General features: G+C 39.7%; 1 protein-coding gene across 3 annotated transcripts; it reads right to left on the reverse strand.

Annotated features, from left to right (window-relative positions):
• Positions 1 to 6,056: 6,056 nt before the first annotated feature.
• Positions 6,057 to 48,122, reverse strand: LAMP2 (lysosomal associated membrane protein 2). Of its 3 annotated transcripts, none has more exons than XM_005594485.5 (9): positions 47,931 to 48,122; positions 35,636 to 35,754; positions 34,340 to 34,553; positions 28,506 to 28,664; positions 27,363 to 27,547; positions 26,135 to 26,257; positions 22,447 to 22,510; positions 21,542 to 21,706; positions 6,057 to 8,525 (listed from the first exon to the last, which is right to left on the reverse strand). In XM_005594485.5, the coding sequence occupies exons 1-9, from the start codon at positions 47,992 to 47,994 to the stop codon at positions 8,383 to 8,385; spliced, it is 1,236 nt and encodes a 411-aa protein (XP_005594542.1). In that variant the 5' UTR covers positions 47,995 to 48,122; the 3' UTR covers positions 6,057 to 8,382. The 3 variants fall into 3 exon arrangements, with proteins under 3 accessions (XP_005594542.1, XP_005594543.3, XP_005594544.1); XM_005594486.5 differs by having other exon boundaries at positions 6,057 to 11,251; XM_005594487.5 differs by lacking the exon at positions 6,057 to 8,525 and adding an exon at positions 16,280 to 19,054.
• Positions 48,123 to 72,089: the final 23,967 nt, after the last annotated feature.

A 72,089-nucleotide genomic window follows, 5' to 3' on the forward strand; every position in this document is an offset into this window, starting at 1 on the left:
GTGTTGATTCCCTTCCCCTACCCTCGCGGTTCTGCTTTGTGATGCTGGGGTAATGAGTATAAGGGATGCCTCTTGATTGCCTACTCATACCATTGAGTGCCTTCTATGTGAGACTTTATGGCCATTATCCTATTAGTAACCATCACATCTCTGTAAAGTTATAGGTATAATAGCTACCCCCCCCCTTTAACTGTTCTTCAAGGAGGATATTCTACCCTATTTTACAGATGGAGCAACTCAATCACCTACCCAAAGTCATTCAGCTGGGAGTTGGTAAAGCCTGGGTTCAAACTCCAATTTGCCTGGCACCAAACTCCATGCTTTTTCTACTATAACACAGTGCCTTAACTTTTTACCCTTACCAATTAATAGCAGTTAATAGGGTATGCCAATACATTGACCCATAGAATTGATGATAATGAAGGAAATTTGAGTCATAGAGACAGTATGGTAGAAAGGGAAGTGGGTTGACGTGCCAAAAGAGTCAGGCTTCGTTGCTATGGATAGTATTGGTGCTAGGAAAGGAAATGGCAGGAGAGGGTTGGGGACATGGCTCCTAGGAGTGTTGGCCTGGCAAAACCTGCAGAGACAGAGATGCAGGAGACGGACAGCATGTGATGTTTGGCATGTCCCCCATCCCCACTCCCACCAAGGCTCTTGCCATCAAAACTTCCACTCTCATTCAGCTGCAAGTAGTGGCTCCAACTCAGACCCTTACTATGGAAACCTCTGCAGATAACATGCAGGGCTAGAGGGAAGCACCTGTCAGGCGTCACAGGAGAGAACAATAGACTGATGGATAAGTGTGCTTCTGTATTCCTGTGGGGGCAGGAAAGCGGCGCGTGATCAAGGCTAAGTGACTGGACTGATGAACAATGTAAAATAAAGGAATTTTTCTTGATAAAAACATGTTTCAAATGAGGAGAGTGCCCTGATATCTGGTAGAAGTGGAGGCTTTGTCCTCTCATGGGACCAGCTCTCACTTACATGCAGAACGCAAGAAAGAACCAGGCCAACACCCCTAGGAGCCATGTCCCCAATCCTCTCCTTCCGCTAACTTCTTTTCGAGCACCAACACTAGAAACCAAGACACACAGGAAAGAATCAAGGAGATTTAAATCCACTCTCTTGGGAAGTCATTTTCCCGAGACCCTTCTGATTATCAAAATAGACTGCATTTATCAAAAAAGAACTATGAAAAACAATTCACACCACCCATAATCCCAAAACCTGAAGGTGACTGCTGTTTATACTTTGATGTATTTACTTTATATACACACACATATTTACAGATATACGTACATATATACCAAGACAGGACACAGTACACATTCTGTTGTGGCCTCAACTGTAGAAGTAATGGCTCCAATCTGGAGCCTCCTGTAGTGGACTCTGTACCAATCACGTGGTAAGGTATAAGGACAGGCAGAAACACTTTTTGGGTAGTAGACCAGTAGTTAGATGTAGATATGTAGAGAGAAAGAGAGATAGAGCTAGAGAGATTTATTTACCAAAACAGAATGGTACATATTTCTTTCTGATGTTCATTTCTCACTTAACAGTAAGACACAAGCACAGTCTCATATTCTTAACTTTTGATATTGTGATATTAAATGGCTTTGTAACATTTTGCCATGTCAACATTTCACAATATGCTTACTTAGTTCTATCTTACTGGGTACTTAGATTGTTTCCAAATTTTTATTTTCACTCCCAACATTGTTAGTGTGCAGTCTTCTGTATCATGGCCAAGAGTGAATATTATCACTAAAAATATCTTAGCCAGTTTGAAAGATACATTGTTTTAATTTATACAGGCTGAACATCTGTAATCCAAAAATCCAGAACCTGAAATGCTCCAAAACCCAAAACTTTTCGAGTACCACCATGACGCTCAAAGGAAATGCTCATCGGAGCAGTTCAGATTTTCAGATTAGGGATGTTCAACTGGCAAACATAAGGTAAATATTCCAAAATCTAAAAAAAAAAAATCTAAAATCCAAAACACTTCTGGTCCCAAGCATTTCAGATATGGGATACTCGACCTGTATTTCTTTGTTTACTAGGGAGATGGAACATTTTTTTCAAGTTGCTTATCCATCAGCAATTCTAGCATGACTTTGCTATTCATGTCCTTATTCCAGCTTATTCAGGGAATATTCATCTTATCTTGTTTGTATTTATTTGATTGTAAAAATATCACCTTAACTCTTTGTTATACTTAAGATTGCAAATACTTTCCTTTGTAGTTTACCTGTAAATTTGTGTCTGGTAGCATTTTAGTGGTCAGATATATTAAATGTTTTTATACGGAAATCTTTTTTTCCACTGCCATTTCTTCTTTTTCTTCTATTCTTAGGAAAGTCTTTATTTTGAGATAAAATAAACAGCCATTATATTTGATTCTATACCTTTCATAGTTTTTTTTTTTTTTTTTTAAAAACTTAACTCTATCCTTGAATTTTTTTGGTATTGTGAGTAGGTGACTAAGTGTATTTTCCCCCAAATAGCTAACCTAGTATCTTAGTATCTCAGCATCATATTTCTTTTAATTTATTTTTTTGAGACAGGGTCTCCCTCTGTTGCCCAGGCTAGAGTGCGGTGGTATAATCATGGCTCACTGCAACCTCAAACTCCTGGACTCAAACAATCCTGCCACCTCAGCCTCCTGGGTATCTGGGAATATAGGCATGTGCCACCACATCCATCTAATTTTTATTTTTTGTGGAGACAGGGTCTTGCTATTTTGCCCAGGGTGGTCTCAAACTCCTGGCCTCAAGTGATCCACCTGCGTTGGCCTCCCAAAGTGCTGGGATTACAGGCATGAGCCACCATGCCTGGCCCTCAGCATCATTTGTAAACGTTCCATTCTTTCCCCACTCATCTGAAAACAATATCCTTATCAAATACCAAATATATATATATATATACACACACACACACACACATACACACGCATACTGTATATACATACATAATGTATATACACATACACATAAATACATACTGCTGTATATATTTGTGTGTATACTGTGTCTTGTCCTTTGAACTGTTGGTCTATTCTTATACCCACCTAACATCTGATTCTAGCTTTCTAATACATTTTAACAAATGCAGTGAAAGTTATTACTCATTCATTTTGTCCTAACCTTTCTTGGTAGTCATCACCCCTGTATTCTCTCAGTTGAAGCTTTAAAATCTAATTCTGTATTCCTTTGAGTCCAAGATGTACTTCTTTCAATTGGATTCTGTGAGACTTACCCCATAGCTTCACAATTCGATCTTTTCTTTTTTTCTCTTTTTTTTTTCTTTTTTTTTTTTGAGGCGGATCTCGCTCTGTCGCCCTGACTGGAGTGCAGTGGCGCTAGCTCACTGTAAGCTCCGCCTCCCGGGTTCACGCCATTCTCCTGCCTCAGCCTCCCGAGTAGCTGGGACTACAGGCGCCCGCCACCACGCCCGGCTAATTTTTTGTATTTTTAATAGAGACAGGGTTTCACTGTGTTAGCCAGGATGGTCTCGCTCTCCTGACCTCATGATCCGCCCGCCTCGGCCTCCCAAAGTGCTGGGATTACAGGAGTGAGCCACTGCGCCCGGCCTCTTTTTTTCTTTTTAACCCAGTCTAAGTAGATTTCTGTTCCTTAAGGTTTTACCTCAGCCTTATTTTCTCTCTCCACTTCCTCTTTCTATGATCTCATCTAAACAGCTGACATCTGTCATCTTTAGGAAGAAGTCCAGATTGATATAAATAAAAAGCTAACATTGGCCAGGTATGGTGGCTCACGCCTATAATCCCAGCACTTTGGGAGGCTGAGGCGGGCAGATCACTTGAGGTCAGGAGTTCAAGAGCAGCCTGGCCAACATGGTGAAATCTTGTCTCTACTAAAGATACAAAAATAAACAAAAATTAGCCAGGTGTAGCAAGGGGGTCAATATGGCTGACCTGAATACAGGAAAGTAGTAGATGAGGAGGGAGGGGCATGGGGCTGCCCCAGATTATGGCTGGAAACTGCAGGTAAAGGTTTCTTGAAATCAGCTGTGCAAATAGTGGCTCACGCCTGTAATCCCAGCACTTTGGGAGGCCAAGGCAGGTGGATCACCTGAGGTCGGGAGTTCGAGGCCAGCCTGGCCAACACGGTGAAACCGTCTCTACTAAAAATACAAAAATTAGCTGGGCGTGGTGGCTATCCCAGCTACTTGGGAGCTACTCGGGGGGCTGAGGTATGACAGTCGCTTGAACCCAGGAGGCAGAGGTTGCAGTGAGCCGAGATCGTGCCCCTGCACTCCAGCCTGTTCAACAGAGTGAGACTGTCTCAAAAAAAAAATAATAAAATAAAATAAAAATTGTTGAAACCCTTCCCAAAAGGCCTTAGATTTGGGAATAGGAACTGTGTATTAATAGGGTTCAGAACCACCTGGCAAAGACAGTTGAGTGTCATGGCTACACTGCACTTAAAGCTGAGGGACGAGGGGAAGGGGTATGAATGCTATTAAGGAAAGTGAGAAGAGAGAGACAGTTCCATTTAGTTTCTTAAAGACACTAACGCACAGTCAAAATGATTCATGATGCACAAGAGTTTGAGGGCAGAATGACAATGATATGTGATCAGAATAACTAGATGAGGCTACCCTGAAAAAAAGTGACATTCAGGGCTTAATATTACTGATGAGGTACAGTGCAAACTGGGCTTGGTTTTGATCTTCCAAAAGGCATGCTGCCACAACATCCATCTGCCCCACAAGTGGGCTGGATAAAATTCAAGTTATTTTAAGAATATTGAAGAATATTTATAAGGCAACTACATACAAGATAGAAGAGTACAGAAGTCAGATTTCTGTAATCATTTAATGTAAGGCATGTGCTTTAAAAAATCTATTGTTTCTGCAAAAGGCAGGATGTATAGTGGTTAACTGCATGTTCTTTGGGGGGCAAACAGAACTGGGCTCAAATATCCATTTTGCCACTTAATCCTGTGTGACTTTGGTTAAGCAACCAACTCGAGCCTCAGTTATCTCATCTGTAAACTGGAAATGATACCCCCAACCTCAGACAGTTGGTATATTAAATGAAACAACGTGTTTAAAGTGCACAGCACTGTAACTGCTCAATAAAATTATGGCTTTTTCCTACTAAAGATGCATTGTATGTCAAGATTTCTCACATTCATTATGCATACCTCTTGAAATTAAAGGGACCCAAACTTACACTGCTATCAGAATACATGCAGACAGCAAAAACAAAGGAAACACATTTCATCAGAATTCTAAAGGCAGTTCTGGCATTCAAAAAGTAAACGCATTGAACCTAAAAAGATGACCCTCCAAACTGACTTTCTAGATACATTGTAACCCTCACAGCAACATATATGGAACCACTCTTCCTGATGATCAGTCAACTTAAAGTGCTTCTTTCAGAGGCCTCGTGAGGTGGCAGTTATGAAAGCCATTTCTTTGACTTAATTACAAGCTATTAAACGTCTTTCAGAAAATGAAACCCTATTATTCTGGAACTATGGAGGGAGCCAATGTCTAATTCCTTCTCCCACCAAAAATACCTCTTATGTAAAAATGAGTATGTTTATGTATGTGTTGTCGTTTTATCCAATTATATAAAAATTGAGCATTAGATTGGATTGTAAGGAATTTAAAGGAAATTCAGAAAATGGATAGCTCCTCCCCTTGCCCCGCCACATCCCTGAGGTATATCTCACTCAGAATGAAATGAACTTCAACAATGAGTACAGTTCATCAATGCAGACAGACATATGCTGAAAGTACATTTGTTAAGATGTTCTTACATTTGTTAGATTTCCGTATTTTGTTTTTGATGTTTTCTTGCAATTTCCATGACTATGTAGGTCCCCCTATTTGAGGTGTCTGTACTAAAGGTTCTGTACTAGTGCCTTCCTAATGACAGGACTTGGTTAAGTTGCAGATCCATGAGATCCTATGATTCCTGTTGACAATCCAAGAGACTAGAATTTAAGGAACTTAGGTTATACAATTAACTCTAAGCTCTTAAGGCTGAGCATATAGAATAAAAATGAGGTTATCCATAGTGGCATGAAATGCATGATCTTTATTAATTTTTAATCCATCAATCTAAAATCACACATACTAGATCAAACAGAAGTACCACAGTATGCTTTATTTTGCAGGTAGTAATTGGTTCTCTAAATTGATACATCCAAAACTTTAGTTAGCAGCAAGCATCAGTTCTTCCAAAGCAGCTTAGGTGAAAAACAATTCTTTACATTCACCAGTTCAAAGTCGTACTGTCTGATCCACTGTTGTATTGACATAAAAATGAACCCAGTAGGCAAAGCTAATTAAACACTCAGCTCATAGATTTTCAGCTTCCTTTATCTTATTGGAGTTGAAGCAGTTTTTAACCCTCTGTTCATATTCTGTATTTTAATTCTCAAAGAATTAAACACACATATTTTCTAATTAATTAAGATAGAGCCACGATAACTATTGAGGAATTAGTGATATTAGTCTCATACCCAAAAGGTAGAACACTTTTAAATGAACCCATAAGTTTGAATGTATCTGAATTTCCAATTTATATGCTTAGCAAGGTCACAAGCTGGATTTAATTAATCTGGCTTCTAGACAATCATCTCAAAAATATGTATTGAAATGAAGTCACTGTTTTTTATGATGCCATCAATTTAACCAAATGCTTTTACAACAAATGAGCAGTTGTTCTCAAAAGAGAACACTTTAAAAGAAAACATTCTTTACATACTTAGCAAATACAGGAGAGTGTGATCAGAGCTATAGAGTTCTAGAGGAGTTGCAATTGAGCAATCTAACTTTCTACTCCAGTTTTTGAGATGTACATGTTTTTGAGATGTACATATAGAGAAGGCAGTAAAGAAAGATCTTGATAAATTTTCTTTAACAAAATTTTGTAATTCCAGTTATTGGCAAAGGGTTCTGGCATGAGTTAATGGCAGCAATACAGTGGTGAGCTTCTGCATTGTGCTGAGAGGTAGATTGGGACTTAATCCTTGGATTGAATAACCAACTCACTTTATTTAAGGTTTAGGCTTAATTTTTTTAATCCAAAAAATATTTTCTGAAGTGAAGGCAGATCTTTGGGAACTTTTGTTTTTAGTTAAATATAGAGATAAAATAGCTTGATAAAATAAACGTCTGCCTTACACTAATGACAGGTGTACAAAGCAGCCATTTGAACCCCAGACAACTTCAACACTGTGCTTCCAAAAAAAAGGGCAATTGAACAGCTGAACCAATCAAGCAGACACGGGGATGAGTGGTCTCTAGTACCTTACTCCAGAAGCCAGAGCCATTAGCGGTCCCTACAGGGATATAAGTCTACATCAAGATCAACAAATGTACAGAATAATCTTGGTCCAGCTTTGGCTAGGCAGGCATCTGACTGATGACATATCAGGGCCCACTAACCTCTAGAGTAAGCACTTGTTGCTGTGAGAAAAAAGAAATCAATATATTAAAAATATCAACTAGAGCATATTCATGTAGGGAATGGGAGAGTGCAGGAGGCACACAAACAAAGTATATAGAGTTTTTGTTTTCAGTGCAGGATAAATGAACCTTCTTAACAAGTTAAGGCTCTGAGGGAAAAAACTTTCTAAACCACAACCTTAATAAACCATAACCCATACAGGTGTTCCAAATCAACACCTTTTAAAAAAAGCTGAAGGTCTTACTTCATCCTTCAGTATAAATGTCAAGTCTGAGATAATCAGTATATTCCAAACTCCAGAAAAAAAAAAGAAATTTCCTTGTTAAAATATAGTAGCTATTAACAATGATGAAGAAAACAGCCAAACTTTTGCTATTAAATACGATATCATGAAGCCATTTCTTTCTTAACCAAAAAAATACAGATTTAAATAATGCTGATCAGGAGGTGGGGAAAGGAAGTCTTATCATGAACCAAATTTCGTTTCTGCCACTAATGAAAATGAATCCATTATGTTCTTGAATTTATTTCCTGAAGCAAGTTAAATTCTTTAACACCTTTGATTTTGCAAATAACACCAAAGTAGTAAAATATAAGTAACTGTAACATATAAAATTACACATCAGTAAAAATGCTTTCATAATTGGATCCAGGGGCTTAAAATCATTACTTACTTAAAAAATTCTAAGCCACAATTTTTCTTTTAATTATACTTTAACAAAGGAAGAAAAAAACCAAAAAAATTGGTCCTAATATATTTTGTCTTAAATAAGTGTACTCATGCCCAAGTTAGCTAGCAACTCACTTAAGTTTGTCTGCATATCTTAAACAATCTATTGCACAGCATGTCCTGGCTTTTAGCCAATGGAAACGTAACTTCTAACTGAAAACAAAACAAAACAAAACAAAACCCCACTAGATTTAATTGATCACACAGACTGATAACCAGTACGACTTTTCCTTCTTCCAATCATATAAGAGATAAAGACAACAATTATAAGGAAGCCCAAGGCCACACCCACTGCAACAGGAATAAGAAAGTTGAGGTCAGAGTCAGCAGAACATTCTTCAGCTGTTAGAAAAGAACAGACAGCAAGGAAATTAGTAAAGAATGCAATTAAGCAGTAAAAAGCATGCGAGAAACAAGCATTTTTAAAGTGTACATAGCTTAGTCTTTTATAGCATTACCTCTATTTTATTTGCTCAATATCTCATTATCGCTTTATTTAAAAGCACACGAAATTCCTCAGTACAAAAAGCAGAAGGTAAGGGAAGAATAGGAAGGGCCCAAAATAGAGAATTGTGCTTGCCTAATATGGGAAGACTTTAGGTTTGATTATCTAATGACACTGGGTTAAGGAGCCATCATCTTCACTTAAAACCACTGCCTGTGTATTTCCCTACTCTCTTTCTCCTTTGTTATACCTATAACTAAAGTATAAATAAGAATTCTGTATAAGTAATAAAATATAAGTTAAAAAAGACTTAGGATCAAGAATGCAGTATATACTTTTTTTTTGCATAGGCATTAGGTAGCTATTAGGTTATACACAATTACTTTTAGCTGAGCAGTGGCCTGGAAGAATAACAGCAGTATTTAATTCATTGCAGTCCACTCCACCGAACCACCAGGAAAGCCACATGTGCAATGTAGATTTTGAGTTCTGGATTCAGACAGAACTGAGTTTAAATCTTGACTCCTTCCAGTACTAGCCAAAGGACCTTGGGCAAGTTATTCAAACTGGGCCTCACTTTCCTCATCTGTAAGAGGGGGATAATACCCATAAGGAAATTGAGGATTAAATACAATTTTATTTCTAAAGCACCTGATACACATCAGGAGGTCAACAAGTGTTCCTTCTCGTCTCTTTTCCTCTTATGCTCATGGTCCCATCTGAGAAGGATTAGGTTTTGAAGTAGCAAACAGAGATTAAAATAGGAGTGTTTTGGTATATTACTATTGAAAAAGTCCATATTAGTATTAAAAAAAATAGTATGGAAGCCCAAAGTGCCCAATTCTGATCTCATAATTTCAAGTGTAAACCAGCTGTTGTTTTACTGTTGAGTGACTAGATTTCATTAGGGTCAATTTTTATCAAAATGCTAACAATAGTTTTGTTGCCCACTTGATATGGAACCTCAATGAATTTCACTCCCCTTTCTGTAAATAATCGTTAAGGTCATTTCCAGTAATAGCTAATGAAATTAACAAAATGTGTTATCTGATGTGATTTATGATTAAGCAATGACTTGTACTTTTCTTCTAATTTTAACTTTTCCTCCTCTTGTACTTTTGCCATTCATAAAAATGTTGCTACGGTTCTGAGTACATAACACTCATTTCAGTAACCACACATTAGCCTATGTTGAAAGAACTTACTATATTTTACTGAAAGCTCTCAAAGACTGAGAGCTGGGTAACAAGATACACTGTATAGAAGTTATAGAAACTCTGATCATGCCCATATATACATACAATGGGTTAATAATACTTCAACGGGAAAGTCTTCTAGTCTATTAATCTTCCTTCTTTATCTATGTTTCATATCTGTGCTACTCTTATACCACGGAATATGCTTCAACAAGGGCTGATTATCTAGTTCATTTTAATGCCAACAGCTTCTCTTTACAACCCTATCTATGCACTGTCCCACAGGGGCCATCTTGAAGAAACAAGAGCCTAGTTGCTATTGCTTCACTGCCTCCCTTCTGAGATTGCTGTTAGCTTACATTTCATAAGTACCACTCTGATGACAACACTAAATAGATTTTAATGCTCCAGAGATCAACAAGATGAGGTAGAGAAACACAACACAATCTGTCCTAATTAGTTCATAGAATATTTCTATCTTTCAATACGAATCAGGCATCCAAAGAAGAACAAAACAAGAAACAAAAAAGCAAGTGGTTAAATATGCTTGAATCTTTTCTGAAGATTCTGAAAAACAAACAATTCTCTTAAAAACTCTAATTATGAAGCCAGTTTAAGTTCTGTTGTAGCCTCTTGGGTCTGTATCACCCCTAGGGAAAAAATCACAAGCCTGAGGTACTAACTTCATGCTTAACTTAAACTCAGAGAAATCAGCAGAAGTCACATAACCTTTAAAATGCTGATGGTCCTGAGGACATTCTCTACTTTATTCAACTGAAAACCAAGTTTAAGCACATCTGATGGGCATTTATACCACATCAACATTTATTTAATGAACTTTACACAAAGGCACATTGATGAGTTTAAATCACTATAGTCCTTATACACTGAAACAGAATACCAGTCGTGAAATGATATTTATTAATTCCATTAAGACACAACTATATATTTTATTCTTATAATGGCCATGTTAATAAGTTCAATGCATACTTCAAAGTTAGGATCAAAATTTGGCCAAGACTTCTTAAGATAGACTTTAAAACATTGCACATCGATGTTCCTTTGAACAAGTTTGTCTCCAGGACCAGTAAATATGACACTTTGGATTGTAAGCTGATTAAAGAGAACAGGTTTTATTAATAAAGACTAATATCAAAATGCTGGGATTGATAAAATAATTAAAGTTTCAACATATCAATTTTAAGAAGTAAAGTGTTTCAACAACTGAGAGGTAAGAAAACCTTGTTATTTGCATGTATTTTTATATAATCAATCAGGTTGCAGATTCTAAAATTGCTCATATCCAGCATGATGGCGCTTGAGACCAATAAAATAAGCCAGCAACACTAGAATAAGTACTCCTGCCAAGGCTGCTCCCACTGCTATGGGCACAAGGAAGTTGTCGTCATCTGCACTGCAGTCTTGAGCTAGATGTGGAGAAAGGACAATTGAGAACAGAAACAGTGACAAACTTTCAAATCTGTGTATTTTGGGTAAAATGACAGTACTTCCTAACACACATATTTTGTTTTTTTTTATACCAAGGTAACAAGTCATTGGCATTCATTATCAGCAAATGAGATGTTCCACAAAACTGATTTCCCAAATAACCAAATAATACACTTTTAAGTACCAAGTAAAAATGCACTCATTTTGGATGAAAAATGTACAACATGGTCACATACTTCCCAGATTTCTTAAACAGAACATAATGAACAAATATAATTAGCCTTGCCTTGATGATCAGGCCGTGAGCTTTCAGAGGCAAACTGTTATGATGTCGAAGAAGCACAGTGCTTCAAATATTGCAGATTGTTAAATATTAACTCACTGAATGAACAACTATACAAAGCAGACATAAGAACTCAATACATTACAATCTGGGGTCATTTACTAATGGGAAAAGAGATATAAGCGGGCCCTGATGACATAACTGTTTGCCTCAAGATGCTCAGTCCTAGTGTGAGAATCAGACAAGAAAAATCAGTGGTTGTAATTTCAAAATGTGTTGTGGTAAGAGCAGGCAACACAAAGTGCCATGGAAAAATTTCAGAGGCACACTCAAGCTCAGCCTTATTACATAAGACACTTTGAAAAGGTGACACTTCAGCTGAGATTTTAAGGATGAATAGGAATTAACGATGCAAGTAATGGGGGAAGGGCATTCCAGGTATAAGAAATAGCACAGACAAAAATATGGAGAGTAAAAAGACACAGCACTTCAAGGGAAACGCAAGCCAGGTTGGCATAGCTAGAACAATGGATCAAAGGTATTTTGGCTGGACAGAAGGCAGAAAAAGTGTACAGGGACCCAGGTCACAAAGGTCCTATATGCTCTTAGGTAGTTTGGCCTTATCCTGATGAAAAAAAAAAATTTCAGCAGCAGGATATTAAGCAGGATTTCATTTCAGAAGTTATGGCAGATGGAGGTAGTAAGGTAGGGGGCATGTCTATCACTAGAGTCCAGGTAACCAATAATATTGTCCTGAGCTGGATTAATGAAGTGCAGAAGAAAAGCAGAAGGTACAGACCGGAGATCAAATTAGAAGGCAAAATTGGCCAAATGGATGTAGGGGATGTAGGAGGAGGAGATAATAGAATGGTTTCCAATTCCACACTTGACTGATTATGTAGATGCTGGTGCTAGTCTATAAAAGAGGAAGAATATATGCATTTCAGTTTTTTGTAGTTATATGGAACAGGGGGCGAAAAGGATACGTGGAAGAGAGAGATGCTCAGTTTTGGATATGTGAGTTTAAGATACCCGTGTCCTTAGCTGAGCACGGTGGCTTACACCTACAGTCCTAGCTACTTGGGAAGCTGAGATGGGAGAATTGTTTGAGCCCAGGAGTTTAAGACCAGCCTGGGCAACATATCGAGAACCCATCTCAAAAAAAAAAAAAAAAAAAAAAGACTATGTCGTAACCAAGTGGCTATATGAACCTAAGTGGTAGTTAAAACACGGGGCAAGAACATTTCTCAGTAAGGGGAAGTAGAATAAAAAGAGGACCAGAGACAAAAACCCTTGGGAACACCAATACCTGTGGAATAGACAATGGGGTAGGAAAAAGATGTAAAAGGGCAGGTAGAAAATGGCACCAGAGAAGCCAAGGATGGAAAGTTTCAATTAGGGTGGAAAGACAGCAAATAATATTAGAGAGCTTTGAAACATGTCCATTGCCTCTAGCAATATGAAGGGTGGGAGATATGAGTAGAATTGCTGCAGGTTTAAGAGGGAATGGGAAGGGATTGGTTAGGACATCAAGAACTTGGGCAGGGTAACGAATACAATACTCATTTTGAGAAGTTTAGAATGATTAAGACAGGACAAAAGGGAGGTAATTAGAAGGGGGACATAGGGATAAGAAAGGATAGCTTCAGGTTAGAAGAACTTAAATAGGATGAGGGAAAGAGCCACTAGCAATCGACAGAAGATGCTTTGGTACAAGTTCTCCTACAAGGCAAGAGAAATGAGATTCTAAAAGCATAAGACATAAGAACTCAATACATAACAATCTGGGGTCACTCAGTAATGGGAAAAGAGATATAAATGGGCCTTGATGACATAACTGTTTGCCTCAGTTTAACCAGGAAAAGAAAACCTACTCTGAGACTGGAGAGGAGGAAGGAATGATACAGATGGATACACTTGCAGGAAGGATGTTAACTGCTACTTCTATTTCCCATTTCCTGTGTCTTGTTGCCCTAGTTCTCTGCCTAGCTTGTAGTCTATTAGGGACTGATAAATCAGATAACTAAGCTTATTAGAATTGTATAAAAGATAGGACAAATAGGCTGCATGGCAATTCTGATTGTGCTTGCATTCAAGAAATGTGCCAAGCTTTCCATCCACCCCCTACTAGCCTCTGGGGCAATAACTAGGAACAAAATGCAACCCTGGAGTTTATGAACTTTTCTGACATTGACTTTGGCTGCCAGTTCAATTATTTTTTTTACTTGCTTCTTGGTTCTGTTAAGAATCCAGATAGCTGAGGTTGCTAGATGTGACCTGTGAATAGATGGTGTTAAGAGTCCCCAGTTAGCACCTCCCCTACAATTTCCCAAATTACCACCCAGCCCATAAACTATTAGGTGACATGTACCATAAAGTATTATGCCGTGGGTTTAATATAACTTGGTTTTTAAAAGATTCATTAGTAGATTAATTTCTTATTCTGGCAACAGACTCATAGTTCTCTCTTTCCCAAATTGGGTATTTGACCTAGTACTGAAACGACTTTCATAAATACTGCCAATAAGGCTTTCATGTAAGACAAATATTCCCAGAGTAGCTCAAAAAGGCAATTCCGCTAATACAAAGATCTTTCTAGATACTGTCACTTACTTAAAATGCTCTCAATTAGTATGTGAAATATTAATTTGTAATAACTATTGATTGTATGAATTCAACCTTTAAAAATTCTTTAGTTAATGGAAAAAATTTTGGTAAAACAGTAACTTTAATGGGATCACATTCTGAAGAAAAGAAAATCTCATCCTATAAGTCATTTTGACCTGATCTACTTGCCTAATGTATACTTAACACTATATTGAAAATGCTTCTGGGGAAAAGAAAAGTGTATTTGCAGAAGAATTTAATAGCCACAGAAGCAATAAAGATTTTTAAAGTTTAAAAAGTTCCATGGCCACTAAAATTTCAATAAGAAGTTTCATGTAGATTAAAAATGCTGTTAATCTTCAATTTTCTACCAGTTCAGACATTTTTCAAATACAATTTTCAACACAAGAACTGGAAAGCTGAGGTATACAACAAAAACTAATACAATTTCTCTTAAAAACCAATTGAGGCCAGGCACAGTGGCTCACGCCTATAATCCCAGCACTTCAGGAGGCCGAGGCAGGCGGATCACTTGAGGTCAGGAATTCGAGACCAGCCTAGCCAACATGGCAAAACCCCATCTCTACTAAAAAAATACAAAAGGTAGCCAGGTATGGTGGCACTTGTCTGTAATCCCAGCTATTTGGGAGGCTGAGGCACAAGAATTGCTTGAACCTGGGAGGCGGAGGTTGCAGTGAGCTAAGATCGCACCACTACACACACTCCAGCCAGGGCAATAGAGCGAGACTCCATCTCAAACAAAACAAAACAAACAAAAAAACAATTGAATCAAAACTTCTTTTTGGAAGAATCAACATTAAGAAGCACATTCTTAGGTGACATCTTATTTGTTATGTACATTTTATATCTATAATCAAACTGTGTTAAGTAAATCACATGCATCTGAAAAGATTCGTGAAGCTACTCAGTATCATTCATGAAAATGTATACCAGTTTCAAGGACAAGAAATGGTAATTATTAACGCAGAAAGTTAGCTACCAGGGTAAAAGAAAAGGAGATGGGTGGAAGATGAGCCCAAGACAAGTTAACATTATCTATCTAAATAAACAGATGAAATACTATAATCTTAAAAATGTCCGAGTCTTATAAGAATTCCTACTGAAAGACTGCAGGAAACTTAAGCGGTACATTTTACACGGAACTTATAGTATGTTCTTGATACGTAACAAGTAGCTTCCTATCAGATTCCTTCTAAAATACTAAGATTTATGAAATACTAAGATGCATTCCTCTGAAATTCAAATTATCATTCAAAGAAATGAGTAGCAGGATTTTAAAGTCCCCACCCACTGGATGAAGAAATTGAGACACTAGAAGTTAAACAACTTGGCCAAAGACAATGGTAGTTAACTGCAGAGTTTGCAGCCGTGATGACTAACTGGCGTCCACATGGCTTAACTGGGTAATTCAGAGAAAAGTTACCACCTATATTGCTAAGTTTTCTTATGTGATATAGTAAGGTGACTAGGAAACTATTCGTATATGGAAACTGGAAGGCTCAAGTATTTTAGGGTGATCTAAGTAAGAGAGAGACTGGACACAATCCTACGTTGGTTCAGATCAATAGCTCAATATGTATGGCTGCAATGTAAAGCTACTATGTAGAGATATTAAATATCAACCTCAACTTAGGAATTGAGAAAAATGTACAGAGAGATACTCTGAAGCTTTTATGATGAAATAACTATTCTAGATCACTGGTTCCCTAACTGACTATGCATCAGGTTCAGCAGGGGAGCTTACACACACACACGCACACGCACGCACACACACACACACTCTCTCTCTCTCTCTCTCTCTCTCCTCATTAGACCTACTACGTTAAATCCTCTAGGGATGGAGCCTGGAATCTATTTTTATATTTTATAAAACGCTTCCCAAGTGAATTTTATTCTGTAGCCTGCCTACCATCAGTCGAGGCTTATGTATGGGACCATTCATCCAGATAGTAATATACAGACAGAACATCAGAACATTTTGCAAATAATTTAGTTCTACTTCTAAACATTTCCAAAGTTTTTCCATTTGAAAGAAATTGCCATTATGTAGCATACAAAATCTTGACTTTAACCAACGGGAAAAAATGTGAGCAAATTGCCTTAAGAAATAAAAGAATCTTTATTGTTTTAGAAGCAACTTTGAGTAAACAGACAGGCAAATATCTAAAGATACCATACATCAACTAGTGGTTTAAACATTTGAGGAAGAAAACATGGAAAGTATTTACATGGACCAGTTTCTTTACACAAATGCTAAAACATGAAAAACACCCAAAACCAAATAGAGGGTTACCATCAAGGTATGAATCCAGTAATACAAATAAAACTACAAAAGGTACAAAGAACACGTAGCTATAGGAAATAATAGTGTAAATAGCAGTGTATAAACTGGCCCGTGTAAAATACAAAAATATTCACTGAAGTCAGGTTTTCTATAAAACAGTGTTTATTAGAGGTATTTTACTATGAATCAGGCATATAATCTGAATGTAGAAACTTTTAGAAATATTAACAGCATTCAGTCAGTGCCACACACTTGTGCTTCCAACTATTTTTTTAAAGCTGCTTTGTTTTGACTCATGTGAAATAGTTAAGGCCTACATTCTTATACGCATTATCCATCTTATGAGGTTAACAATTTTACACTAAAACGCAGTTTAAATAAAATATGATTTTGAAAAATCACATCTATATTTAATCTTTAAGAAGTGTTTTAAGCTGGTAATGCAGCTCGCTGTAGCTCTAAGACAGGGGTTAGTCAGGAATCTGATCTTGAGCCACAAAGGTTTTCAGGCTAAATAAAGGGCAAATTTAAGTGACAGAAAATATTTGTAATTCCAATATAACTCAGTTATATTGTTATAAAAATACACATGCTAGCATGCAACTGCCTATATATGTGTGCGCATATATATATATATATATATATGTCTGTGTGTATTGATCCATTCAATATCAATACTTTGGAACCCAAACATTTTCTCATTTTCTAGTGAATGGGAGGCACATAATTTCCCCACCAAAAAACCACAAAAAAACAAAAAACCAAAAGAACCTTCCATATATGGCTGCATATTAACAATTTTAATATTTGCTCTGCCATTCCAACACACACCAAAGAAGTTCTCCCAGAAGCAGCAAGAAATATTTGATGTGTTAATTATCAAGCTGATGTATTTTGCTTTCTCCTATAAACATTAGGTGGTGCATGGTAATTTGACAATTGGTGCATCTCTCAGAGCACAAAACTGAACACAAAGCACATGAATTAATAATGATTCTACCATAACGAATAATAACAATGAAAGTTTTGATTAGCACAGAACCATTTAAATGTGAAAGCCAAATTAGTACTGTTGTAGCAATCAATGCAAGCTGGAAACAAAGAACAACTTTTTAATGGATTAAGAGAAGACCAAGACTTTTGGGTTAGATGCAAGTTTTTTTTTGTTTGTTTGTTTTTGTTTTTTCGCCTTTTTTTTTGAGACGGAGTTTTGCTTTTGTTGCCCAGGCTGAAGCGCAATGGTGCGATCTCAGCTCACCGCAACCTCTGCCTCCCGAGTTCAAGCAATTCTCCTGCCTCAGCCTTCCGAGTAGCTGGGATTACAGGCACCTGCCACAACGCCCAGCTAATTTTTTGTATTTTTAACAGAGACGAGGTTTCACCATGTTGGCCAGGCTGGTCTCAAACTCCTAGCCTCAAGTGATCCACCCGCCTCGGCCTCCCAAAGTGCTGGGATTACAGGCATGAGCTGCCACGCCCAGCCTAGATGCAAGTTATTTTATAAGTGTAAGTGCACTTCGTTATCTAGGTTCTAGGACACACTGGCATTTCTTAAGAAAAAGAAAATAATAAAATACATCACTACCAACAAGAAATATTGGAAGGCTAAAGAGAAATCTGCATTAATTTTAGTACTGCATACAGAGGCCAATTTATGAGCACAAAGTACTAATGCCCTCAATTGGCACTGGCAAGCAATTATCTCTAAAGCACCTAAAAAATGGATTGAAATGCCCTGTTGGAATAGTCTTGTATCTTGCAATTTAAAAGATTGAAATATCCAGTTTTTTTAAAAAAGGATTAAACAATAAGATTAATACCTACTCTAAATTTTAAAAAGCTTTTGTATCTTTTGTCATTGCAGCCACATAAATACAAATATATTCAAAAAGCATTAGAAAAGCATTTATTGCTAAGAACATCATAATACCAGCCCCTGTTCAAATCTACCAGTATATCTCTCATAGGTCAAATATGCAGCAATGCCAAAGTAGCTAAGTTAACCTGCAAACAAAAATCACAAAAAAAAGAGCAAAAGGAGCAAGTACAAATCCACTGTAGAACATGTTGTTCCAACTCAACTACATGCAGGGAAAAAAAAAATCTCTTTTTCAAAAATTGTTTTTTCTAAACTGTGTATTTTTAGTCTAAATGTCTAAAATGAAAACACTGAAATACTAATTCAAGACAGTAAAACAGAACCTATAATTCAGTGATTTTGCACATCTTTTGCTGTAAAAATAAGTTTTAAATTGCTTGGTTGGAGAAACCAAAGTCAGGCAACTAATTTGTAGTTGATAGTTTTTTGTTTAAGTTTGAAATCCCCCACACCACCCATTCTAAAGAGCCGGACTGCAACTAAATATACCTTAAATTGACCAGTATTGCATGTTGGAACTTGTACTTGCTTTTTTCTTTTGTAACAGAGATCACGTATTGATTAGTGTTACAGAGTCTGATATCCAGCATAACTTTTTCTTCTGCCAATTACGTAAGCAATCACTATAACGATAATCAAGCCTGAAAGACCAGCACCAACTATAATTGGGATTAGAATGGTGTCATCATCCAGCGAACACTCTTGGGCTGTAGGTGAGAAAAAGTGTGTAACAAATAATGAGTATAATCACAAAAGAATGTCCTAAAGTAAAAGATGTTGATTTAAAAGTCAGAAATGTTCTTACAAGATCAACTTCAAGTAACTAAGACAGGTATATTTTTATGATAAAGCTATAGAAAATGGAGAACTGTTCTAGAATTAAAATTCTAAGACTTTGTTCTTTCATTTGTTTACGTGTATATATGTAGATATTCATATATATGAATACATGCATATTCATTTACATCTATAAACACAGCTCATATCATAATATATATATCATGATATATATAATACACACATTACACATGATATATAATGAACACATTATATACATGATATATATAATGCACACATTATATACATGATATATAATGCAATTATATACATGATATATAATGCACACATTATATATATGATATATATGTTTGCATATACATATATACACACACGTATATGTTTGTTTATATTCCAAGTCCTTTCCAAAATAGGAGTATTACTTTATCACAAATTAAGGGAGCTAATCTAGCCCACTTTTACATAGCCAGATTAGCCGCTCAGTGGTAGCATGAATGTCTTTTGGGAAAGTAGAAACAGGATCAGGAAGGTATCATGTGATGAGAATAGCCAGGCTGGCTCTGGAGTCCCTTTAGAGTCAGGGGTCAGCAAGCTGTAGCCCATGGGCCAAATCTGGTCCAAGAGCTAAAAAGGGCTTTTACATTTTTAAACGGTTGAAAAAAATATTTTGTGACTCATGAGAGCATATAAAATTCAAATTCCAGTGTCCATAAATAAGGTTTTATTGGAACCCAGCCCATCATCTGTTTATGTGTTGCTGTTTTCGTACTACAATAGCAGAGTTGAATAGTTGTGACAGAGACCATATGGCCCCAAAGCCTAAAACACTTACTGTTCGGAACTTTAAAGTTTGCAGATCATGACTTAGAACATACAATTTTAGTGGCTGCAAAGTCAAGAAACTGGGACCTCTTACTAATTTGAGTGTGCTTACTGCATTTCTTATCTGGTCAGGGTTGGCAGCCTAAAGGGGCTATTTTTTTCTATTTCTAGAAAGTGGTCTGATCCAGTAAAATCCAATCAACACTCTTCTGCCTTATTGCAATTCTATTTCTTTCCCTTACAGTCAAATATTACCTATGTGTTGTATTTATAGGTACCCACAGCCAAGAACCTAGTTCCACGAATAGATTATACATTCAATATCAGTATTAAATGTTGTATATCTCTTTGGGTGATATTTTTAATTCTACGTACATAAAAACCAAAGTTTCAAAGTGAGAGAAAGAGCATAGCTCATCTCTATTACAGTTGACTAGATAAACCGTCTTGAAGTGATGATACTAATACTGCAAATGATTTTAAACTGTAAACACAAATCTGATCTTAAAATTAGGGGAGTAATGAAGGGGAGCCAAATAAAAAGTCCAAAAATAAAGCTAGTAAAGGATCAAAATAATTGAAGTGCATAAGCAAAACAGGCAAAAGGGAAAATGAATACTTGAAAATATTTTTAAAGTGTAACTAACGTCTTTAACCACAAGAATGGTAGGGTGGAGAGCCCAATTTATTGTGGCCTAACCAAGTCAGACTAGGTATTCAACACCACTGCAAAAGCAGTCGACTGGCTCACAGTATATTCGCTTCTAAACACAGCTTCCACATTTCCTTCCAAACCATAGAATTAATGGTTGAAAAGTATGTGGATGACTGGAATAGCTCTGCTCAACAGAGTTGTGATCCACAAACCCCCAATTTTAGGTAATGGGCTTAAAAGGACAAGTCAATTAAGGAATTTTACGTGCTTTTTTTCTTCATGCAAATTTTAATCTTATAATGCCAAATATGTCTTTCATATTCGTATGAACACATTATAATGAACCCATCAAACAAGGGTTTCATTAAAAATCTAATAAATACTACCATTAGCCCTGAGTGATCTTCAAAAAGCCTCATTCACACTGGCACATGCTTTGAAAACTCTCCAGATCGTTTTGGCTTGTAAAAACATAGTTCATGATATTTGAGGTTTTGCTACCACTCTTTTATCTTTTGTCTTAACAAAATCAGACCAAACTGCTTTCATTCAGGTATGAAAATGTTTCCAGTGAGAAGACGGCCTCAGGAAGCAGATGCAACATGCTCAAAGCTGCCGCTCCCAAGTGCCATCTTCTCTACAAACTAAAACCCATACCTCAAATAAAGCTCACTTAAAGCTTCTATCAGTTTTTAGCTTTAAGAACTTTTTTGCCAATGATTTTAAGTTCACAAAAACATCTCGGTTGAGCAAAATGATGAGCCAAATATAGAGGTGTACAATTTGCTCAAGGCTATGAGACCTCTGATGAATTCATATTCCTCTATTTCAACGTTTAAATGTCTGTGATTCAAAGGAAAAGCCACCTATCAGTCAACATAAGAACATAAATTATTAATGAAGTTTGCTTGATTCTTACCTGTAGAATACTTTCCTTGTGTCACATTGAAAGGCTGAACCCTTAGATCAAAGGTATTTATCTGAAATGCTCCAGACACTGAAACAGTCTGCTCTTTGTTGCACATATAAGAACTTCCCAGGGGGGCATCCCAGTAGCTGAGATTGTTATTTGCAATGCTGAAAACTTCAAAGAAAAGAAACAGGTTAGTAACTTCTTATCCTATCAACATCAAAAATGGGAAAGTTGGCCAGGCACAGTGGCTCACGCCTGTAATTCCAGCACTTTGGGAAGCCAAGGTGGCAGATCACGTGAGTCCAGGAGATCAAGACCAGCCTGGGAAACATGGCGAAACCCTGTCTCTACAAAAAATACAAAAAACCAAAAAAAAAAAAAGAAAAAAAATTAACTGGGCATGATGGTGCACAGCTGTAGTCCCAGCTACTTGGGAGGCTAAGGTGGGTGGTTGGCTTGAACCTGGGATTGAGCTGTGGTCACGCCCCTGCAGTCTAGCCTGGGCACAGAGTGAGACCCTGTCTCAAAAAAAAAGAAAAAAAAAAAAAAAAAAAAAAGGAACAGTCCTCAGGGTTTTTCAGTGAAGCATGGGAGCCTGGGGGACAAGATCAACCCACAAAAAGCAATTCTTACAATCACTAGGTTCCCTTACCTTTCTATAGATGTTTCTATAGTCTAAAAATCAGTTACATCCTTAATTATTATCTACCATACTTTGAAAAGATGGGATACAGAAAAAGACAGAACATCATAGTTCTAAGTTACTGATTTTAAGGTATGATCAAGGCACACTTTTTACATAGCATCTTCTGTTTCATTAAATAAGGCGCAATTTGGTAATAAGACCACTGTAATTTCTAATCCTTCAGGGTAACCCACAGTCTTTTTCCCCAGGCCAATGCTTCGCTTACCGGAGCCATTAACCAAATACATGCTGACGTTCACTTCCTTCAGATAAAATCGGTTTTCATTTTTCTGTTTGAAAAAGAGCTTCCAGTTAATCAACATATCACAGCTGTCTACAGATAACAGATACAGCTAATATCCACAGAAGAAAAGCAATCTAACACTATTACACAGAAGAAGAAACCATGCTGTAGAACAAACTGTAAGTAAGTAAAAGAGAACTCATAATCTGACAGAAACCCCTTTCCTCTGTATATTCTTTCCAACTTTTGGAGCACAGGTGTAGTCATGTGACACTTGTAGTCTTCAGACACTTGAAGATTTATGGCCTCAATTTTATTCCTCCCGTCACTTGCTGAGACCTCACCACCTCCAGCCTGGATCATAGCAGCCTCTTAAGTGGGCTCCCTGCCTTTCAGCCCCTCCAGCCCTAATCTTTCCTTTTTACTGTTATTATCTTTCTGAAGTACTCATCTGATCAGCCAGTCATTCTAATAATTTCAGAGTGCGAGTACGGCAGGAGCTACCAAAATGAACCACACTTCGATCCCGTCTTCACCCTGTTAGCAATATGCCAGGGAAGGCAAGGTAAACACATAAATAACCATATTACAAAAAAGAAAGTAAGAAGTCATGAAAATAGGAGAGAAATCACTTCCAACTAAGGGAGGAGAAAAAGTAATGCCAGCTTAGTGATGGGGCATTTTGAACCGGGCAGGATTCTCTTAGGAAACAAGCAGGAAAAGGGGTATTCGAGAGAGCAACAGCATAAATAACAGTAGTTAGAAAATAAGCATAATCTCAAATTTTTATGCTAGCATTTGAGCACTTACTAAGTGCCCAGCACTGTTCTTAAAACTTTACATATGATGCTTCCCTGAGTAATTACAACACTCCTATGCAATAAGTGCTGTTATCATCCCCATTTTGGGAATAATCGAAGCACAGACATGTTAGGTAACTTCCGCCAAACCTACATGGTTAGTAGTCAGTGAGTTGGGATTTAAATTCAAAAAGTATGGCTGCAGAGTCTATGTAATTATTATTACTATGTTCTCTTACCTCACAAGAAGTGCATAGAGGACAGGGTGAGGGAAGCACCCTGAAGGAACTGAAGGAAACATAAGGTTCATAAAGAGGGAGTGAAGGCTGAAAATGCAGGCTGCATTGCATGGGAGAAAAGAGGGCTTGAACTACCCAGCCATGGACTTTAGATGTTACTTTGTTGGCAAAAGAGAAACACTGTGAGGTGGGCAGATCACAAGGTCAGGAGATCGAGACCATCCTGGCTAACATGGTGAAACCCCATCTCTATTAAAAATACAAAAAAATCAGCCAGGCGTGGTGGCAGGTGCCTGTAGTCCCAGCTATTCGGGAAGCTGAGGCAGGACAATCACTTGAATCCAGGAGGCGGAGGTTGCAGTGAGCCAAGATCTTGCCACTGCATTCCAGCCTGGGCAACAGAGCGAGAGTCCGGGGAGGGGAGGGGAGGGGAGGGGAAGAAAGAGAGAAACATTGATGGAGAGATGTACTTTAGGAAGGTTACGTTGATGTAGAACATTAGAGAAGGTGAGGAAGAGGAGCAATCAGGCAGGAGCTGTTTGAATGGTCCAGGCAAGAGGTAATGTGGACTGGACCCAGAGCAAAGGCAATGGGGATTAAAAGCTAGGGGACAGACTTGAGAGAAATTTCAGGAGGAAGCATACAGGAGGACTTCACACCTTCATCACATCCCTCCTCTACTTAGGCTACATCTTGGCTTGGCACTCAAGACTCCACAATTTGTCCCAACGACTTTTCCATACTTTCACTAAACATATAACACTCCTCATTCTCCCAGCTGGTCTTGATTATGCCCTTTATCCAGGGATAACCTGTACTTTCCCACTTACTCTCCTTATCTCCCTATATACAAATCTGACCCATCCTCAAAGGCCCAGCTCAAATGCCATCTCTGCCATTAAACCTTCCTGACTCTCCTCCATCCAGAATTAACCTCTCCCTCCTCCATTCTCCTGCAGCACTTTGTACTATTCTCTGGTCTGGCACTCATCCCATTTCATATACACCTTCCACAGTACTCTACTGCCCACAGAATCGAGTTCAAAAGCCTTGTCATGGCATGTAGGCCTTTCACAAAAATGGTAATTATTTGTAGATTTCTCCCATTACGACTAAACTGTGGGCACTTTAAGAATACTGGCTTTCTTCCTCATAACCCACCAAAGCAGCCTGCACATAACGCACTCAAGTTCTATAAATTCTCCTAAGGAGCATCTATCATGACAGGGTTGAAGGCAATAATGGGTCCCACTGAACTCTGGGGACATTGCAGGTATCTCTGATTTTTCAGAGTGCCTGTAGCATGATTAAAATGTCACTATTTTGGATTACATTTTAAAATAGCCTGCTGGGTAACTTAAATATTGTAGTTCTTAAATACTAAACATTGCCATATAAGAGTCAAGAGAAATCACGTTCCTTTTAGGAGTCTACCACAGCTAGAAAGATCAAACTCAATCACTTGAAAGGGAATAAACCCAAAATACTACTTTTCTCGTTCTTATTGACCACAGCCCCTATGAGGTAACTTTAAAAGAGAATGTGCCTGAGGCTTGCTTTTACCATAATGGAGAGGACAAGTTTAATTAGACATTTTCAATAGTAATTCACCGGTCACATGGTACTTAACAGAGGAATTATTTGAATGCTGGAAAAAGGAAGATTTTCGTAAACCTTTCCAAAATGTAAGCATTTAATGTAATCCTCAATTACTCGGCATATATTCTAAAGAGAAAAATGTGCTTTAGATTCAAAATACCAAGTTCACATATGAAATAACAACATACCTACTTTTTATATATCAGATGTTGAGATTATTTCCCCATCCCCAAACACAGTAATCTGATTTAAAAGCAGAATTGATTTTTATCTAATTATACAATATTTTTAGTTTGAGAATAGTTGGTGGTTCAACATTTTCCCTCACTTATAGCTATCTTCTATTCCACCAGTCTCATTTGCCACAACATGTTCACACATACATCCCCTCAAAGAAATTATGGGAATAATAATTGCTTCTGAGAAGGTGGAAATAAAGGTCCCCAATGATTAATTTATGCTAGCAAGAAGTAGAACAGGTATGTTTAACCCAAAACCTTCTGTTTAGGTTTCAGCTCTTGATCAACAACAAAAACCTGAATGCTGCCATTATAAATTGTCCTGATTTAATGAATTCATATACACACTTACAAAGAGCTTTGTACATAGTACTCAATAGATGTTACCTATTTTTATTACTGACACTATTACAAATAATATAGCCTCCAAATGGCTTAAAATAGTATCATAGAAAAACATGAGCATCACCTAATAACAGAGAAAAAATTATCATGGAAATTACTTATATATGGATAGATTAGACAATTGTGTTTTTTTGATGTGGGTTAATTCTTGCTCCTACCCTAGAGTCTGTATAATGGCAAAATGGCCACTCTTGGTGAACATTAATGCAAGAGTCCAGTCCACAGATCATTGCACAGACTCTGAGGGATGAATGGACTACACTTTATAATTGAGTACTGTAGAACTGGAAAATAAAGCTAAATATCCCCCTCTGCCCATGCAATTATTTAGACTTTCAGATGTGTTTCTAAGAGAATGAACCTAACTTTAGAAAAATCTGTTACTCACCACAGCAAAGACAAAGTCAAGATACTTAATGGTGCTGCTATTCAGCCTAAGTAGAGCAGTGTGAGAACGGCAGCTGCCTGTGGAGTGAGTTGTATTGGGGTTGATGTTAATAACTGAAGCAACCTTCAAGAGAAGAAAAAAGGGAAAAGGTACAGGTTAGCTATAAAAGTGGCCAGCAAAGCCTTATATGCTACCAAAACCAACTGCAGCGTAGAACAAAAAATCTTTTGTCTGGATACTTAAATTCATGGTGTCTTAACTTTCAAACAAAGTTGGCGTGGGTCCTCAAGCTATGACTCAGATGACTTAAAAAAAAAAAAACAAGAGGAAAGCTTCTACAATAATGAGCCAAATGAAAACACACATTTTTATGGAGCACAAGAGCCATCTGTCTCGCTTGTTTAAGTCACAGGATCCTGGAAATCGGATTTGTTCCTTGGCACTCCCTCCCTCTATAGCCTCAGTGGAACATTGCAACTAGAAGTGCCATCATGTACTTGAGCACATCTACACTATCCGAGTCATCAAATAGCTGGAGAGACGGATAGCTGTGCCATTCCTGTACGCCAACCTACACTGCATTTCAGATCAAAGTGTGAAGAAGTTATATTTTAAACTGACCGAAATAAAGGCCAATTGTTTGTACTCTGATCCACTGATGGCAAATAGAATCTAAACCCCAAAGAGTACTTTAAACTGCTAGGTTTTCTGCCGGCCAACACAACACCTGAAAGTGACATTAACACTTCATGGCTATAGTAACTCCTAACTAATCAAAGTTCAACAAGCCAATATAAAATCTCCATTTAAAACTTAATCAGGCCAGGTGTGGTAGCTCATGCCTGTAATTCCAGCACTTTGGGAGGCCGAGGCGGGTGGATCACTTAAGGTCAAGAGTTCAAGACCAGCCTGGCCAGCATGGTAAAACCCCATCTCTACTAAAAATACAAAAAAATTAGTTTTGCGTGGCAGTGCACGCCTGTAATCCCAGCTACTCAGGAGGCTGAGACAGGAGAATCGCTTAAACCCTGGAGGTGGAGGTTGCAGTGAGCCAAGATCATGCCACTGCACTCCAGCCTGGGCGACAGGGCGAGACTCTGTCTCAAAAAAACAAAACAAAACAAAACAAAAAACTGAACCATTCTACTACCTTTGGGCTGAAGGTAGGATATGGAATATTTGAAATGAAATACAAAAAGGATGTATTAATAAAAATAGACGCCTATACCTTATCCTGAGTGATGTTCAGCTGCAGCCCCATGGTAGCCAGCAGACAAGTTTCATTGCCATTATTAACGGAATAGGTTCCAGCTTCTGGCTTTTCCTTTGGAGTAGGTGTTGTAGTAGGAGATGGCACAGTGGTGTGTATGGTGGGTGCCACTGTTGAAGTTTTGTCTTCATCACACAGGAACTCTAAAACAAGCAAAAAGGGACAAAAGAAACCAAAGTGGACATTTTCTTAATTCATAAGGCCAGGGAAAACCAAAAAAATTTCTCATAATAGAAGTCCAAAAGGGTTATATTAGGGGAAGAGAGTATCTTGTTAGTATATGTGAAACTAAATTAGGCAGAGGTTCTTAAACTGCTGCTTCATATACAGACTATCTATATGAGTTATGACACAGCAGACAAACTCAGGACACATCCATATGCTTTATCAGCTCACACATGGCCACATACTCATCTTTTTCAGACCCTTAAATCTTTTTATTCCCAAAGAACTTTGCCTGCCTGATATGAAATTCAGAGATTTAAGTCTTAAATTTTTTGGTTCTTTATTCCCACATACAACCACCATAAGGAAGGATACTGTTTACCAGAAAAAAGCTTAGAAATCATCAAAGGACTTAAATACAAATGAACCATTTATTTGCATTAGCCTTATGGTAAATCATAGGCATTTCAACCTCTTCTTAGGAAGTGTCAGTAGTTTTCCAGCACTGGTGAATGAGAAATTATTACCTTTCCAAAAAGCTATATAAAAATTACAAAATCAACTTTAAAAATTCAAGATTAGAACATGCATCTGATTTCTAAGCTTTGGTCTTGGAACTGCTAAAAAAAAAAAAAAGCTGATAATCAAGCTATCCGAGGAGCTGTTCAAAAAATGATTAGGTTTTATCAGCTGAGAACAGTATAGCTAGTGTCTTTTTAAAGACTATTCCACAACTTGTACATCAAAAACTTTAAATTGTAAGTTCCACAATAATACGAATTGCTATTATTTACAAAAACTTTATAGCCTAGTAGAAGCTATGAATAAACCTTAATACATAAATGCTTTCAGATAATGACTTCAATGAAGGCTACCTGGTATACTCTACTCTTAAATTAGGATCCAAGTAGAGAAATATATACTTTAAGTACTCACCATTTGTGCTCACTGTGCCATTTTGGACAAAAGCTTGTACAAGAACATCCCAATAGTTCTGGACAACATCATTCTTTTCCAAAGTTGATAAACTATTGCATCTAAAAAGGTCATTCAATGGAATTTTGATGGCCAAAAGTTCATCAACAGTAATAATTCCTATAAAACAAGATTAACAATGGCTATTTCCAAGAAGGTAGGAGAAAAATGATAATGTAAATATATTTGTATAGGCTTTCTTCTTCTCTCTGCCTGCCCTACCCCAGGCCTAAAGTGACAAAGGGTATAGCATGCTCAAGGGCATGACCAGTTCACTGTGGATAAGGAGTAAGGGGGAAGAAGAAATGGGGGTTAGGGGCTGGGCACGGTGGGCATGGTGAAACCTTGTCTCTACTAAAAAGACAATAATTAGCTGGGCGTGGTGGCAGGCACCTGTAATCCCAGTTACTTGGGAGGCTAAGGCAGGAGAATCACTTGAACCCAGGAGGTGGAGGTTGCAGTGAGCCGAGATCGCCCATTGCACTACAGCCTGGATGACAAGAGCAGAACTCTTGTCTCAAGACAAAAAAGAAAAAAAAAAAAAAGAAAAAAGAAAAAAAAGAAAAATAAATGGGGGTTGAGAAGGAAAGACAAGTTGCAAGTAATATACTTTGAAGCATCTTCTATGACCTAAGGCCAGTTTGGGCTTTTCTTTTTAGCAGTGGAGGGCTAGCTTCCGTTTTTAAAGCAGGAAATGACACATACATAATTTATTTTAAGGAAGATAGCAAATTTGTAGGGGATAGGCATGGGGGAAAACTTTTCAGGGAAGCCACTTAAGAGGGAAACCAGAGGGTGATGGTCTGGTTAAGGTGAAGGGTAAGGGAGGGTTGCCTAAACTAAGATGGTGTGGGGCAGCAGAAAGAGAGCAAAGAAGCCAAACTGAAAACACTTATCTATGGTAGAATCAACAGGACTTAGTGACTGTAACTAAGGAAGCAAGAGAGATGGATTAATCATGGATTTGTATAGTAAATCCTTATTTTCGTTTTACTAGTCCCAAGTAAGTTATATTAACTCCAATGAGCTTATAGAACCTCTTCCTGGATTAAATTTAAAGATGATTCAATTTCAGGGAATCTTCAGAATATGAAAGCAGTAAGTTACAGCCATTTCGTATAGTTTTTATTAGCCTGCATATAGTGAAACTTCAAAAGATGATGGTCACCTAAGTGGTTTGGCTTCTTTTGGAGAAGTAGCAAGAAAGGAAAAGTATCCAAGGTCCTTAATATATGCCACCTTCTGTGCCTCTCCATCATGTAGCAAGCAGCCATATAATGCTGCCTTGGCACCCCCTAATGGCCATAGGAATTTAAAAAAAACAAAAACAACAACAAACAAACAAACAAAAAACAATGAACTAGAACATTTTTCCCAGAATTGCTTCTCACCATTAACAAAAATGAATAGATACGTGAACTGGCTGTATATAGACCGACTTCAAAAACAAATGAGTGAAAAGACAACTTGCAGACATATTGGAGTTATACTATGAATAGCTTTTTTAAATTATGTATTGTTTATGAACATGTACTTATGTAGTGAAAAACAAACATAAAGACAGGAAGGTTATACCCCAAATTCGTGAAAGTGTTTGCCTCTTAGCAGGCAAGGAGGAAAATGGGTCTGGGGAGTGAAGACAAAGGAAATATAAACTGTATCGTCAACGTTTTATCTTTTTAATCAAACAGTGACACAGACATTAAAAAAACAGCATTTATGAATTCTGGATAATGGGTACATATGGGTCTGCTATATTATTCTCTGTATACATATATAATCTTTATATATATAGAATATTTGTGTATATATATGTAGGGCCTTTTAAGAAACCCTTATTATATATGTAACTTATATATATAATTTTTTTTTTGAGATGGAGTCTTGCTCTGTTGCCCAGGCCGGAGTGCAGTGGCATGATCTGAGCTCACTGCAACCTCCACCTCCTAGGTTCAACCGATGCCTCAACCTCCCAAGTAGCTGGAATTACAGGCACACGCCACCACGCCCAGCTAATTTTCGTATTTTTAGTAGAGATGTGGTTTTGCCATGTTGGTCTCGAACTTCTGACCTCAGGTGATCTGCCTGCCTCGGCCTCCCAAAGTGCTGGGATTACAGGCATGAGCCAGCAACACACCTGGCAAGTACATTTCTATATTTTAATCATGAAAAAATTTTTAAAAAGAATAAAGCAACTTCAATGTTACTTCAATTATCAGATGCCTAAAAATAAATTAGTGGTTTTTTATTGTTATTTTTTGAGACAGAGTGTCACTATGTTGCCCAGGCTGGTCTCACACTCCTGAGCTCAAGCGATCTGCCTGGCCTTCCTAAGTGTTGGGATTACAGGCATGAGTCACTGCACCTGGCCTAAATTAGTATTTTTGGGGGGAGGAGTAGGGGACAGGGTCTCCCTCTGTCGCCTAGGCTGGAGTGCAGTAGCACAATCTTGGCTCACCACAACCTCCGCCTCCTGGGTTCGAGCAATTCTCCTGCCTTAGCTTCCCAAGTAGCTGGGATTACAGGCACGCGCCACTACCACCTGGCTAATTTTTGTATTTTTAGTAGAGACAGGGTTTCACCATGTTGGCCAGGCTGGTCTCGATCTCCTGACCTCAAATGACCCACAAGCCTCAGCCTCCTAAAGTGCTAGGATTATAGGTGTGAGCCACCACGCCCGGCCATAAATTAGTATTCTTGAAACACTGAACTATATCAAAAACAATTATCAATAGTCCATTTCAGGAAGCCATTTAGCATTCCCAATAGTTTCAAATATTATTACACAGAAGGTAGTAATTTAAAAAGTAATCCTCCCTTTGTTTTAAATAAAGGGGGAAAGAGAGAAGTGTTAACATTTCAGGGTCCATAGTTTTTCTATCCAAATATGTCAGATTAAACACCTCCTCCTAATAACTGCTAACAACTGCTGCCCCCATAGTCCAGGCATTTATTACATCAGCCCTTGATTACTATAACAGCTTCTTAAGCCGGAATCTCTGCCTGCAGTCTCCTCACTTCTCAACCAATCCTGCAGAATATTCTTTATAAGCTACTGTCTCTGCTTTTGTTATATCATTTTCTTGCTTTAAAAACCTAAAATGATTCCCCAGTGCCTACCCCCTGAAGCTAAATGTCTTTCCTTGGCTTCCAAGGTCCCTATAATTTAGGCCCACTGCATTTAACCAACTTTATTTTCCTTCTGCTACACACAGCCTCTGATTTAATCAGGCAGCTCTCCAATTACTGCCGCATATGCTATGCTTCCCCCTGCTGGAAACATCCTGCTCAAAATCCTCCACTTATTCAAATTCTACCATCAGCTGAGTTTCAGCTCAGGTCCTACTTCTCTACCAAGCTTTCTCACTACTCTAACACACACTAAGCCTTCCTTTATCACTCCTCCTAATCAGGACCACTTGTGGGAACACTTTTAAATCAGCCAGTCTTTTTTTTTTTTGTAGAGACGAAGTCTTACTATGTTGCCCAGGCTGGTCTTGAACTCCCTGGCTCAAGTGAACAGTCTGCCTCGGCCTCCCAAAGTACTGGGATTACAGGCATGAGCCACCATGCTCGACCTAAATCAGGCACTCTTAACCACAGGGATCTACATATGGGTTCAGGGACTATGTTCCATATGCAAAGTTTACTGTGTACTTTTTCTTTTTTCAGAGGGAGTCTAAAGTTTTCCTCACATTGTCAGAAGAGATTTATGAACCCTCTACTCCCTCAAACAAAAACGCAAACAACAACAACAACAAAATCAGACTGAGCTCAATGTTTTCCAATTTTTCCATGTCACTCAGGAATAGCATTTAGCTTTGTCTCCCCAGCTCATTCTTAGGCTACTTGAAAGTGAGGGGCAAATCTTATACTAGCTCTGAAAGGTAAAACAGGGTACAAAGATAAACTAATAAGATAGGCAATAACCATTTGCTTTAGTTATACTCTCAAACTAAGAGATTAGTGAAAAGAACACTAGGATTTGATCTCCAAGTCTCATTCTGCAATACCTCCCAAGTTTTACATGAGCTTATTTACTTTGGTTCTTTCAAATATGATCTTTTGATATCCATAAGTCCAAATGAGTTATTAATCCCCAGGTCTAGGCAACTAAAGCCCATCTACCTGTGTTTCTGGGGTCAAAATGAAACACTATCTGTGTGAAGAGCTAAGCTACTACAAATACCACATTAACTCAGTCTCAACGGGCAGGGGGAGAAAGAAGAGAATTACATCCCTAACAAAATTAAAATCTCGACCAGGTACAGTGGCTCACGCCTGTAATCCCAGCACTTTGGGAGGCTGAGGTGGGTGGATCATGAGGTCAGGATTTCGAGACCATCCTGGCCAATATGGCAAAACCCCCTTTCTACTAAAAAAGATTAGCCGGGTGTGGTGGCACACACCTGTAATCCCAGTTACTCAGGAGGCTGAGGCAGGAAAATTGCTTGAGGCAGAGGTTGCAGTGGGCTGAGATCAGACCACTGCACTCCAGCCTGGGTGACAGAGTGAGATTCCAGCTCAAAAAAATAAAATAAAATAAAACCTCTACACTCTATATCTTCAAAATATTTTAACATGCATTTCAGTTCTGGGAATTACTAGAATGGCCTAATTGCCGATGCCTTCCCAAGTTCATTTTGACCTGAAATTGTCTTAAAATAATAGCAAATGTTGACTTTAGTCTCCCCTTATCCAGTTTTTGCTTTCCCTGGTTTCAGTTACCCATGGTCAATTGAGCTCTGAAAATATTCAGTGGAGAATTCCAAAAGTAATCAATTCATGTTTTAAAATGTACGCCGTTCTGAGTAGCATGATGAAATCTCTTGCTGTCCCACTCTGCCCAACCAGGAACATGAATCATGCCTTTATCCAGTATATCAACATTGTCTACACTATCCATCCATTTAGTCACTTAGTAGCCATCTTGGTTATCAGATCAAAAAAACATAGCATTTCCTGTATAGGGTTCCGTACTAACTGCAGTTTTAGGAATCTACTGGAGGTCTTAGAATGATACCCCCTGAGTGTAATGAGGGACTACTATACCTTTAACTAATCATCATTTGCTTTTCAATCAAAATCCAACCTAAAGGATAAAAAGATTTGAACAAGAGGCATTTCTCCTAATCTCAAGTTACTTAACTTGTACACATTTAAAATAGCTACTAGTAGCCAGGTGCAGTGGTGCATGCCTGTAGTCCCAGCTATTCAGGAGGCTGTGAGGCATGAGGATCGTTTGAACCCAGGAGTTCGAAACCAGCCTAGGCAACATAGTGAGACTCCCCATCTTGAAAATAAAGTAGCTATTAGTAAAGCATTTTCTCATTCATCAAACCTTTGTTTCGTGCCCACTACTGAATGAAATCAATAAGAGTTAAGTATACAACTTCTGCAGGTCAACAGACTGCTTCAAGCACCAGCTCACCCACTTACTAGATTGTGAGATGTTTGGAAGTCATTTAATCTTATCAAGTCTCATTTCCTTTACCTGTAAAAATGAAACAACATCTACTTCCCAAGGTTGCTGTTAAGAATTAAGTGAGATGCTGCAGGTGACACACTTAGGGTAATACCTGGTATACAGTAAGTCACTCAAGCAATGACAGCAAATATCATCAGTGTGTTGGATGGCGGCATATGTGCTACGCATGGGGTCGGTGGGAGGGGTATAAAGACATGAAGTTTCCATGCTAGTTAGGAAGACAGACATTCATAACAATTTTTAAATTGTTTACATTATCATTAATAAAAAGCAAGAGAACATAACACACATCCATTCTTAAGGTTACCTTTATCTTCAGCATCAGGAAATGTTGTGTTATCACCAGTGTTGTAGGAAAATGAGATGCTGTCAATTGAATAAGTAGATGCCGCCTTGCTAAAATTCGCAATCCAGGAAAAGCCAGGTCCAAACTGCACTGCTATTTTGGGACCATTCTGATCATCCCCACAAATGCTTCCATTATATGTCACAGTGCCACGGTCTGAAATGGTTACAGTTTTCTAAAAGAAATAGAAATTTGGGGGTGAGAAACAAACAGGGAGCAAGTAGCACCAACCATTTATGCAGGGCATGCCACTTCAGCCTAAATCATACATTCTCCGTGGCCAGGTTGCCCTTTGCCTGGTTTGCTGTGTAAACCAGTCCCTGATTCTTCAGCTACATACCACTCCTCTGGATAAATTCATGTATGTCTAAAAAGAAAAGGAAAACTGGCTTGAGCTGCTGTTCTTAAACTGATTTTTAAAAAAATTAGGTTGTAACTAGTCATGACCTTAACAAAAAGAAAATAAGAAGGCAAAGGGATTAAGAGGAGACACCAAAAAGGGGGAGATTTTAGTGTTAGGTTGGTGCAAAAGTAATTGCAGTTTGTGCCAAAAAGAATCGCTTACTTAGGTTGGTGCAAAAGTAATTGTGGTTTGTTCCTTTAATGGCAATTACTTTTGTACCAACCTAAGTAAGCATTTTTTTTTTTTTGAGCTAGAGTCTCGCTCTGTTGCCCAGGCTGGAGTGCAGTAGCACAACCATCGCTCACTGCAGACTCAACTTCCTGGGCTCAAGCGATCTTCCCCCCTCGACCTGGCAAGTGGCTGGAGCTACATGTATATGCCACCATGCCTGGCTAATTTTTAAAATTTTTTCTAGGTAGAGATGAGGTCTCACTATGTTGCCAAGGCTGGGCTCAAGCAATCCTCCTGCTTTGGCCTTCCAAAATGCTGGGATCACAGGCATGAGACACCACGCCCAGAAGGGAAGCTATTTTTTAAAAGGGCAAGCTTTGGTGCTAGTACATTTTAAACACTTTACAGAAATAGTTAGACCTGAACACCATATAGTCATCTTCAGATCATTTGCCCTTAATCAAGTCCTGCAAAAACTCCCAAGAACCAATGAATCAGAAGAAATATTCATTCTAACACTAAACAGAATAACTTCCGAGTGTATATGCTTAAAAAAACTCCCAGAGTTTAAGCATTAAGTCAGTCAATGTGGAATTTCATTTGTATACATGTATCTAAAGGATTTAAAAAGTCAATTAAATTCCTACTATAAAACTCAAAGAAAAATTAAAATATATACTTACATAAGTTTTATTTGTAGTTTCATAGCGTACTGTGAAATTCATCTGCCATTTTGCATAAAGGCAAGTGGCTTTTCCTGAATCTGTCAAATTAAGTTCCAATGCGTAAGACTGCACAGCTCCTGGATTTATTTTAAAAAATAAGATTTTAAAATTGTACTACAAAAATACATATAAATTAAAAACAAGCTCTATCCACCACTGAAGTTCAACCAGCTCTAAAATGAAACAAAAGTATATCTCTGTATACACATACATATATGTCAGCAGTCAGCAGGATACTATATATATACACATACATATATACACACATATATATACATGCAGTCAGCAGGATACTATATATATACACATACATATATATGTATATGCATACATATGTATATATATGTATGTGTATATATATAGTATCCTGCTGACTGTTTTTCTTTGTATTTTTAACAGAATCCTATTGATAAAAAGTTGGCATTATCCCTTACCAAAAGAATGGTTACTAGACCTAGGATGCTTAGGTAATGGCTCAGACTGGTGACATTTATTTGCCTTTTGCCTTCAAATAATCATTTCCACATGCATTTATACCTTACTAGTTTTGTTTTAGGCTATTACAGTTTGCCTGTTAGGACTTGTGATTTTTGAGGTAAATGAGGTAAGAGAAAGCCTGGTAGGGGTGTAAAACTCCTCTCAAACCAGCTGGTGAAACATTCTCTGCAAAAATAATGATAGATTCTATCATCTTGTTGCTTTAAATCCTGTTGCAAGCTACATAACCTATGACACATGGATGTCTTCTCAAACGATTTTATTCTGATGTGATCAGATATTCTTTCCGAGTATCATGTAACCAAGGAAGCAGAGTTGCAAAGGGCTGTTAAATCCGTAAGAAAAACATGAATTCTTATAAATGCAAAGTTTATCACTTTGTTTCACTTTAAAATCTAATTGATTAGAAAGGCTGATGAATTTTTTGACACAGAGTTACTTCCTAAATTTTCAACCTGCTACCTCTTTAGGCAGAGAAATATTACAGAGACAGAAAAGCCTTGGGACTTTTCAGCTAACATGATTGATCTTCTACACTTAAACACAGAAACATTACCTATTAAACTGAAGAGCCCAAGGACTCAAAATACGAATTCAGAGGTGAAAAAATATTCCAGCACACATGCCAGCAGCATAAATATTGAGCAACCATTTAAGGGATTTTCTTCACTGTATCACACATTACCCAAAGAGTAAGCTGTTTCCTGTTAAGATACTTGCATACTCTTTAATAATATCTGAGCAATCCACTGTCATCTACAGGTACGGACATGCTATAGACTAGAGAAAAGTGCTAAGATGAATATCAAGAAGGTATGCCTCGGCAACAGCATTCAAGTCGTATACAAGAGCCTATCGTCATGCTCTGGAGACCTGGCTGCTTTGCAAGCCAGAATATTATACTAAAGCTTGTGGTTACTGACAGTGACTAAATGCATTGGCTAAGGCTCAAAAAGACCTTGTGAGGCCTAAGTAGGTTTTATGATCATTCTTTTCTAAGTACAATACGGAAGGGAGCTGTCACACTTACTGATCCAAGGCTCCCTGCCGTGGAGCCAAGAGCTCCAACTTACAATTTTAATGAACTGGAGGTTTGCTTTTTATATTCAGTCTTTCTTGGTCTTGTTTAAGGTCTCTAGCTTTAGTATATTATTCTCCTTGTATTCAAAGCATTCAAAAGTATTGAAAATAACCAAGAAAAGCCTCAAATGTATTAATCGTTTTCTTTCCAAAGATATTAGAATAACAGGAAGAAGACCATGTATAATAGGGATAGCATCAATGTGTCTTGGGGTGTGAGAACTGACGTTTTATGAAACAGAAGGTAGAGGTTGTGGTTCAAATGTATCACTTGAAATCAAATTCAAGATAGTATACCTGGTGGCCTGTAAACAAGAGCTCAGAAACACCCCGAGGGTTCTGGCACACTCTGTTCCATTCCCTTCACAGCCTTTATACCTGGGAGTACAATTCTTTCCACTTCTTGGTCCCCAACTCTAACTACACAGGGACCACTTTTACTCAATATCTCTCACCTCAAACTCAGCAATTCTCAAACTAAAGTTCATTCTTCTACTTCCCCCAAACTGGGTCCCTCCTCAGCCTCGCTAGCTCTAAATGAAGAGTGGGATCAGTCACTCAAGCTCAGTTTCAGAAATAGCCTCTACTTCTTTCTCTTCAAGAAGTCTTGTTGATTTTTTTTTCCTTCAAATCTTCTCTTAAATCCAATCTTTGCCTTTTATTTCTACTCCCAATCTATCACCCCATACCTAAATTATGACAAACAATGCCTAGATACCCCTAGAAGTGCTGCCAGATTAACAATCCTTAAGCACCATTTCCTTTTACGACACTTTCTTGTTCAAAAACTTTTACTGGTTCCAAAATTCCCATATGAAATTTAAATTCCTCTGCCTGACTTTCAAAGTAATCTTTAATCTTGTCCCATCCTATTGCTTCAACTTTTCTCAAACTATTTTCCCAGAGCACACCCTGTAATCCAGTTAAACTTGTTTCCACCGGGCTCAAATGCCATACTCTATTCAACCTCTACCCTGGGCTTCTATTGTTCCTAACACCTGAAGTCTATTTTCTTCTACTGGCCTAAATGCTCACCTCAAAGATGGATTTTCCTCTCTTTTTGGCTGTCCCAAATCTGAAATACCCCTTGTCCCCTTGTTACAATTTCTGGCAGAAATCACCACCCACTATAAAAGCTGAAAACACTGGATACTTGCTTTCACAGACTCCCTTGCAGTAAGGAGGACCACTTGTGCTAGGCTCTGCCTAACAAAGGTATCCACCCCACACGTTGAAAGGAGGGCTGCAAATGGAGCCAGGAATGGAACAGGTTGGGAGGCAGGTGTGGAGTAGCAGAAGCAGGATCAAGCTCCCAGGCAACAAGGCCAGCAGAGCAAGCTGCAATTTCACACTTGGCAGTGGTAGTGCAGTTCAGTGGCATGATCTGGGTTGTTGAATCCTGAATTGGGATTTGGTATATATAGCCAGGAGCACCAGAAATTCTGAGTTACCCAATATACCCCTTTAATAAACATTTCATATGTAACATATGTACAGAAACAGCCACAGTATAACAGATGTAAGGGAAAAGTGCACATAATATTAAGTTTACAGCTCAAATAATTTTCACAAACCAAACCCACTTGTATCAAGAAACAGAACATTACCAGAACAGGTGCTGACCCACTGCACAGTTGAAAATCTGCATATTATTTTTGACTCCCCCAAAACTTAACTACTAATTTCCTACTGTTAACTGGAAGCATTACCAACAACATAAACAGTTAATTAACACATATTTTGTATGTTATATATGTATTATATACTGTGTTTTGAAAATAAAGCTAGAGAAAAGAAAATGTTAAGAAAATCATAAGGAGGGCTGGGCACAGTGGCTCACACCTGTAATCCCACCACTTTGGGAGGCCAAGGTGGGCGGATCACTTGAGGTCAGGAGTTCGAGACCAGCCTGGCCAACATGGTGAAACCCCATCTCCACTAAAAATTTGCTGGGCTTGGTGGTGGGCACCTGTAATCCCAGCTACTCAGGAGGCTGAGGCAGGAGAATCGCTTGAGCCTTATACCCATGTATAAGTAGATCCACACAGTTCAAACTTGTGTTGTTCAAGGGTCAACTACACCTCCAAAGCCCTCCTTATTTCCCCTTCCAGTTACTATTCCCTTCACAAGGGTAACCATTATCCTCATTTCTAACACTATAGATTAATTTTATCCATTTTTCAACTTGATATAAATAAAATCATTCACTATGCTCTCTTTTGTGTCTGGTTTCTTTCACTCAATTTTAGGTTTTGTGAGATTCACCCATGCGGTGCATAATTGCAGTCTGTGCTCACTGCTGTATAACCTTCTATGATCAGGTGAATACAGGCCAGGTGTGGTGGCTCCGGCCTGTAATCCCAGCACTTCGGGAGGCCGAGGAGCACGGATCACTTGAGGTCAGGAGTTTGAGACCAGCCTGGCCACCATGGCCAAATCCCGCCTCTACTGAAAATGTAAAAATTAGCTGGGCATGGTGGCGCATGCCTGTAATCTCAGCTACTCAGGAGGCTGACACAGGAGAATCACTTGAACCTGAGAGGCAGAGGTTGCAGTGAGCCAAGATTGCACCAATGCACTCCACCAGCTTGGGCAATAAGAATGAAATTCTGTCTCAAAAAAAGAAAAAAAAGAAAAAGAAAAAGAAACTACTTATCTATGCTACCTTTAATGGACATTTAGATAGTTCTGGTTTGATTCTATTACAAACACTGTTGCAAACATTCTTGCATATATTGGTAAACACATGTATGTGTGTGTGTTGGCTGTATATCTAGGAATGAAACTGTGGCGCCAAAGGATATGAATTACATCCCAGTATCTTTTTAATAAATTCTTTTCTGCTTAAAATCAATCAGATTGTATTTCTCTTCCTTACAATTAAGAACCTGGGCTGATACGCTATCTGTTTTTTCAGTAGCCATTTTCTCCACAAAGCTTTCCTTGACTATAAAAGCCCTCAAGGAGCAGTAATAATGCATATCCCATTTCAGTATATTTTATATTATCCTGAATTATTCAGTTATTTTATAGCAGTAAATCCTGTCCCTCCTACTGTCATAAGCTCCAACACAGCAGTTTTCAACTGTCACTTCATAACAGACTGGTGTGCCATGGTAAATTATAATATACAGCAAGTAATTTGTTACTAATAAAAAAAAGTACCAAGTCTGTGAATGAATGATATATATGGATAGATTCAAGATTCCCTTTAGATAACACTTCTGTCACTTATTTGAATTCCAGTATGCTCCCTTGACCAGATGATCTGATTTATGCCACAACCCCCAGCAGTGTGTCTTTTATATGAATGCCACCTATCATGTGTGTCATGGTAGGTGACACCATGTGTATTACTTTTCCTCTATCTCCTATCATTTCAAGTAGTGTTGAATGCATATTAGATTTTCAATAAATACTGATTGATTATATCAAGGTGAAAACACACTGCAATAGGGATCCAAAATGTAGCTTAATCTAATTACAGAGAGGCCAGTCCTTTAGCTCTTCCAAGTCTTGAACCTATAAGTCTTCTGATATTCCCTCAAGCCCCATGTTGGGTTTTACCTCAATAAATTTTGGCATGGATTTCAAGCTAGGAACAGAGCTTTTCCCACAAAGTAAGTTTACAGTTGAAATATTTACACTTTGTTAAAAAGTCTCTAGCAAGCAATTTCCATCCTTATTGCTGTGTTTGATTTTACAATACCCAATTGTTAAAAGGCTTTATGACATTAAAAAACCATAGATGAATATATTCTAGAGTGTATAATTTTAGAGCTGAGAGTTTGTACTCTAAACAAACGAAAAAGGTATGCCTCAAAATCAACGTTCTCAAAGTCAAATATCCTCTCAATCCTGTTTTCCAAAAAGGTCATTTGTAAATTCTTTTAGAACCCAGACCTTGGTTGGGCAGTGGCTCATACCTGTAATCCTAGTACTTTGGGAGGCCAAGGGGAGGGGGGCAGATCACTTGAGCTCAAGAGTTCAAGACCAGCCTGGGCAACATGGCGAGACCCCATCTGTACTAAAAATACACAAAAATAGCCGGGCGTGATGGTGCATGCCTGTGGTCTCAGCTACTCGGGAGGCTGACGTGGGAGCATTGCTTGAGCCCAGGAGGCAGAGGCTGCCATGAGCCAAGATCACTCCACTGCACTCCAGCCTGGGGGAATGGAACAAGACTTGGTCAAAAAACAAAAAACAAAAACAAAACAAACAAAAAAATACCTCTCACAGAGAACACAGACCTTACTTCCCCAAGCGTATGACACTGCAAAAAGTGGCTAGGTTTTTGCAAGTCTATCTCACCCAAAACGTAGCTGAAAAAATATAAACACACAAAATTAGGGGTGGGGGAAGAACATAATGCTAGCAATAAAACAAGACCAATAAAAAGAAATGGAACAATGATCTAAGATATAATGGATTGATCATAAAATGAAGTGATTAAGAGTCCCCATTCCTGGAGTTGAAGAGCTAGAATTCAAATCTGGCAGTCCAACTTCCTAGCTGTGAGACTTTGGGCAGGTTACCCTTGTTTAGAATTATAGTGCATATTTCTCCAATAGGTTCTTTGAAAGCATATAAACCCTTCAGAGCTAAAAGAAATTTGCCAAACAAGTTAGATACCAATTTACAAGTCTCCTTTTTAGTAAACACAGCACCTAAAGGGAACCTTCCCAAGTTTTAGCTTTATGTTTACTTTCATCATATTAAATTCTGGACTCATCCTCAAACTCATGAATTTAGAATGATGTTGAGCAAAAGGTCTTCTTAAAATACAGGACACAGAGGCATACAGTACCTATTTGTCTTTGTTTTCTATTCAGAGTGATGGTTTTCCTACAGGTTTAAGTCAGATTAACCGCTTCTCCTTTATAATTCCTAATAATAGGTACACTCATTGCATTCAGTTACCTTATACCCTTGCTTTTTGGTAAGTTTCTTAAAAGAGAAAAGTAATATGATTTTAAAGTAAGAATGTTGAACACATGAAAAAGAGCATTAGAAGTTAATAAAAATATGTTTTTAAGCTATAAAATGACTTAATTTTTTAAGGTCAGAGAGTGGGTAGGAAACAAGATTCAATACTACTCAACTAATGGAAAGTGCTTATTGTTGAGCAGTGTTTGGCACACCTCCAGAATTCTTTCACAATGCATAGCAGGATACCAACAAGTACTTACAAAGTATACTTTTGGGTCTGAGGGGATCTCTGATCACTTTAATAAAAAATTATGATCAGAATGCTTTTGCACTACAGAAAGAAGAGCAGCCTTCCTGCATCAAGGGTCATTTAAATCAGCTCCAGTGCTACGAAATAATCCTTGGTTATAGACAAAATCTACCCAAAGATATAGGGGAACAAAGCTGTCCTTTTGGGACATATTTGAGTATCTATAACCCTATCAGATGTGATAATCTGATATTTGCAACATATTTGAATATCTATAACCCTATCAGATATGATAATCAATGACTAACAAACTAATCTGGTATTTGGGACATATTTGAATATCTATAACTCTATCAGATGTGATAATCAATGACTAACAAACCAATGCAAGCCTGTCCTTTCCAATATCTCTATAACTAGAATAATTTGGTAGAACCTCAAAATCAAAGTTATCAGTTAAATGAAATGTTTTAAGTCTACAGAAAAATCTTAGTGCTTGTTTTCTCTCAGAGAAAACCTAACTTTGTGAAAACCTAACTCTCCTCACCAAGGACTTCCTAATTCTCCATATCATCCCCTTCAAGACTATGGAGGTATATCTGAAGGAGTACAGGTAAGCATTATTATATGGGATTATACTTTAGTAAATTACTGTATAATTATCTGTACTGCTTAGCACTGATCTTGAAGTTTTCAATCCAAAAGTACTTCTTGCAAAACATCATTTAAAATTCATGGAAGAAAAAGGAGATTAAATGAGTCTAGTTTACCATCATATCCCTAGTGCCCACCAATGAATATCTTCAACAAAAATTTACTAAGGGTTAACCATGTACCAGACCCTATGCTAAGCAGGAAATGGGAGATAACAGTACATAAAGTAGTCTCTGCTCTTAGAGACTGCTACCATAGGAGAGACTTGATTAAAACTAGGAGGAAACAAAAGAGAGTGGAAAATAGGCTAGTAACCTAAGATTTTGCAAATGATAAGGTTTATTCCTATTTCCCCAGATGGTCAAATGGCTGGCCTCCTGCCAACACCCAGGTCTCTGCCCAAATGTCACCCAATAATGGAAGGCCCTCTGACCACATAATATAAAGAAGGAACATCCACCATCACCCATTCCTATCATCTACTCATTCTCCTTTCTCATTACCTGTGTAATCTTCTTCATAGGGTTTTGTTTTGTTTTGAGACAGAGTTTTGCTTTTGTTCCCCAGGCTGGAATGCAGTGGCATGATCTCGGCTCACTGCAACTTCTGTCTCCTGGATTCAAGCAATTCTCCTGCCTCAGCCTCCCGAGTAGCTGGGACTACAGGTGCCGGCCAACATGCCCAGCTAATTTTTGTATTTTTAGTAGAGATGGGGTTTCACCATGTTGGCTAGGCTTGTCTCAAATTCCTAAACTCAGGTGATTTGCCTGCCTTGACCTCCCAAAATGCTGGGATTACAGGTGTGAGCCACCACACCCAACCTCTTCATAGTGTTTATCACTATCTGACATTATGTTATTTATCTGTTGAGCTTTCTTCTCCCACTAAAATGTAAGCTCCATGAGAGCAGGAAACTCATCTGTCTTATCCATTCCTCTGTCACTTTCACCTAATATAGTGGCTGGGACACAATAGGCATTCTGTAAACATGTGTGGAAGGGAGAGGCTCCTACCAGTGACGGACACTAAGAATATTTCTGTGAGGTTTTTCCCACCCAGAAAAGACTCAAATCTAAAAAAGAAAAATCTGAACCCAAAACCAAAAAACAACAACAAACACAAAGAAACCAAAAAACAGAAGTCAAGCTGGTTATAAGAATCAATAACCACAGAAGAATCCTGAAATCTATGATGTCACAAAAGGACCATAATTAGGCAATTATATAAAGAAAGGATTTTCACTATCCACTTTATAACACCTCTAAATCATATAGCTTCTCTTCGGAAAGTTATCTGGCCAGTTACAATTCATCCAAATAAACACCAGCATAATTTAATCTCTATGAAAAAGACCAATATATAGCCTCTAAGAATCCTTTTCTGTACTTACTCTAAAGCTGCTGTTTTTAAAAGGTTACGGGTGAAGCTGGGATAGAGTTATAAAGTTACAAAGTCAAACTGGCACAGCTAGAGCACTAATGCTAATAAGACTATAAATTTAGGACAGGTCCTTCTTCATTGGCACCCTGTACAGTACCCAGGCACAGTTCTAGCTACATAGTAGATACTTCGCAAATATTTATTGATCTAGCTACATAGTAGGTACTTTACAAATATTTACTGAGTTTTCAAAAACCTATTCTTGGTATCCATTTTGATACAGAAAAGTAACTTGCGCAAAACCCACCAAGCAACTGCTAAATTCTTGAGAGAAAAAGCCATATGGGAGGACTTTGGGCTCCACACTGAACCAGTAGCCATCAGAAAATGCAGCTGTATAGAAGAATGGTTTCTATTTCATCCTGGAACCTCTTAAAAATCCGATCTAGGTACATTATTAATATTTACTTTTCCAAATCCTGCTCTGAACTTGGAGGTGGAGGGGATCAATCTTGGAAATTTTCCAAGAGGATGAATCTAGTTAGTCCCGATCAATAAATGGCAAACTAGCAGATGAGCTGATGGGTTCTTTTATGTGCTTCTTTTTGCATGTTTATTTTCTGCAATGAGTAAGCACTGCTTTTGTAAAAACAAAACAAAAAAGCTTTCATTAAAAAACAAAAAAAATTTAATGACATGAAAGCCAACAAGTAGGACAACTATTATTTTTTTCACTTTCCCCAAACAATAGCAGTGTTGTATTTGTGCACAGATTCAACTGGCAGGGAACTACTGATTAACAGATGCCTTGGTCAGATGTGTTCTAGTCACTGATAAGGTACTTTCCATTGTAAACAATCCTTTCTTAGGGTCAGTTGGCCCTCAGTAAGTGCTCCAAGGGACAGTTAAGGCTTCGAATTAAGTATTCAAGCAAAGCCTGCCTCAAGGCCACCTTTCAGAAGTGCTACAGAAGAGTTTCCTGCACCCTATGAACAGTTGGACTACCAAACGTTTTGGTGTCAGGACCCCTTTACTTTCTTATCCACTGAGGACTTCACAGAGGTTTATGTGAGTCATATGTATTGGTATTTAGAGTATTAGAAATTAAAACTGAGAAATGAATAAAATATAAGAACATCAGAGTGGTGAGGTCATCACATGTTATGTAGCCACTGGTAAACTCCGCTGTACACTGGTGAGAGGATGAGCGTGAAAAGGACAAAGAACAAATACTTTCTTTTTTTTTGAGATGGAGTTTCGCTCTTGTTGCCCAGGCTGGAGTGCAGTGGCGCAATTTTGGCTCGCCACAACCTCCACCTCCCGGGTTCAAGCGATTTTCCTGCCTTGGCCTCCCAGGTAGCTGGGATTACAGACATGTGCCACGACACTCGGCTAATTTTTGTATTTTTAGTAGAGACTGGGTTTCACCACGTTGGTCAGACTGGTCTTGAACTCCTGATCTCAGGTGATCCACCCGCCTCAGCCTCCCAGCGTGCTGGGATTGCAGGCGTGAGCCACTGTGCCCAGCCGAAAAGGACAAAAACCTTCTTAACATTATTCCAAAGGTTTGATTTCATAGACCCATGAAAAGGTCCTTGAGAGTCACTGAATTAGATAATCAAGAACCCTTCCAATACTATGGTTTTTGAGCAGGGTTTATCAATGACATTTTCAGGAAGATAATTGTTTGTTGTGAGGGGCTGCCCTGTGCTTAGTTAGGATGTTTAGCAGCATCCTTGGCCTCTACCCACTAGATGCTAAAAGCAATCCCCCAGTTGTGACAACCAAAAATGTCTCCAAAAGTTGCCAAATGTCCCCTGGTGGAGAATGACTATTCCAGGGTGTTGATTTTATTCTACTGAAATGTGAATTACAAAATGTATACCTCTCACTGCTTTCTCAGACCCCTAATAAGTCTATTTCTTCCCCACTTCCATCTGGGTCTGTTCTTTATGTTATTTTATTAAGTCACAAATAGCAAGAGCAGGTGGGTAGCAAAAAGCACAGCATGAATCAAGTCAGGAAGAGACACTAGTCAAAGTTCATCTTCAGGCATTAAAGCTGTTAGGGACCCACTGCCTATTAGGGCACAACACAATCAGCGAACATTCACCCAGCCATTTATTTATTTATTTATTTAGAGACACAGTTTCACTCTTGTCACCCAGGCTGGAGTGTAATGGCACGATCTCGGCTCACTGCAACCTCCGCCTCCTGGGTTCAAGCGATTCTCCTGCCTCAGCCTCCCAAGTAGCTGGGAGTACAGGCATGTGCCACGACGCCTGGCTAATTTTTGTATTTTTAGTAGAGACGGGGTTTCACCATGTTGGCCAGGCCGGTCTCGAATTCCTGACCTCAGGTGAGGCCACCCGCCTCGGCCTCCTAAAGTGCTGGGATTACAGACGTGAGCCACCGCGCCCGGCCCCATCCAGCCATTCTAATGAGGCCCTGGTAACAACCCAATCCTTAGCAAGTTGTCTACCTGCTCCCTGCACCCCCCCAAAAAATGAGGTAATAGGCTAGTGTGATGGGGAAGAAAGAAAACAAGAGACTCTGAAGGCAAAGAGGTAGTCTACCAAACTCAGTCTATCAAAACCTCTCATCTGGGAGGCCCTCCTAACTGAAACGTCTGGGGATTTTTTTGTCAGCGTCTGGCTGGGAGGAAGTAGCAAAACTGGGAGAAAATCGACATCCTTAATACCTCCAAGTCAGATGTGCACTCCCCATCAAAGTTCCCACCGAACCCCTTAGTCTCCAGAGGCTGGGTCCAAGTTTTCTTTCCTGGAAATTGCCCCAGCTACCTTAGGCTCCTTCGCCCTTAAAACTATGACTACCAAACTCAAACCCAGCATCACTCCTAATCTCTTGAATCACCCCTTCTTCACAGCCTCAAATTCCAACCTTCAAAATGCCCAACCCTGTCCCTGCCCCTGCCCCTCAGGCTCTACTGTCCTATCTGTTCCATCTGTCCCCCACCCACACTCTTCCCCCAAGCTACTCCAGGCAGGCATGGTCTCCTCTCTTAATTTCCTATATCACCCCATAGTTTTTCCACCATCTTCAAAACTCTTCCCTGATCTCAGCAAACCAGGACTCTCCTAATTGTCTCTGGCGCCCAAAATCTGCATGTACCACCCTCCTACGCTCACTCCTCAGTGTTTTCCCCAAGTTACTCTTTCCACCCTGACCCTCTCCACGCTTCACTCCTCCCAGCCTACTCCCTCGGCGTCCACCCCCCCGTTACCGGCCCCTTCTTACTCTCCTGGGCCCTTCTTCCCCGCCATCCCTCTGTCAGGCCTTCTCTAGGTCACCGCTCGCCTCCTCGGGCCAATCGCCGCCGCCCAGTGTCAGTTGCTGAGCCTCTCACCCCCCGCCCCCTCGGACCAGTCTTTCAGGTTGTAGCTTTGAACTGGCGCCCCGGGCCCAGGCGGACAGACTAATCGGGAGGGCCCGACAACTCACCCAGGACGAGGCAGACCAGAACTAGCCCTGAGCCCGGAACCGGGAAGAGGCGGAAGCACACCATGACCCCGCAGAGCAGGCGACGGCGGCAGCGACGGCGGTGGTACAACAACAGCTGCAACACCAGGGAAAAGGCTCGCTGGACCTGGGTCAAGAGCACGGGTGACCACCGACCACAGCCTTGCAAAAGCCAGGAATCGGCGCTTCAGCGCGAGTCATAAGACTAGGGGCGGGGCTCTTTCTTGCTTACAGCCAATCTCCGCGCTTGAAAGCGGCGAGAGGGGTGGTGATGTAGAGGCCGGTGGGCGGGGCAACCACGCCCTGGCTTTTTGGTTCACAACCCTTCCTATGCGCCTAAGAGATATGCGCGGACGGCATTTTCTTTTTCTTTTTCTGTCTTTTTTTTTTTTTTTTTAAATTTTACTTTAAGTTCTGGGATACATGTGCAGAATGTGCAGCTTTGTTACATAGGTATACATGTGCCATGGTGGTTTGCTGCACCTATCAACCCTTCATCTAGGTTTTAAGCCCCACATGCATTAGGTATTTCTCCTAATGCTCTCCCTCCCCTTGGCCCCCACCCCCTGACATGCCCCCGTGTGTGTTGTTGCCCTCCCTGTGTCCATGTGTTCTCATTGTTCAACTCCCACTTATAAGTAAGAACATGCAGTGTTTGGTTTTCTGTTCCTGTGTTAGTTTGCTGAGGATGATGGCTTCCAGCTTCATCCATGTCCCTGCAAAGGACACGATCTCATTTTTTTTTTTTATGGCAGCATAGTATTCCATGGTATATATGTGCCACGTTTTCTTTATCCAGTCTATCACTGATGGGCATTTGGGTTGGTTCCAAGTCTTTGCTGTTGTAAATAGTGCTGCAATAAACATACGTGTGCACACGTCAAACGGTATTTCTGGTTCTAGATTTTTGAGGAATCGCCCCACTGTCTTCCACAACAGCTGAACTAATTTACATTCCCACCAACAGCGTAAAAGCATTCCTATTTTTCCTCAGCCTCGCCAGCATCTATTGTTTCCTGACTTTTTAATAATCGCCATTCTGACTGGCGTGAAATGGTATCTCATTGTGGTTTTGATTTGCATTTCTCTAATGACCAGTGATGATGAGCTTTTTTTCATGTTGTTGGCCACATAAATGTCTTTTTTGGGAAGTGTCTGTTCATATCCTTTACCCACTTTTTTGATGGGGTTGTTTTTTCTTGTAAATTTGTTTAAGTTCCTTGTAGATTCTGGATATTAGACCTTTGTTAGATGGGTAGATTGCAAAAATTTTCTCCCATTCTGCAGGTTGCCTGTTCACTCTAATGCTAGTTTCTTTTGATGCGCAGAAGCTCTTTTAATTCGATCCCATTTGTCAATTTTGACTTTTGTTGCAATTGCTCTTGGTGTTTTAGTCATGAAGTCTTTGCCCATGCCTATGGCGGACGGTATTTTCTAAGGCTAAGGAGAGAGGAGGAACTTTTGAGGGCCGTAGATAGTAGACTATTTCCGTTTTGGCTCCTTGACAAAGAAGAGAAAAATTTTGCGGGCACAAAAACGGTTGCTAGGCATCTCAAACGTAATACATACAAAAATAATACATGCTTATTCTCCGAACACTGTTGTTACCTATGCAGTTCATGCTGTGAGATGGACGAGGGAACCTAGAGGATAGTATGGAGTCACGGACCATTGGAACAAGACATGATCTTGAAGTTCACCTAGTTACAGCACCCTGTTCTCAGATGGGGGAATTGAGCTCAGAAACAAGAAGCATATTTTTTAAAACACAGGAAGAAAAAAAAAAATGAGAGAAATAAAACAGAAGAATAAAGGGGGAAAAATAGAGATCTCTATTCCCACTATTAACACTATTATATATATTTACACATATATATACACACACCCACATCTACACTTCCAGGTGTTTTTCCTATGTACATACACACAAATATTCTGTAATGAGTTAATACTAAGCATACTGTTTGCTATACTTGATAGATGAACAGACAAAACCTAAAATATTCAACAGATGAAAGCATTTAAAAATGTCGAGTTGGAATAAAGCACTGATTCTCAAGTGTTAGTTTCCAAAAGAACCATCTGGTTTTTTTTTGTTTGTTTGTTTGTTTTAACATACGGATTCCTGTACCTCATTCCCCAGAGATTCTGAAACAGTAGGTCTGTGGCAGTCTTATGAATCTCTTCTTTAACAAACACCCCAAGTGATTCTGATTCTGTGGTCCATGGACCACACTTTGAGAAACACTAAAAGAGAGCTTCAAAATCATCTAGTCCAGGAGATTTTAATCTGGAGTCTATGTATGAGTTTAGGCAGGATGGGAGGGGTGTCAGTGAATCCTCAGAAATTACATGCAACATTTATGTATGTGTATTTTTGTGGGGAAGTTTGTAGTTTTCACTAGTTCTCCAATGGGACCTGTGACTCCCTGCCCTAACCAATATTAAGGTTAATAAACCACCCTAATTCAAACATTAAGAACCACTGATCTGTCCCACTATTGTTTGCTTTAATGTAATTAATTCCTGAAAGTGAGAACATTTGTCAGTGAATGTTTACTATCATTGGTGAAACTAATTTGTGAACAAGTGACCGAACACAAGACTAATGAACACTGCATACAGTGTTAGTCATTGCCTTTAGCAAAATGTCATTCGACTGCCATCAATGAGACTTGGCAGGAGCTATGTCCTGGGCATAGTAGTCTTCAGAGAACCCACAATTGCGTTGAGCCCTCTGGAGATGCCCCACCAATACTCACTGGACCCTAGCTCTTCTCTCTCAATTGTAAATTGTATAACTTTAATGTTCAGTAAAACCCTAAGTTCTTTCTATAAGAAGAAACAAAAAAAGAACATAGTGGAAAGAACATTGGGTTGGCAGTCAGAGGAGCTGGTTGTGAGACACCACTTACTGGCAGTGTGACCTTAGGCAGGTCACTTCATCTGTCTGAACTTCTAGATCTTTATTGGTAAAATGAAATAGTGAGACTGGAGCTGTTTCTTGATCCTGGCTGCATGTTGGAATCACCTGTGGAGCTTTAAAAGTGGAAATGCCCCTTGGTCCCATCCCTTGAGCTTCTGGTTCAGTTTGTCTGGAGTCAGGCCTGGGCATGGTGTTTTTCTCAAAACTCCCCAAAACAATATTGGTGGGCCTCAGATGATCTCTAAGGTGGCACCAGCTTTGTAATTCAAGGGTTCTATGTGAGTAAATGCTCATTTATTTAAAATTGGCCAGGCACAGTGGCTCACACCTGTAATCCCAACACTTTGGGAAGCCAAGGCAGGCAGATTGCCTGAGCTCAGGAGTTTGAGACTAGCCTGGCCAACATGGTGAAACCCCATCTTCTCTACAAAAAATGAATAACTAGCTGGGCTTGGTGGTGTGCACCTGTAGTCCCAGCTACTTGGGGACTGAGGCAAGAGGATTGTTCAAGTCCAGGAAGTGGAGGCTGCAGTGAGCCATGTTTGCACCACTGCACTCCAACCTGGGTGACAGAGCAACACCCTGTCTCTGAAAATACATATATATGTGCGTGTGTGTATATATATATAAATACACATATAACTATATAAATATATAAATTATATATTTATATGTGTAAATATGTATATATAAATATGTATTTATATATGTACATATATTTATATATAAATATGTATTTATATATGTACATATATTTATATATAAATATGTATTTATATATGTACATATATTTATATATAAATATATATTTATATATGTATATATTTATATATAAATATGTATTTATATATGTACATATATTTATATATGTACATATATTTATATATGTACATATATTTATATATGTATATATAAATATGTATTTATATATGTACATATATTTATATATAAATATATATTTATATATGTACATATATTTATATATAAATATATATTTATATATGTACATATATTTATATATAAATATATATTTATATATGTACATATATTTATATATACATATATATTTATATATGTACATATATTTATATATACATATATATTTATATATGTACATATATAAATATATATTTATGTGTATATATTTATATATAAATATATTTATATGTGTATATATGTATATATATTTTTATATATGTACATATATTTATATATACATATATAGATATTTATATATACATACATATATGTATGTATACATATACATATATACACATATACTATATTTATATTTATATATAAGGACAGCCAGCCATGGTGGTGCACACCTGTAGTCCCAGATACCAGGGAGGCTGAGATGAGAGGATTGCTTGAGCCCAGGAGGTTGAGGCTGCAGTGCTCTATCATGGCACCACTGCACTCCAGCCTGTGCAATTGAGTGAGACCCTGTCTCTAACAATTAAAATAAAATACTGTCCCAATTTGTCAAATATCTGTTGTAACAAATTGTCGCCATTTATCTCTTGAAGGTGTCATCAAATTAAAAAAACAAAGAAACACAGTGAAATACGAGCAGCCTTACAAGCGAAATCCACCCTCGCCCCCATCACAACCTTTTCCTCAGGCAAATACAAATGTTGGCTCCTTGACTGGGACAGGCATCGTCGTGAGACACAACAATGTTTTGAAAGTTGATGTTTGACCACTTTTGGTTTACTTATAGAAGTGTGTGTGTATGTATATGTGTGTGTGTGTGCACATGCATGTGTGCATGCATTCTAAATTACAATGTAGAAATTATTTCAACTGTGATAATAAAAAAAGTTTGAAAAAAAAAGTTGTAGATACATGCTGGGTATTTTGTCAGAATAAATAAGCTAAAAATTCTCAAATCTTTGTTTGCGCTGAACTCCCATACTCAGAATTGTTTAACGTTTTCCCCAAAAAACACTGTGAGAAAGATCCCTTTTTGTATACAGTCTCCCATTACCCTGCCCCAGATTGAAGGAGCTTTTCCTTGGCTTTCGGTGCTAGATGCAGATGTATACGTGAGACTGGGATTAGTGTTTGAGGAAATCTGTGAGATCCCCTCCGATCTAGCTTCACATAGGTTGACTTGATTGTTGATACTGCTTGTACCTAGGGTGCTTTTATTTGCTCTCCTGAATATACCTCATACCACCCCAGTGCACAAACTCCTCAGCAGTCCCCCCACACTGTCCCCTACCATCATAGGGAGATTAAGATTCTTTTCAGCACCTTTGAGAGTGCATTACTTTTTGGCCAAAGAGCAGGGAATCACTGGCAAACATTTCCCTACATGTCAACATACTGAATTATGTAAGAAATGGTGACCCTATCATATTTGGTAAATGATAGACAATGAAATGTGGGGATAAGCCGAGGAAATGAACTTAAAGGTGCAGAGGTTTAGAATGGAAGAATAATAAACAGTTATTAAATAAATGGGCTGGGCGCGGTGGCTCACGCCTGTAATGCCAGCACTTTGGGAGGCCGAAAGGGGTGGATCACTTGAGATCAGGAGTTCAAGACCAGCCTGGCCAAGACGGTGAAACCCCATCTCTACCAAAAATACAAAAATTAGCTGGGTGTGGTGGCACATGCCCGTAAACCCAGCTACTCAGGAGGCTGAGGTTCAAGAATTGCTTGAACAGGGGAGGCAAAGGTTGCAGTGAGCCAAGATCGCGCCACTGCCCTCCAGCCTCGGTGACAAAGTGAGACCCTGTCTCAAAATAATAATAATAATAATAAATAATAAAAATAAATAAATGAGTGGCCCTGAGGTATTGGTGTCATCTATTTGCCACCATAGAATCTTTACTTTTTTTATTTGCATTATCTTTTTCTCTGCCCCATTTTTCCTTTCCCTACTCATCCTTTTTTAAGTTTCTCCTACCCTCTCTCTTTTTCCTTTCTCCTTCTGGCATTTCCCTTTTTTCTGGATAATACCTATAATATCCACTGTCTGGATGACAGTATAGTCGTCGCTCAACCCCACAGTGAGGTCACAGTGGGCTCAAGGGGCTGCCAACTCTTCAGCCAGAGTTCTCTGGAGAAATGGAAACGTGTCATTTTGAGTTGTTTGTTCTCACGGTCAGTAGTATTCTCAACCTCCCCTGCCAAAAGATCTGATCCAATCTGCTAAAACAAAATGATTTATGCATTACAACCACTGGAGGGCTTATTAAAACACAGATTACTGGGCCCCACTGTGAAGTTCAACAGGTCTGGGGTAGGACACAAGAATCTGCATTTCTAGCAACTTCCCTAGTGATCTGATGCTGCTGGTCTGGAGACCACATTCTGAGTGATGAGATCTCAAACTCTCAGCAGGGGCTCTCTGTCTTCTGGGGAGTCGGATTAAGAGATGAAGGAGGGCTGGGCATGGTGGCTCACGCCTGTAATCCCAGCACTCTGGGAGGTCAAGGAGGGTGGATCACCTGAGGTCAGGAGTTCGAGACCAGGCTGGCCAACATGGCGAAACTCTGTCTCTACTAAAAAAACAAAACAAAACAAACAAACAAACAAAAAACAAAAATTAGCGGAGCATGGTGGCAGGTGCCTGTAATCCCAGCTACTCAGGAGGCTGAGGCAGGTGATCCGAGATTGTGCCATTGCACTCCAGTCTGGGAGACAGAGCAAGACTCTGTCTCAAAAAAAAAAAAAAAAAAAAAAAAAGAGAGAGAGAGAGATGAAGGAGAAGAGATTTTTATTAACTTCTGCAGTAAAGTTGTACAACGAATGGATTTTTTTGTAATAATGAGTTTTAAATTAATGTAAATTATTAAAAATCAAATCATTTAAAATGTTATGAGCCGGGCGCGGTGGCTTATGCCTGTAATCCCAGCACTTTCGGAGGCTGAGTCTGGCGGATCACCTGAGGTCAGGAGTTCGAGACCAGCCTGACCAACATGGTGCAACCCCGTCTCTACTAATAATACAAAAATTAGCCAGGCATGATGGTGCGTGCCTGTCTGTAATCCCAGCTACTTGGGAGGCTGAGGTAGAAGAATTGTTGAACTGCCCCCCCGCCAAAAAAAAAAGTTATCCAAAAAGTCACCCTCTCCCCTCTTTTGGACCCCAGTCCCATTGCCCAAGGTAACAACTGTTATTGGTCTTTTTTTTTTTATTCTGCGGAGAAAAATCATATATGTACCAGCATATATATTTACATTCTTTAAAAAAAAATAGACAAATATGAGCGTGTTCTTTATATTGTTCAGTGACTTACTTTTCTCACTTAGTGGTATCTTTTGAAGATTGTTCTTACAAATCTGTAGCTTTACCTCATTCTTTTAAAAGCCTGCATAATCTTTGTGTAACTGTACCATAATTTACAAACATAAAAAATATTCTTAAACACCAAATCTGTACATCTGTCTGCAGCATCACCATGTGGTTAGTATAGGGATTGCATCATAGAACAACACCACTTTATTTTATAGAGAATTTTAATAAACCATTTAGACTTATGTCACTGTTTTGAAAATTGGAAACGTGCCACAAGATAAGCATTGCTGGCCGGGCGTGGTGGCTCACGCCTGTAATCCCAGCACTTTGGGAGGCCGAGGTGGGCGGATCACAAGGTCAGGAGATCGAGACCATGGTGAAACCCCGTCTCTACTAAAAATAGAAAAAATTAGCCGGGCGCAGGGGCGGGCGCCTGTAGTCCCAGCTACTCGGGAGGCTGAGGCAGGAGAATGGCGTGAACCCGGGAGGCGGAGCTTGCAGTGAGCCGAGATTGCGCCACTGCACTCCAGCCTGGGCGACAGAGCGAGACTCCGTCTCAAAAAAAAAAAAAAAAAAAAAAAAAAAAAAAAAAAAAAAAAAAAGATAAGCATTGCTCATCTGGCCAGCAGTTGTGATGCTGAACTAGATTTTTGGAACTCACTCAGCCATCAGATTATTATTTATTATTTATTTTTTATTTTTCGAGATGGAATTTTGCTCTTGTCACCCAGGCTGGAGTGCAGCGACGCGATCTCAGCTTACTGCAACCTCTGCCTCCCAGGTTCAAGCGATTCTTCTGCCTCAGCCTACCGAGTAGCTGGGATTACAGGTGTGCACCACCATGCCTGGCTAATTTTTTCTGTATTTTTAGTAGAGATGGGGTTTCCCCGTGTTGACCAGGCTGGTCTTGAACTCCTGAGCTCAGTTGATCCGTCTGTCTCAGCCTCCCCAAGTGCTGGGATTATAGGCAGGGACAGCGCCCAGTCAGCCATCAGATTATTATGTGACATTAGGAAAGTCACTTCATCCCCTTCCTGCATCTGATCTCCCTCTCCACATACAAATTAAGACACACATCTGTCCCCCTCCCCCCAATTTGGAGGAAACAGGGACATAGACAACGGCAGGAAGTTGCTTCTTAGAAATTAAAACACTAGTTGGGGCCAGGTACGGTGGCTCACACCTGTAATCCCAGCACTTTGGGAGGCTGAGGCAGGTGGATCACCTGAGGTCAGGAGTTCAAGACCAGTCTGGCCGACATGGTGAAACCCCATCCCCACTAAAAGTACAAAAATTAGCCAGGCAGGGTAGCGCATGCCTGTAATTCCAGCTACTTGGGAGGCTGAAGCAGGAGAATGACTTGAACCCAGGAGGTGGAGGCTGTAGTGAGCCGAGATCGTACCACTGCACTCCAGCCTGGGCGACAGAGTGAGACTCTGTCTCCAAAAATAGAAAAGAAAAATTAAGTAACTTGCCCATGGTCACATGTCTAGTAAATGGTGCAGCCAAGCCAGATTTCAAATTCTGGCAGTCCAGCCCCAGCATCCCTGCTCCTAACCATGACGCTATTGTGCAAAGGTCTCTAGCACCAAGTGCTATTTCTAATCCCTGAAAAGCCTATCTGCCCATTGAACACATCGACTCAGATTGCTCACTGACACCTCCAATTTAATATATCCTAAACCAAACTCAGCATTTCTCTTTTTCTCCAAGCCAGGCGTCCCTCCCAATTTTTTTGTTCCCACCATTCTCCCAGTCACCCAGTTTAGAAATCTTGACATTACTTTTAATCCAGCTCCTCAATACTCCAAACTAGCCACACATCAACTTCTGTTGATTTTCCTTTTATTATTTTTCTTCACTCTATCCTTAGCACTCTATTTCCACCTTAGGCAAGGTCTCTATTAGCTAGCTGGTCTCCTTGATTCCAATCTATTTACACACCAATGTCACAGTGATCTTCCTCAAATATTGCTTTTACCGCATCCTCCTCCTATTTAAAATCTTTTGATAGCTCTCTCTCTCTCTCTCTCTCTCTCTCCTATTATATTAACTCTAGATTCTTCTGCTTGGCTTTTAAGGGCTTCACAGTCTGGTTCCTCCCTACCGAGCCAAACTTTTCACATTACACATTCTCTACTCTAATTTGGCTGGCCTCCTTACTGCTGCATAAGTTTTCATTCATATTACATCTGTGGCAGACATGGCTTGTTGCCTACCAGTTATTCCCCCTCCTTCCTTAGTAACAGAACCTTGATTATGTTACAGGTGACCGTGTGTTCCCCAAGAGGTAAATCACAATTGTTTTAAGCTGGTCATGCAAATTTTTGCTAGTGAAGGATATAGGGGTGACTAGGTGACTTAGTTCTGGCTAACGAGACATAAGGAGAACTCTGAGGGAGTTTCTGGGAAAGATTTTTCCTCTCCGAAAAAGAGATGATCATGGAAAAGAGCTCCATCAATCTCTTGCTTAAGTTACCAGAGTTAGGATGCTTGACTCTGTGGCAGTCATCTTGGAGCCATGAGGGGAGACATTGCCATTGCACTGAGGATGTCAAAACAAAAAGATAAAAATACTGATATTGTTGAGTTGCTACACAAACTCTGGGACTGCCCAGCTTCTGATATCTTGTGAAGTGGTGCTATGGACTGAATGTTATTTCCCAAAATTCTTATGTTGAAGTCCTAATCTTCAATGTAATGGTATTTGGAGGTGGGACCTTTGGGAGGTAATTAGGTTTAGACGAGGTCCTGAGGGTGGGCTCCCATGATGGGATTAGTGTCCTTATCAGAAGAGGAAGAGACCATAGCCCTCTTTCTTTTTAACATGTGAGGGTAAAGCCAAGAAAGCAGCCATCTACAAACCAAGAAGAGTGCCCTCACCACACACTAGATGTGCTGGCACCTTGATCTTGGACTTCCAGCCTCGAGAGTGCGAAAAATAAATGTTTGTTGTTTAAACCACCCATTCTATGGTATTTTGTTATAGGAGCCTGAGCAGACTAAGACAAGTGGACTAGTAATTATCTGTAAAAGTTTAAGCCATTGATAATTCAGGGATTTTGTTACTTGCATTTGAAGTCATCTGAACTAATACCATAATCTTCATCTAGGAAGCTGTCCATTCATTCCACCATCAATTTAAATACTGAAATGTTTTCAAGAAGCAGCTCAAACCCCACCTGCTGGCAAATTATCCCCTGACCACTGCAGACTTCATTGATCTCTTCTGCTGAACTTCTGAACTAATATTTAACAGGTGTCCTGCAGCTTGGTACTTTATTACATTAAGCTTTTGCATAACGTTTCACTCTGGTTTCTTCCAGGTTTGCCTCTTCAACTGGGCTAAGTTTCTTGAGAACCATGCCTTCTACTACTGTAGTTTGCCTCCAGTACTGCCAGCAGTGCCTAGCACTGTGCCACACAACTAGTGTCTCTCAACCTTCTTTGTCTGAAGAATAATGGTGGCAGTTGCTTTTGGAATTTTGAGTGCCAAACAAGAGGCACCTCATGTCTTTTCTCACAATAAGTAACTTTTAACTCTAGGACATGTAATTCAAAGTCCAAAGTAAACAGATGACATTTTATGAGCTGAAAGGGTTTTATGAGATTTGACAAATTGTTTAGTAGTATTAAATCCTCAATTCTATACTGTGGATCATATAAATCAGTGCTTCTCAATAATGGTTGCACATTAGAATCACCTGGGTAACGCTTTTAAACATACAGATGCCAGGGTCTCACCTCCAGAGATTCTGACTTAATTAACCAATTAATTAATTTTATTTTATTTTTGAGGTAGAGTTTTGCTCTGTTGCCCAGGCTGGAGTGCAATGGTGTGATCTTGACTCACTGCAACCTCCACCTTCCCGGTTCAAGTGATCCTCCTGCCTCAGCCTCCCGAGTAGCTGGGAACACAGGCGCCCGCCACCACGCCTGGCTAATGACTTAGTTAATACAAGGTGTGTCCTGAATGTCAGCAGTTTTAAGAGGGCTCCAGATGATTCTAATGTACAGCCAGAGTTGAGACCCAGTGCTGTAGATCACTGTGTTGAAGTTCTAGGGCAGGGTTCTTAAACTCCAACGTCCATAGTATCACCTGTGTTTTACACAAAAATGACGATTTCTGAGCCCCACTACCAGAGTCTAAAGGCCTGAGTGGGACCCAGGGGACTGCATTTTAAGAAAAATAGTCAGGTGATACAGATATATGTGGTATGTGGGCCAAGCTTTGAGAAACTGTTCTAAATGCACTTATACTTAGAAAATGTTATAATCTATCTTTTACTTGCTTAAGCAATTATGGTTGTCTGCCCTACAGAAAGGAAAAAAGCAAGATACGTTTATATTAAACTGATGATTCAAACTGAAGGACAATGCTAATTTCCAATGTGCTAGAAGTGAGTATAAGTATGGAAAAGAAAAGAAAAAAAATACATTTTAAATGACAGAAACATTTTCATGAAAATTAAGCAAGCATAAATTTTGCAAATGATCCAAATTTAGGAGGGAAGCTAGTCCACCGATTCAGATTCAAATGCATGAAGATTTTGAATTATCTGGAACAGAAACAGAGGGCCTAAACCTATGAGATGAAAGTGAACAGGGATAAACATAAAATCTAGTATTAGGAGCTTTAGAAAAAAAAAGTCTATCTCAAAAACACAAGATGGAAGAGACCATATTAGCAAAAACTCATAGGAAAAAGATCTGCAGGATTATATTACTGACAAATTATGAATCAATAGTGTGACTTTTTTTTTTCTTAAAAATGAAAGTAAACTGGGCATGGTGGCTTACGTCCATAGTCCCCAAATGAAAGTGAGCCGGGCATGGTGGCTCACGTCTATAGTCCCCAGCACTTTGGGAGGCTGAGGTGGGTGGATAGCTTGAGGCCAGGAGTTCAAGACCAGCTTGTCCAATATGGCAAATCCCCAACTTTACTAAAAATACAAAAATTATCCAGGCATGGTGGTGCACACCTGTAATCCCAGCCACTCAGGTGGCTGAGACATGAGAATACCTTGAACACAGGGGGCAGAGGTTGCAGTGAGCCGGGATTGTGCTACTGTACTCCATCCTGGGCAACAGAGTGAGACTCTATCTCAAAAATAAAAAAAGTGGAAAGTACAAGCTTGGGCCACTTAGGTAGAAAGCTCAAGCAAGCAAGTCAAGGGAGGTAATATCCTAATGGACTCTACCATGGAGTTATATATCCAGTTCTGGGTTCCACAGTTACAGAAGGACATTAACATACCAGAGAGCCTCCAGGATAGAGAGACCAGAATTGGGGAGGCTCTGGAAAATCTTCCCATGGGGACATGCTCAAGCTGGAGAACAGAATCTGTCTTAGCAGGGTAGCTAAGGTAGGTCTTCAAACCTTTCTTCTTCAAACCGTCTTCCTTCTGCCCTGTGTACAATGAACACAGGGCAGAGTGAAGAAGATATTTCCTAGAGCTCTGGAGAGCAAAGTAAAAAGAATAGTTTGTCATTAAAAGGAGCCAGCGTTCAGTTTAGCAGGAAGGGAGAGTTTTTAACAACAAAACCTTAAAAAGTAGTAACTCATAATTATTCATTCTGAGACACCGGAAGTGTTGTTTAAAGAGAAGCTGAATTGAGCATTTGTCCAGAAAATATGAGTTTCAGTATCAGAAGACAAGTTAGAATTGATGGCCTCTAAACACTCTACCAACTTGAATGCCACAGCTTTCTGAAAGTGCCTCAGTAGTAGTTAGAGAAGAAAGTTTACAGTAAATTAAAATACATGGCTGGGCGCTGTGGCTCATGCCTCTAATCCTAGCACTTTGGGAGGCCGAGGTGGGAGGATCACCTGAGGCCAGGAGTTCGAAACTAGCCTGGCCAACATGGTGAAACCCCGTCTCTACTAAAAGTGCAAAAATTAGCCAGGTGTGGTGGCACACGCCTGTAATCCTAGCTACTCAGGAAGCTGAGGCAGGAGAATCACTTGAACCAGGGAGACAGAGGCTGCAGTGAGCCAAGATCACACCATTGCACTCCAGCCTGGACAACAAGAACAAAATTCCATCTCAAAAAAAAAAAAAAAAAAAAAGCCCAGGTGCGGTAGCTCACGCCTGTAATCCCAGCACTTCGGGAGGCCGAGGCGGGCAGATCACGAGGTCAGGAGATCGAGACCATCCTGGCTAACACGGTGAAACCCCATCTCTACTAAAACTACAAAAATTAGCTGGGCGTGGTGGCGGGTGCCTGTAGTCCCAGCTACTAGGGCGACTGAGGAGGGAGAAAGATGTGAACCCGGGAGGCGGAGGTTGCAGTGAGCTGAGATAGCGCCACTGCACTCCAGCGTGGGTGACAGAGTGAGACTCCATCTCAAAAAAAAAAAAAAAAAAAAAAAAAAAAAGGCATTCAACAGTGATATTATGAAATGAAAGGCGCGTTCAATGCCATCAAACTTTCTTTCACAAATACTTCAGAAGAAAGCCTTTGACTTTTTGCTCATTACAAAACAGCTAGTGGAGAGAGACCCCTTACCCCCATTCCAGAGTTACTTGATCTGATAGGCAGAACAATGTGCCCCTGACAAAGGGGTCCATATCCTAATCCTCAGAAAAATGGGGAATTGGGGCGTCAAATGGAATTAAGGTTGCTATCATCTGACTTTAAAGTAGGGAGCTTATACAAGGTTATCCAGTGGGCCCAATGTAGTCACAAGAGTGCTTATAAGTGAAAGACGGAGGCAGCAGAGTCAGTCAAAGACAGAGATGTGACAATGGAAGCAGAGGTCACAGTGATACCAAGTGAGAAAGACTCAACCAGCCATTGTTCCCTTTGAGGATGGAGGAAGGCCATGAGACAAGGAATTTAGGCAGCCTACATAAAGTAGAAAAGGCAAGGAAACAGATTCTCCCCTAGAGCCTCTGGAAACCTGTAAGTCTGGACAATGATTGTGGGGCAGTTTGAGACCCTGGCTCCATTTTATATCCCGTCTGCATCCTCCCCTCCCTTTTACAACTCAAGTTTCAGGGAGCATACCTAGAACCGTCTTCATCCGATAACTTCCTTCCAACTCAGCAGTTGCTCAAGTACTCAGACCTTTATTTATTTATTTTTATTTTTATTTATTTATTTTATTTTTTGAGACAGAATTTCACTCTGTCACCCAGGCTGGAGTCCAGTGGTGTGATCTTGGCTCACTGCAACCTCCACCTCCTGGGTTCAAGTGATTCTCCTGCCTCAGCCTCCTGAGTAGCTGGGCTTACAGGTGCACGCCATCACGCCCAGCTAATTTGCATATTTTTAGTAGAGACAGGGTTTCACCATGTTGGCCAGGCTAGTCTCGAGCCCTGAATTTCAAGTGATCTGCCCACCTCGGCCTTCCAATATTGTTGGGATTACAGCCATGAGCCACCACGCCCAGCCCTCATCCCTTTAATGTATGGTATGGGTAGGATTTTTTTCATACTTCTAACATTTTGCTTTGTGATCACATGTCTAGCCATTTCTTCATTTAATCTATTAGCTTGGCTCCTCTCCATCCACATTGGCTTTCTGGCTGTTCTTCGGGTACACTCCCACTTCCAGGGCCTTGACACTGGCTGCTCTGCCTGGAACTTTCTTCTCTCAGGTATCCTGATGGGTAACTCTCTCATTTCCTTCAAGTCTTTGCTTAACTGTCACTTTCTCAATGAAGCCTATCCTGACTACACTATTTAACACTGAGACCCCCCTCCCACTCATGTCACCCCCACAACACACTTTCAAACTCCCTTTTCCTGTCCATTTTTTCATAGCACTTATCTCTAACACAAAATATAATTGAATTACTAATGTCGTGCTCTTACTATCTGTCTTCTCCCATTAAAATGTGAATGCCACAAAGTGAGGGGATTGGTGTGTTTTATGTTCATTGATATATCCCTAAGCACCAAGAACAGTGCCTGATACATAGTAGATACTCAGTAAATACTACTGTCAAATTAATGAATTTATTATCTTCTTGGTGCCTATTACTAGGCCAGATCCTGGAGTAGGGCTATAAGAGAATAAGACATTGTGTGACTTAGAATCTGCCTCTCCAAATATTACACACAGGTTTGATTTCATTTTGACTGGCTAGGCTGCAAACATCTGGAGGCAGGTATACTACCTTTGACTTGCCTCAACTCCCCTGATACTCACTCAGTCCCTTTCCTCCCCACACCGCGCCCGGTGCCCCAACCCTAATTGCTATTCTACTGGCACCCATTCTCTCCAAGTTTCTCTTCTCTCTTCAGTGGGGAGGAATAAGTAAGAAGGGGGTAAAATCACTCTTTTCACTAAATCTAGGTATTTACCAATATATATGATGTTGGAACGCTTCAGAAAAACACAAATGATTCTTAGGACAATAATTTGGGATTTTTTAAAAAAAACATAAATATGTAGGAAAACCTCAAACAACTCCAAAACTTAAAAAAAGAAAAAAAAAAAGTTCAGGTGTGTTTTTACCTTAAACAAATTCCAGTAAATGAGAATTCAAACTTATAAAAATAGACTGGATCTGGGAGTGGCTTTTCACATTTCAAAGGATGCCTCACTTCATATAAGAATTTACTACCTGGTTTTGTTGTTGTTGTTGTTGTTTTGTTTTTTTTTTTGAGACAGAGTCTCGATCTGCAACCCAGGCTGGAGTGCAGTGGCACCATCTCAGCTTACTGCAACTTCCGTCTCCCGAGTTCAAGCGATTCTCCTGCCTCAGTCTCCCGAGTAGCTTGGGACTACAGGCATGCGCCACCACGTCCAGCTAATTTTTTTTTGTACTTTTAGTAGAGATGGGGTTTCACCATGTTGGTTAGGCTGGTTTCGAACTCCTGACCTCAAATGATCCACCCGCCTTGGCCTCCCAAAGTGCTGGGATTACAGGCGTGAGCCACTGCGCCCGGCCAGTTATTTTAAATAGTTTGTTCAATCGAATAAAAAATTGAACCCATATGTCCTACAATGGAGAAACTGAGATTAAATGATCAACATTCAATTCATACAATGGACTACTAAACAGTCATTAAAAGTTATGTTCTTAATAAAATGGGAAAATGCTAATATTGTAATGGGAGAAAAAGGTGAAAACAAAATTGTATGATTACAATTATTTTTAAAAATCCATAATATTATATACCAATTTAAGGGCTATATATAAAAAAAAAAGAAAAACAAACAAAATCCATAATAAGACTGGAAGGAAAGACACCAAATTATTAACAGATTGTTTCTGAGTATAAAGATTGTATATAATTTCCTTTTATTCTTTTGAATTGTCTGTCTACATTTTCTATAATGGGTGTGTATTATTTTTATTGTAAAGATTAAAATATGGCCAGGCCTGGTAGCTCATGCCTGTAATCCCAGCACTTTGGGAGGCCAAGGTGGGGAAGATCATTTGAGGTCAGGAGTTGGAGACTAGCCTGGCCAACATGGCGAAAACCCATCTCTACTAAAAATAACCAGGTGTGGTGGTACGCCTGTAGTCCCAGCTACTCCGGAGGCTGAGGCAGGAGAATTGCTTGAACTCGGGAGGCGGAAGTTGCAGTGAGCTGACACGGTGCCACTGCACTCCAGCCTGGGTTGCAGATCAAGACTCTGTCTGTCTCAAAAAAACAAAACAACAACAACAACAAAAAAAAAAAAAACCGAGTGAGACTCTGTCTCAAAACAAAATAATAAAATTAAATTTAAAAAAAGATTAAAATAAACTTTAAAAACAAAATCCAGGTTTGATTTTTTTAAATTTGATTTGCACAAAACTTTCCAGAATTGTCACTATTGAGGTGACTATTGAGTTGTCACTATTGAGGGAAGAAAAAATTCCAGGACAACTGTTTATCAAATTTTTAATCTAATCACTCATTTTCTTAAGAACAAATCTGTAAGATCTATTATACAACATGGTAACTATAGTTCATAACAATATATTGTGGATTGAAAATTGCTAAGTAGCCAGGCGTGGTGGCTCACGCCTGTAAGCCCAGCACTTTGGGAGGCCAAGGCAGTAGGATTGCATGAACCCAGGAGTTCAAGACCAGTGTGGGAAACATAGCAAAACCCCGTCTCTACAAAAAAATGCACAAAATAGCTGGAGTTGGTGGTGCATAGCTCTGGTCCCACTGCTCGGGAGGCTGAGGTGGGAGAAAGGCGTGAGCCTGGGAAATGGAGGTTACAGTGAGTTGAGATCACACCACTGCACTCCAGTCTGGGCGACGGAGCCAGACCCAGTCTCAAAAAAAGAGAAGAAAAGAAAATTGCTAAGTTGATTTTAAGTGCTTGAACCATAAAAAAAAAAAAAAAGTGTGGGAGGTAGTGGATATGTTAATTAGCTTTATTTAGCCATGCCACAATGTATACATGTATCAAATGTGTAAATGTATCAAAATATCATTGTTAATATATCCAACTTTTATTTATCAGTGGAAGAAGAGATGGAAGGACAGAAGGAAGGAAGGAAGGAAGGGAGGGAGGAAGGGAGGTAGGAAGGGACAGAGGGAGGGAGGGAAGGAAAGGAAGGAAGGGAAGAAGAGTCTATAACGATCCAGAACCAAGGTAGAAGAGTGAGAAAAACTGATGGTCCTTTTAAGAAAATGTGTGGCAGTTGCTTCTGTGGGAAATGAGGGAGGAGCTCGTGTCAAGTGATTATTTAAAACCCATATCTTGTCTTTTGTGGGCTTGAAATGAATTTGGCTAAATCAATTGACTTAATTGAATTTTTAGAAATCAAATCTTGATCTTCATTTTTAAAGGTTTAAAATGTATTTGTTCTTTGTATCGAATGGAGGAATTCCGTTTAAATGTTCAAAACTGGTAGGTAGGACTGTACAAGAAAAGATGAAGGCGGTGATGACAAACCAATAAATTAAAAGAGGCCATTTGGAGAAATCGCTGAGTCAAGAGTCGGGCAATCACGTGAAGATTTTAATAAAAACGAAACTAATCAGACGTGTTTAGCCTTCCCTTTCCACCCATTTTTGGCGTTGTTAAAGGGAAGAGGAGCGTCGGTTTTAATCAATCCTTTGGTTTCTCTACTGGGCGGAGCATTGAGAAGGTGGCGGAAGGTGGGGCAACCGGCCGGGCTGGCGCGCCTTTAGGCACGTGGGTCTGGGTTGCTGACCAGGAACACAGCGATCTGGGCGAAACATTGGCCTTTTGTGTCTCTTGCGTTTGGTACCTTTTGGGGGCCGGCTGCAGCTGTGAGAGGCCGCGCTCGCTGCCAGCCGTCAAGGCGACCTTGCTCAGCAAAGTCACTATTGTACTTTGAGCTAGTGACTCCCGCGGCTTGGCAGCTTTCTAGGCATTCCTCCAGGACCTTTCTCCCCCTGGAGGCCTCAGCTTTAAATGCAGTTTGTTTTTACAGTTGGGTACTGCTCTATTCTTGGCTTTGGCGCCAGGAGTAGCCTGCAATCCTTACCAGTTAATTGTGGTCTCTGTGCGAAAAGAACGATGAAGTGCTGCCCTTTATGTCTAAAGGTGGCGCTTAGGACGTCGCTAGCGGTAGTGCTTTGAAGTCTTTCTTCAGTGAACCTACTCACCCGGTGGCCTTTATGCGAGCATGAACCTGCACCAAAGCCACTAGGCTTAGTACCTGTCCTGGATTGGCATGTCTGTGGGTGCCGCTGTAGCTATAAATGACTTTGGTTGGCATAAAGAAACACAATTTTTTCACATATGCACTTGTCAAAATTTAATTAATTGTGCACTTTATTCCTGCTAGCGAAGTTTCCTAAAAATAAATAAATAGTACACTTTAAATATATGTAGCTTATTATATGTCACTTATACCTCAATAAGGTTGTTTAAAAGAAGCACATTCAGAAGATCAATACATGGTAACTAAGATTAAGTAACTGATAAAAATACAAAAATGTGTTTCTTTTATCTACATCACCAAGTAAAGAAAAAAAAAATCACATCTATTGCCCAATTTTGTAATTTAACTTCCATTTATTTTAAAGACTTTAATTTCTGTAAATATAGGCACGTGGTTTTACTTGCAAAGGTTTTCCTGAGGATATTTAATTAATATTTTATTTACTATTGCCCTGACACCTAAGAAAACACAAAGTCACTATTCTTCAAAAAAGAAAAGAAAAAAAGAAAGAAAACAAAAGATCACAGCCTCGTAGGAGATAGCCCGGCACAGGGGTCAGGAACCCTGGTTAAGGGATCAGGCCAACATCGGTCTGAACAAAAACAATCATTTGCCAACTGTGTGAGCTAAGTTGAATTCCTCATTTTCTCTGAGCCTCGGCTTTCTCACAGAGTTCCTGAGTGAATCAGGGTCAGCAAGGGAGGAGTAGAAGGAGGGTAATTTGGGGGGAACCTCAACTCTATGTGGGCCTCAAATATGAGCTGCTGTCTCATAATAAAATTTGTGTGGAATTGCTGGGAGAATGACTCTCACAAAAGTTGATCCTAAGTGAAATCCATCAGCCCTGCTACTAGAAAGTAAGAGAATAGGAGGTCGGTGAGTGTCAAAATCTGAAAGTTTCAGCTGGGCGTGGTGGCTCACGCCTGTAATCTCAGCACTTTGGGAGGCCGAGGCAGGTGGATCACCTGAGGTCAGGAGTTCGAGACCAGCCTGGCCAACATGGTGAAACCTCGTCTCTACTAATAATACACAAAATAGTCGGGTGTGGTGGTGCATGCCTATAATCCCAGCTACTCAGAAGGCTGAGGCAGGAGAATCACTTGAACCTGGGAGGCAGAGGTTGCAGTGAGCTGAGATCACACCATTGCACTCCAGCCTTGGCAACAAGAGTGAAACTCCGTCTCAAAAACAAAAACAAAAACAAAAACAAACAAACAAAAAACAACTGAAAGTTTCCCAGGCCTGGAGGATTTTAATGATTAAATGAGATAATAATGAATGTGAAGGCCCAGAACGCTATCTGATACATACTACTGTGTAATCAATGGTACTTATTTCTATTTTGTCATTATCATCAGTGGTGTAATCACCACCAATGGCACTTATTTTTTTTTATTCTCATTGGTGATCGAACCACCTACCTGATAGTATTATTGTGAGCAAAGCATTCATGAACAAAAGCAAGTAGAGTTCCTAGCAGAGATCCTGAGACATAAGGCTTGGTCAGTATTCATTTTCTTCCCCCTTCCCTCTCCCTTACTTTGAAGCATTCAGCTCAAATTCAGCCTACATCATGAAGTTTTCCCTGCTTCACATTTCCCAAGTCAACACATGTGGCCTTTCCTGTGGCTACAGGGTTGGATGGGAGAAGCGTCATTGCCAAGTGCAGGCTAGTGTGGGAGACCTGGGTTGGCTCAGCTGGCACTGAGCTGCAGGGAGGCATCTAAGCTTGCACCGATGTGTTGCCCTGGACTTTGTGCACTTCAGTTGTAGTTGCTATAAGGAAGGAAGTGGGGTGTCACAGGTTGGGTTTTGCCAAAATATGCTGAGGTAGAATTTGCTGTGAAAGATGTTTATTTAGAAATCAATACCTGTGAAAGGATGGGGTGGGAGGCACGATGCATCCCAACAACAGTGATGCCAGCCCAACACAGCCTTGGCCAATCCCACAGCAATGTCCGGAGTGACTATTGCCATCAGTGTCCCACAGTGGGCTGATAAGGCTGGGCCTTCATACCCCTCTCTCATCACTGGACGCAGGCTGCCCCGGAGAAAGCATGACCTCATGACCTGAAGTGGAGGCAGACCCTGCAGTAGCTGACAGCTAGTTCTTTTTTATTTTCGTGTTTTTTTTTTTTTTTTTTTTTTTTTTTTTTTTTTATTTGAGACGGAGTCTCGCTCTGTCGCCCAGGCTGGAGTGCAGTGGCCAGATCTCAGCTCACTACAAGCTCCACCTCCCGGGTTTACGCCATTCTCCTGCCTCAGCCTCCCGAGTAGCTGGGACTACAGGCACATGCCGCCATGCTTGGTCAATTGTTGTATTTTTAGTAGAGACAGGGGTTCGCCATATTGGCCACACTGGTCTCGGACTCCTGACCTCATGATCCTCCCACCTTGGCCTCCCAAAGTGCTGGGATTACAGGCGTGAGCCACCACGCCCGGCCTGATTCTGAGCATACTCTTCACAGCTGAGCAGCAAGTCCTTTTTTGCAGGGGGATCAGAATGGCATATTCCCTGTGTCCACCACACTGGGGGCAAATCAACAGTATAGTAACACATGGCAAACCGTTGAATGTTCCGAACAGTGAATCACAACTATATCTCAACATATAAGGAGGAGGACTGGCAGCCATCTCTTGACACAGGATAGTAGGAAAAGTGAGATGAAATGTCTGTGCACCAGACAACTGTACATGTGCGGTAAGAGCAGCTGCCACAGAGAAAAAAGTGAGTGCAGGAAGAGAAGGGAGGCAGGCCCAGGACCCAAGCCCTGAGGCACTCCTAACAGTTAGACTTGGGTAGAGGAGGAGGAACGTCAGATTAAGGATGAAACCCCCTCAGAAGCAAAAAGAGGGAAGAACATTTTCAGGAGGATATGTAATCAACTGGGTCAAAAGTTGATCATCCACATCATCATCATCATGATATTACTATTCTAGGATGTTGGTTAAGACCACATGGGGTTATTAAATGGGACCCAGTTTAAGAAATAATAGGCTGGGCCTGGTGGCTCACATCTGTAATCTCAGTACTTTGGAAGGCCGAGGTGGGAGGATCACTTGGGCCCAGGAGTTCGAGACCAGCCTGGACAATACAATGAGACCCCATCTCTAGAAAAAAATAAAAAATAAAAACTAGCCAGGCATGGTAGCCTGTGCCTATAGTCCCGGCTTCTGGGGAGGCTGAGGTGGGAGGATGGTTTGAGCCTGGGAAGTTGAGGTTGCAGTGAGCCGTGGTCGCACCACTGCATTCAAGCCAGGGTGACAGAGTACGACCTTTTCTCAAACAAACAAAAAAAGAAATGATAATCTAGTGAGAAGTAGTATAACCAGGATGACTCTACATTCTCATTTTGCCTAAGACAGTTTCTGTTTATATCCATTGTCCCACATCTCATCCAATTCAGCATTTGTCTCACATGTTTTTCATTTTTGAACTAAATATTACTCTCAATAGTTCCACTAAAATAATTTGGTTTGAGTTTAGTAGATCTCCACTTCGAACTTCCAGTTTCTACAGAGTTCTCATTTTGGCTCCACCTGATTAAATCTGAAAGACAACCACTGATAATCTCTCTTTTCCTAACCCTTTCCAGAAATAACATAACTAACCTCCCCATCAAGGAAAGCAGGCAGAGGAACTCACTGATAAAAGGAAATATGCCCAGACATCAGCAGTTAGGGACTGCTAACAACCTCAGATCTCGTGTAGTGGTGGAGGAAGTATCTGACACTGTTCAGCTGCCTGCCACTTGGAGTACTGGCCAGTGGTTCTTTGGCCTGTGAGTTCCATGTGTGTTTCAGAAGCCATCACGTCAGACTTGGAACCAACCCAAATGCCCATCAATGATAGACTGGATAAAGAAAATGTGGCACATATACACCATGGAATACTGTGCAGCCATAAACAAGAATAAGATCATGTCCTTTGCAGGGACATGGATGAAGCTTGAAGCCATCATCCTCAGCAAACTAACACAGGAACAGAAAACCAAGCACCGCATGTTCTCATTCATAAGTGGGAGTTGAACAATGAGAATACATGGACACAGGGAGGGGAACATCACACACCGAGGCCTGTTGGGGAGTGGGGGGAAAGGGGAGGGAGAGCATTAGAACAAATACCTAATGCATGTGGGGCTTAAAACCTAGATGATGGATTGATAGGTGCAACAAACCACCATGGCACATGTATACCTATGTAACAAAGCTGCGCGTTCAGCACATGTATCCCAGAACTTAAAGTAAAATTAAAAAAAAAAAAAAGAAGAAGAAGAAGCCATCAGGTTGCCAGTTAGCAGGGTCAATGGGAAATGTGGGCAATTATAGGTAAGGTGTACCTGTATAGACATAGGAAATAGAGACTGAGCAGACCAGCCACAGAAGATATAGAGAGCAGTCTGAAAATTCTTACAACAGTGGTTATGTAATTTATGCATGGTGTAAATATACAACTATGTATTGATTGATAATGCTTTTTTATTTCATTATAAACCTTCTTAGAAGTAATAAGCTCAAATAAATGAAAATACACGTCTACTGAAAATTTAGGTACTGGCTGGGCATGGTGGCTCATGCCTGTAATCCCAGCGCTTTGGGAAGCTGAAGCTGGAGGTTCACTTGCACCCAGGAGTTTGAGGCTGCAGTGAGCTATGACTGTACCACTGCACTCCAGCCTGGGCAACAGAGCAAGACCCCATCTCTTAAAAAAAAAAAGGTACTAAATTTGGTGATGTACATGTAACACGCACAAAACGTCTATTGATGTTTACCACTGTGAGGGCCACAGTGATATAACTGACCACACAAAACCCAGAAGGCAATGGTCTGTTGAGGAAGCAACAGCATCTACCTCATAAGGCAGTAGTTATTTTAAGAATGTGCTTAAGGACCACAGGTTTACATATAACTTTATTCAACATGATTCTCATGTAGATCCAATGACTGCCCTTCTAAATTCATTTTGCTAAATTTTTATTCCAACTTTCCTTGTGCACATACAAAAAGTGAAGTTGTAGCTATCAAGGTGTTGGTTGCATTAGCCAAACAGTGTAATGATGCCAACCTTATATCAGTGTCCTCAGATGCTTCAAAGAGAAGTTAAATTAATAATGATACATTTATTTCATCCAATGCATGAAATCAAAATAACAATTTTGGAACTGAATTCTGATGAAGACAAAACATCTGACAGCATCATAAATGCTGTTGTAATATAAACTTAAGATAAAATCCTAAGCCCCCTGCCGAATGAACAGATCCCTTCTTGGCCAAGAGGACCCCAGAAAAACCTTAAAACTGAGTCCCTGGCCATGACGGGATGAGAGGTCAGACATGTCTTGTTATACCCTCTCCCTTTTATGGTTTAGAC

Source organism: Macaca fascicularis, chromosome X (genome assembly GCF_037993035.2).
Source record: "Macaca fascicularis isolate 582-1 chromosome X, T2T-MFA8v1.1".
NCBI lineage: Eukaryota > Metazoa > Chordata > Mammalia > Primates > Cercopithecidae > Macaca > Macaca fascicularis.

What these genes read in the sequence shown, in the direction of transcription:
- LAMP2 (XM_005594485.5), bottom strand. Translation starts at nt 47,994, where the DNA reads ATGGTGTGCTTCCGCCTCTTCCCGGTTCCGGGCTCAGGGCTAGTTCTG. An exon ending in TGAACATCACTCAGGATAAG is followed by an intron (nt 26,258 to 27,362) that starts GTATAGGCGTCT and finishes CTTCTCTTGAAG; the next exon opens with GTTGCTTCAGTTATTAACAT. An exon ending in TTGACTTTGTCTTTGCTGTG is followed by an intron (nt 22,511 to 26,134) that starts GTGAGTAACAGA and finishes TTTTTCAAACAG; the next exon opens with AAAAATGAAAACCGATTTTA.